At 38.5% G+C, this 60948-nt stretch overlaps 2 protein-coding genes across 4 annotated transcripts; one reads left to right on the top strand and one right to left on the bottom strand.

Annotated features, from left to right (window-relative positions):
* The first annotated feature begins 12496 nt into the window (after positions 1 to 12496).
* CRBN (cereblon) lies at positions 12497 to 44837 on the top strand. The gene is made up of 11 exons (XM_014054920.2): positions 12497 to 12618; positions 22220 to 22332; positions 23252 to 23454; positions 24189 to 24338; positions 27878 to 28040; positions 35333 to 35395; positions 37194 to 37278; positions 39490 to 39605; positions 40516 to 40580; positions 42043 to 42174; positions 43538 to 44837. The coding sequence occupies exons 1-11, from the start codon at positions 12552 to 12554 to the stop codon at positions 43719 to 43721; spliced, it is 1341 nt and encodes a 446-aa protein (XP_013910395.1). The 5' UTR covers positions 12497 to 12551; the 3' UTR covers positions 43722 to 44837.
* A 5615-nt stretch (positions 44838 to 50452) lies between these two features.
* TRNT1 (tRNA nucleotidyl transferase 1) lies at positions 50453 to 59278 on the bottom strand. Of its 3 annotated transcripts, XM_087708902.1 has the most exons (8): positions 59141 to 59278; positions 58645 to 58804; positions 56247 to 56440; positions 54986 to 55124; positions 54451 to 54577; positions 53759 to 53952; positions 52119 to 52372; positions 50453 to 51355 (listed from the first exon to the last, which is right to left on the bottom strand). In XM_087708902.1, the coding sequence occupies exons 2-8, from the start codon at positions 58802 to 58804 to the stop codon at positions 51107 to 51109; spliced, it is 1317 nt and encodes a 438-aa protein (XP_087565028.1). In that variant the 5' UTR covers positions 59141 to 59278; the 3' UTR covers positions 50453 to 51106. The 3 variants fall into 3 exon arrangements, with proteins under 3 accessions (XP_087565028.1, XP_087565029.1, XP_087565030.1); XM_087708903.1 differs by lacking the exon at positions 58645 to 58804 and having other exon boundaries at positions 59141 to 59264; XM_087708904.1 differs by lacking the exons at positions 58645 to 58804; positions 59141 to 59278 and adding an exon at positions 58990 to 59012.
* Positions 59279 to 60948: the final 1670 nt, after the last annotated feature.

Here is a 60948-nt window from a genome sequence, read left to right as displayed (position 1 = left end):
AACTACATTGTTGTACTTGGGTTTTCTCTTTCAAGCTACACACTTAGGATAAATGAAGGGCTCCACATAGGATATATAGAGGTTTATTTACAAACTTTGCTATCTGCTTAACTGTTTGCAGAACAAATAATTTGTCCATAATGTCAGATGTATTTAACATTGCCCAAGTGACATTTAAAGAGCCACACAATATAATTTCTCTGTTGCAGCTCCGGCCCTTTGGAACGAACTCCCCGCGGAGATTCAGACCCTCACCTCTCTCCTGGCTTTCCGAAAAGCCGTTAAGACCTGGCTGTGCCGGCAGGCCTGGGGTTGATGAGCTCCCTTCCCCTCTCGACAGGTGTGGTTGTTGGTTATTTTAAATGTCTATTTTGTATTGCATGTTCCCCTTCCCGTTGGAGTTGTTCGCCGCCCTGAGTCCCTTTTAGGGAATATGGCGGCATATAAATAAAATGAAACTTCAAACTAATTAATTTATCTATAAACTCAAGTGATTTAGACAATTTGGGAGGAATCCCAGGATTGATCATTATATTACTATTTTAGGTCGATTGTCTGCAAAGGTATAACATTCTGATCTGTGTGTTTGTTATTCTTGGAAACTTAGGGAACTAAGGTCACCACAATAAGCAGCACAAGGAATGATGGGGATGTGGGGGGGAGAGGGGAGGGAGGCAGAGAGAGTTCAGCTTCATACAACAAAAATTAGAAGAAACCCATAATTGACTCCACATGGTGTAACATCAAGACCAACACAAACAAGAGGATTTTATCTGAATTTTTTTATTATTGAGGGTGTTGTAACAAAGTTTTTTTGGGGGGGAGTTCTAGAAGAGAGGTCTGGGACACAACAGCAGCAGAGGTACAATTCAACCACCTCATGACCTTGTTGACACTCAGCCAGCCATGAAATCATGAGAAAAATGAGGAGTGTTTTTTCTGATAGGCTTTAGGCAACAACTGGTCAGATTTTAGGCTGGGTCTTCTACCACTGATTTATCTCATCTGCTCCAGGTCTAATTCCTTATATAGAAAATGGTCCACCCACAACAAAAAATTCTGGCCACTTCCCTGATCACAACCAAATACCAAACTAAACATGTGTCCTCCATTGGGTGTTGGCCCTATGGTCCTTTCTATCATGGCTCTTCTTAACTCCTCAAATACTCCAAAAAAATCAGCCTCAAAATCTCACAGGGCTGTCACTCTTAGAAACTCTAACAACATTTCTGAGATCAGTCTGCCAGCTCAGGCAGGGATTTTATCAGTACTCAAACAGAATCTCTATCCCTGGTCTTTAGGCTTGAGATACACGTTAAACATGGATTTGTTCTCTTCCACATAAAGAAGATATTTATCTTATCTCTGTCTACTTCCTCTAGCTTATTCTACTAGAGTCACCCAGTTTGGAGAAGCTGGATGCACACCAGCTGACCTGTCTTCTCCAATTAGATCTGAGCAGATAAGCTGTCAACTTTCTCATCCAGCTCAGCTATCTTTAAAATTAAAGCAAAAAAATGCCCAGACTGGTTGAACGTTTAAAATCTATGCCTTTTCCCCTGTTTGCTTTCTTACTTCCTTATAAACATGGAACCAGAAAACGATCTCTGGTGCAATTAACAAGATTGCAAAATTGTGAAACTATTCTATTCAGAAAAATGACAAATACCTTCCATAGAAAAAGGTTTAAGAAATCAACAGAAAAGAAGAAAAAAAACCAAGGATGGAACATAAGCTGTGCAATGAAATTCTGATTCAGCTGGTTTCCAAAATGTTTTGAGAGACACAGGTTACCACTGTGAAACTGTTCACTCTGAAGCCAGATGGCAAGGAATTTGGGACAACCCTGAAGCAAAGAAATGCACAATCAATGCCAAGAAAAGAATCATCACATCTTGAGAGGAAAAAAAAAATACAACAATTAAGATTATGCATTCGGTTTATGACTTCAGGGTAGAACAATCAAGAATGTTCCCTTTGTAGACAGAAAATATTCTACTAAATAACGGGAAATCTTAATACAGGTAGTACTCAACTTACAACAGTTCATTTAGTGACTGTTCAAAGTTAAATAGCACTGAAAACTTGTTGGAAACTTTAGGCAAACGTTTGCCTAAGATGCAATACAGCCCAGTTTCGAATCCCAGTAAGGGTATGGCTAGCTGATGAGAGCTAAATAGCTTGAAATAGATCTATACTAGTCTCCCTTTATTTATTTATCAGCACAAATAAAACACAAATATAACAAAGGCAACAGTAAAAATATTGGGTTTCTGTCGTGATGGACTCTTGTGACGAGCCGAAGGACAGATGATGGAAGCAGTTAGCTTCCTCCCATAATTGGGGCTTACCAGGGGTTGTGACACTATATATATATATTTATTTTGTATATATTTTGTATACACACACACACACACACACACACACACACACACACACCTACTTCAGGCAGAGCCATAATAGAAATCCCAAAGCCCTTTCATTACATCATCACCCAGCAACAAGTCAACCAAGCTTGGGACTCAAAAAACAGACAGCTTGTGAAGTTAGCTAAGACCCTTCCCCCTGGGAGTCTGACCACCAATCAGAGTGCATTTCATGCACAGGAATGGGAAACTCTGGAGTGGGGTCCAGAGAGGACATAAAACCAGGTCACTCTTAGCATTTCTTTCCTTTTTTCCCCAGCATTTGTGGGGAAATCATGTGGTCCTGTCTACCATTAAATCATATTTCTAAGCATGTTTCCAGTGTCTTTTCCCCCACTTGGAACTGAACCCAGATGGACATTTCTTCCAACGCTCTAGCCCTGTCTTGAAAATTCTAGGAGTTGAAGTCCACATACCTTAGAGTTGCAAATGTTGAGAAACACTGAGTTGGGGTTTTAGAAAAGGATGCTATGCACACAGGAGATAGGTAACTTGAGTCAGAAGTCTTTCATCAAGTCTTATGATTCCATCCTCCTTTTATAGCTTGAATGAACCCACAAATTTTACCTCTAGAGTAAATCCTCTCCTGTCTAGTAGAATTTAGTACTAAACATTATGACTCAGGTTTACAAACTGTCCTTGGCAACAGGCATCAACATACATTATCCCCCCCCCCAACATATTAACATATTGCAGGATCCTTTCTGATTAAGCGAAAAACAAATTTATACTTACTGGATGTTCATAACAATTTCTTTAAGAGTAACATATGGCAGAAGGAATAATGCAACTATTTATCAGGACTAGGATTATTGTTTTTGCACTTTACTGATTTGTTTGGTAAATGTCCCTCTTTGAAATGTTTATGGCATAGCACTTCTCTAAATAACATGGCAACCATTCAAGGGCTCTTCAAACCGAGTCAAAATGCGCAGGCGCCATCTGGCGGCGAAATATTCAGGTGCAATCCCATTGTATTTCAGGTTTTTCAAACACTGTCAGCTTGTTACCTGATTAAAGCAGTGCGACTTTTTCTTCTCCTAGCATACCATCAGTCATGAGTAAAATGCCCTTTGATTTGCAGAATTTGGTTTGTGTAAAAAGCATTTCTGAACTACATTATGTTGTCTTTCTACATTCACATAATTGTAAATTAATAGCTTCTTTCCGTGTTTGAATATATGCTGTGCAGTGTTCTGATTTATGAGAAATCATTTCCATTTTCTCAGTCCTCTCAAGCATTTACTATTGATCTGTTGTGCAAGTTTCAGTCACATGAGTATATAACTTGCTCATTTATTTAAATATTTCAATTAAAAATGTACAAAATAATTCATCATCAACATAGAAAAAACATAGACATTAATAATACAACTATAAATTTGAAGACACCCATTCAGTTAGATAAAATCAATATGGTAACCAGTGATACTGCCTCTGTAATAATGCCTGTACATAGAAAAATCAGATTTCAAGCCTTTTCTATAGACCAAATGTCTCATAAAATTCCTTTGCCAATTACCCCAAATTAGGTGTGAAAACCAACAACTCTTGAAAATAGTAGAAATGGTACAAATGTTGGAATTAATCAATACTTTCTGTCAATTGACTCCTGAAAGGCAAAATATGTTATTTCAAATCCAGTTCTTTATTCAATTTCTACCTCAAACTTGAATCCGCATTAATATAGAAAGCAAAGTAATTTTAAAGAAAAAGAACATTTCTGAAGCATTTAAATCCTGGTGTTTCTTAATTTGGACAGATCTGAAGATTTATTTATGGACTTTGAATCTTGTTTAGGAACCAATTTTCAATTCTTACAACTGTAAATCATTCAATCATTGATATGCTTACATTGCATTTTTATATTTACTAATAATTTATCCACTGCCTTCTCTAACACTGCATAAAATAAAAAAGTGATGACTTTTGAACTACAGAAAATACCAGAATATTTTGCTGCAATTTAAACAAAAATATTTCTGGTTTCCAAATATTTTGATGCAATCAAAGTCAGAGAAAAACAAAGAAACGTATAATGAAAATCATTTAGAAATTTGAGGGCTGTGTTGCTTGTTATTTCTTCAGAGTTAAAAATTTGGTCTTTTTGAGTTATATTTGAGTTAGACTGATTTCCCAACATTATGTATCCTTACATTATCTCCTGCAATATAAAACTTCAATTACTTAAACTTTGAGTCTTCAAAATAGAAGTTAGTATTTATCTACGATAGCTATTCATGTGTCCATTGAGAATTCTACAAATGCCTGTCAAGTTTCCTTTCTTTCCTTCTTTAAAGGGTTTTTTTTTAAATTTTAAAAATGCAATGGGATGCATCATTTTGCTTCCTGGTAAATGAATCTCAATCTTCTCTCATTTGTTATAGCAGGTATTTGAGATTATTTATAACATGTTACAAATTCTAGCAATACCCAAAGCATCATGATTTTACATAGACAGGAGAGCATCAGAGATGGGATTCAAAATTTTTTACTACTGGTTCTGTGGGCATGGCTTGGTGGGCGTGGCAGGGGAAGGATACTGTAAAATCTCCATTCTTTCCCCACTCCTGGAGAAGCTTACTGCAAAATCCCCATTTCCTCCTGATCAACTGGGACTCGGGAGGCAGCGAATAGATGAGGGCGGGGCCAGTCAGAGGTGGTATTTACTGGTTCTCCGAACTGCTCAAAATTTCCATTACTGGTTCTCCATAAGTGGTCAGAACCTGCTGAATACCCACCACTGGAGAGCATATGTTTCTATGACCAATATTTTATCACACACATACTTATTAATTTACTGGCTGTAAGTATTCAACATTCTTTATTTTATCACTAAAGTTCTTTATTTCCAATAACTCTCTCTCTCTCTCTCTCCAAGTAGTAGCATTCTATCTTAATAATCTTAATGTTCTTAAAAATTGCACACTATGTAGCATTATTCTTATATTTAACATTTTACTTATTGGTTCTCGCTTTGTTTTTGAAAAAAGCTAAAAAAAGAAAGAAGGGAATGAAAGCAGCTCTTAACAATGTGGACTAGCATCATTTATAAGACTACATTTCAGAAATTATAACTGGTATCTTTATAGAACTGCCTTTTTTGTAATTAGTTAAATTATAAATAGACTTTATAATTATTATCTAATCTGATTGTGAAAAGATGACTAACAAACGTGCTAGCATTTTGTTACTCAGGAATAAAACATCAGGGATACCTTATGTCACATAAAACAATCTGTAATCCTTAAATGTGTTTACTGTTGTATTTTATTTCATATTTGAATACAAATAGGTTGTCAAACTATAGATACAAATTAAGCAAAATATTGATAGCTGGATTTCATGCACCAATAAAAAAATCTCAGAACCCTGTATTGAATAACATTGTTCTTTATTGCAATCTATTTTAGAAAATAAAGGTGAAAAAGTGCTCTTTGATAATAATATTTAGTGATTTGTAACTCAGCAAAATAACTAATGACTATCATTAGAATACTAAAGCCACTCAGAGGTTTCTACAAAAATACAGAATTCAACACACCCACATAGATGCATTTAGATCCCAAGAAAAGTAAATTTACTTGTTACTATAAATATTTTGCTTCTTCATTTATACAATCACCAGGAAGTTTAATGATAAGTGAAGTTCTCTTTATATATTTACAATACCATATAATATAATAGCAGAGTTGGAAGGGACCTTGGAGGTCTTCTAGTCGAACCCCCTGCTAGGCAGGAAACCCTTCTTAAAGACTTCCAGTGTTGGGGCATTCACAACTTCTGGAGGCAAGCTGTTCCACTGATTAATTGCTCTGACAGGAAATTTCTCCTCAGTTTTAAGTTGCTCCTCTACTTGATTAGTTTCCAGGCATTGCTTCCTGTTCTACCCTCAGGTGCCTTGGAGAATAGTTTGATTCCCTCTTCTTTGTGGCAATCCCTGAGATATTGGAACACTGCTATCATGTCTCCCCTAGTCCTTCTTTCTTTATGTAGCCATGCTGGTTTCTTTTGGGATTTGTTATTTTTCTTTTTCATTGGTATTGTGCTAGGCTGGGCTTTTGTAATCTCATTTTTCAAAATTTCCCAAGCTTCTTGAGTTGTTTTCCCCTTGAGGATTCTCATCCATGGAATTCTTCCCAAGCTCTCTCTAAGTTTATTTAAATTAGCTCTCTTAAAGCCCAAGAGTCTAGTTTGACTTTGTTCTACTTGTGTTTGTATAATATTGAATTCCAATATTGCATGGTCACTTGCCCCCAGGGTTCCTATGGCTTCAACACCTTCTATCATTTCCCCTCTGTTAGTGAGAATTAAGTCCAATATGGCTGATCCCCTTGTTCCCGTCTCTACTTTTTGGGAAACAAAGTTGTCTGCTAGGTTTGTTAGGAACCTATTGGATCTTCCACTTGGTGCAGTTTGTCTCCCAGTTGATGTCAGGGTAGTTAAAATCCCCCATTACTATTGTGGTGTGCTTTCTACATACCTTAGTTAGCTGACTAGCAAAAAGTTCATCTACTTCCTCTGCTTGGTTGGGTGGCCTGTAGTATAGACCTATGGCAATGTCATTTCCACCCCCACCTTTAATATTGACCCAAATGCATTCAAGATAGTTATCATCATTGTTATGCTCTATTTCTGTAGAGATGTAGTTATTTCTTATATATAGTGCAACTCCACCTCCTCTTTTATTTGGCCTATTTCTTTTAAATAATTTAAATCCTTCTAGCTGTATGTTCCATTTGTGGGTTTCATGCAACAAAGTTTCTGTAATGGCAACAAGAGCCGAGGTGGCGCAGTGGTTAAATGCAGCACTGCAGGCTACTTCAGCTGACTGCAGTTCAGCAGTTCGGCTGTTCAAATCTCACCAGCTCAGGGTTGACTCAGCCTTCCATCCTTCCGAGGTGGGTAAAATGAGGACCCGGATTGTTGGGAGCAATATGCTGACTCTGTAAACCGCTTAGAGGGATGAAAGCCCTATGAAGCGGTATATAACTCTAACTGCTATTGCTATTGCTAATATAGTATCTGCCCTCATTTACTTGAATTTCTAATTCACCCTGTTTATTCCTCATAGTCTGTGCATTGGTGTATAGACATTTGAGTCCATTTTGATTGACCCTGTGTTTACTGTTTACAGTCTACATAACCTGTGTTATGCCTGATTGCCCCTATTTTTTTGCCACTTGTATGATTCATGCACATGGTATGGCACTCACTATTAAGTGCTTGGTTTTGCTTGACAGCAGGAGTGATAATCTTACCTGCACAAACATCTGTGTTACATGCACTGACAACCCTATGAATTTTAGATTGCTGGGAACAGAAATGTTCTGTATTAATTAATTCTTTGTCCCCGCTGTTTGGTTTAAATGTTTATCCAGAAAATCTGTGAATTTAATGCCAAGTAACTCAGTCCCTTTCTTGAATGGGTACAAACCATCTCTTTTGTACAGTTTTTCATTGGACCACTTGCAGACATCATGACTAATAAAACCAAAGCCTTCCCTTTTACACCACTCCTTTAGCCACACATTAAACTCTGCTACACACTGGCCCTTCCCTTTTTGTTCCTTATATACTGGTAAAACCTCTGAAAAGATAAGCCTACAACCTATACTACTAAGTTCATACCCCAAACTCTGGAAATCATTCTGCACAGAAAGTACATCTTTTTGGGACAGATCATTTGTGCCAAGATGTATAATAGCATTATGGAACGATCTCCCCTTGGAGATCCGGACCCTTACTACTCTCCCAGCCTTCCGCAAAGCAATTAAGACCTGGCTCTTCCAGCAGGCCTGGGGCTGTTGAGTTATCCAGCCCCATTTTATGTTATGAATGTTGTGTGATTTTAATGTTTGTACTTTTTAATTTTTATATGTTCCCTTCCCTGCCTTTTCTGTAAGCCACCCTGAGTCTTTCGAGAGTGGGCGGCATGCAAGTCCTAATAAACTCAAACTCAAAGTCACAGTCCTTACTTACATTCGTGACTATACTTACATTCTTGACTATTGACTATTTAATAGGGAATGTACAGTATAATGTTAGGAAAGCATTTGGTGTCCCGTGATCACCTTTGGCGACCTTCTGATGAGCAAAGTCATTGGGGAAGCCAGATTCCCTTAACAACCATGTTACTCACTTAACAACTATAGTGATTCACTTAACAACTGTGACCAAAATAATTGTATAATGGTGCCAAAATCACTTAACAAATTTCTCACTTAGCAACATAAATTCTGGGCTCAATTGTGATCGTAACTTGAGGACTACCTATATATTTACACTGAAAAACCAAGCAAACGAACACCATTGACATCTGAAAAGAAGTGTAATAGATCTTCTTGTTTAAGTCACATTCTTGTCCACCCAACTCACTATATTCGTTCTGTGCTAGAATCCTAATGCTGGAAGCTGATAAATACCTCCACCTCATGTAGTTTTATGAACACTTTGGCTCCTTCTCCAGTTTCTACTTGTGCATCATGCACTTCACTCACATACACAACTCCATATAGTAATTTTTTTTGCAATTATCCTGTTCATCTAGCTTTATGGTTTACCAAAAGCCACATTCTGTTCAAAATTAAGAGGCTGTAAAGAAAACAGCTACGTGGTCATTCCTCACACTTACAACTGTCATTCCTCACACTTACAACTGTCACAGCTTTCGCTAGTCACATTTAGCTAGTTGGCTGCATTGCAACTGGTACATATTTACAATCAGTGCAGCTTCCTTTGGTCACATCACCATTTTTCACTAATGGCTTCTGAGAAGCAGTTAAAGAAGAATGGGAAAGTAAAATTGCAAGTTGTGATTATGTGATTTTAACAATCATGGTGACTTGGCTTAATGACAGATTGGGAAGTGAGGTTGAAAGCCTATCACGGTCATATGATTTTTCCACTACGTGACCATCCCACTTAATGACAGATTTGCTGGCCCCAATTGTGGTTGCTAAGTGAGGACTACCTGTACATCATTTCATTTAGAGGTTATGCATATAAAGGGGGAAAAATCAGAGTCATGACCTTGCATTTCTTCTCTAATTGTCCCTGATTAAGAATCATAGAAGCGATAGCAATTATTCCGAAGCAGTTTATCTGACATATGGACATAAGTCACCCAGAATCACTTTAATAGTGAGATGTCCAGCAAAAAAAATAAAGAAAAACCCTGATGGCCAGCTAATTTTCTTACCAATAAAACAGTCAATGGAAGAATTTAAGAGTTAAGATAACTTGTTGAAGGAAAAATTGAAAAAGAGTTGATTTGTTCTCTCTTCTTAAAAAGATGCCTTCTGTAAAATTTTATAGTACACAAAGAAATGTAAGATATTCTTTCCTCTTTACTCTAATTCATGCTATTTTAGAAAAAGAATGCAATAGCACTTTTTGAGTGACAAATGGAAAAGGCAGACAAATGTACTAATGTATTGTTTTATTAGGCTCTATATTAACATTGGAAAACAGTACATCATTACATAAAATTCTGTTCTTTTAAAAACAGCAAATCCTTCAATGCATTATTTGGTAACGTTACCAAAAATGAATTAGTGAATGACAATTCAGGAATTTTATGTGTAAAGCCTTGTTTCTAAAAATATATCTTGTCTCCAGACCTGCTTTCTTCTGGATGAAGCCACACTACATAAAATTAAACATATTCTAAGAGAACTACAAGGAAACAAATTTGACAGACTAAAAGCTCACATTAGGCTGATATTACAATAAATAATAAGGCAGTCTATGTATATAAAGTAAACAATAGCATTACACAGAAACTACATCAGCAATAAAGTTATTCGGGATGACTTACTAAAACTTTGTAATCATAAAACGTATTGATAGAGCATGAGGGTTTTAGAAAATGAAAGAACATGACATTTAAGACTTAAATCAAGGAATCATTTTTTGAGTATCATTAACTCAAAATAAATAGGCAAGGTGGTCCTTAATAGGAATCTCATCAGTACCAAGTGAACAATTATGCCTTCCTTGCTCCAAGAAGGTATCATAGTATGAGAGATTTTGATCATTTCATAAGAAGGATTTCCATACTTATGGCAATGCCACAGAAAAGTCCTTATTCCTAGTCATTATTTGCCAAATCTAAATCTACTGATTGAACTGTTGGAAGAAATGTCTGTTATGTCCGTGCCCAGAGGGCGTGGCCACGCACGCTCTAGCCAAGTGGGAGTGGTGCTGGCCAGCGCAGGACATTGGCGGCCGTTGATTGGCTGCCCCTCTTGACAGCATGCATATAAATAGCTGTCAAGCGGGCAACTGTCGTTTTGCCTTGGTTCTGAAGTTGTTGTTCAGTTGCTAATAAACGGTTGGTTTAAACCGCTGCCTCGCCTCAGTCATTACTCCGAGTATTTAATAATGTCCATCTGGGTTCAGTTCCAAGTGGGGGAAAAGACGCTGGAAACATGGAGACTGCTTGGAAAGATGGTTTAATGGTGGACAGGACCACATGGCTTGAGATGCTGGGAAAAAAGGAAAGATCTTTGTTGTGTAGAATAGACCGGCTCAAGGCTTAATGGCCCATTGACACAGTAGGGGGGGGGGAAAGCTACAGGGAGCTGCTTTGTCTTTCAAACATGTTTCTTTTCTCATCCAGGGAAATATGATATTCTGCCTTTTTAATATTTCCAAAAATATTTCATTTTTCTAGCAGAGAGCTGCTTTGTCTTTAAAACATTTCTCCTTTTCTCATCCAGGGAAATATAATATTCTGGTTTTTTTTTAATGTCCTAAAACAATTTCATTTTTCTAGGAGAGGAGTGAGTGCTAACTTCCTACAGAACGTAAGCAGAATGTCACCAATTATACTTATTACATGTATTGGGGTAATTTGGGTAGAGGGACCTTTTGAGTTCTAAACCACTAGGGATTTGTAGACTAGTAGCAACATTGGCCTGCCAAGCTGCGAGCAATGTAGTCGCTTAATAATAACTGGGCAAGTGCACATTGTATCTGTTGCAGTGTTCAGGCCATTTTGTAGAGTGCATTGCAGCAATCCAATCAAGATGAGAGTCTGGACCACTGACCCCGGGCTGTGTTTTTAGCTGATAGAGCCAGCTTTTCCCCTCCCATGATATCGGTAATCAAAATGGCACCCAGCACAGAAGTATCTGCGGAGGAATCAAAATATGCAGGACAGTAGGGCCAGATTTGCAATTACCCCGCTTCCCTTCCTATGTCTATGCCTCTTGCAAAAGATTGGACCATTCCTTCATAATGCACTTTTTCCCTCTGGAGGGAAGGCGACCTCACACAAAATTTCCCATTATACAAACTTCCTGGTCTAACACACTCTCTCTCCAATTCTGCTGCTTCCACAGATTCAACATCCATTTTTCTGGCCTTCACCCGTTTGCATCCCAGCCTCCTAAACACTACAGAGTCTGTAATTTAATCTTGGCTAGCGTTTAAAAATCTAGACTTTTTAAACTACAAAATAAAGCTTTTAATAAACTGTATTAAACCAGGGGGTTAGACTAGAAGACCTCCCTTCCAACTCTGTTATTCTAAACAGTTTATCCCATGGAGATGGCCCTTTAAAAATGAAGCATACATCAATCAATCAATCATAAGCAGAATCAGTCAAACTTTTGAAGCCTGGATACTTTTCACTTTTTCTTACCCCAATATTTTCGAGTAAAAAGTGGGAGGGGCTGTAGCCCTCCCCCTCCTACCCACCGCCCCAGGCCTCCCAGGTAGAAATATAGAGAATAATCTGCTTGCTTTCCATTTCCAGGGGCTTAAACACCCGTGAGAAGCAACCCACGAGCGGCTGCTTGAAGGCTTTTATGAGACTGCGCCCACTGACTAGCAAGAAGGAAGAACCTCCTCGCCTGCTCCTTTTTCCAATCCAAACAAGGACATGTGGAAGCGGAGCGGTCAAACCTCCGGCGCGCCTTCTGTCTCAGACGTGGCCGCTGTTTCCATTCTTGGGAGATGCTGTACCTTCTCGGGAAGCTCTCGGTTGAGACGAGCCGCTGGGGGCAGCCGCGGAGCAATTCTCCCAGGGGCCGCCTCCTCCTCCTCCTCCTCCTCCGCCGCCGCCGCCTCCGCCCCTGCCGACGGCGCCTTCCCAGACTCCTCTCCGGGTAAACAGCGATGGCCGCAGATGAAGGAGGCGGAGAACAGGATAACAACATGGGAAACCACTTGCAGATCCTCCCTGGTAATACCCGTCCCTGCCTAACGCCGATGGGCACCGGGGAGCCTCCTTTGCGCGGCGGCGAGCGCTTGGGGTGGACGAAGGGGAAGGGGAAGGGGTGGCGATCGAGGGGGGGGGGGTTCCCTGAAACAGGCGGTCGGGTGTTTTTTAGGAGGAGATCGCAGAAAGGGAATGGGGAGACACGCCAGTTTGTCGTTCCCACCGACTAGGGGAGAAAGGCCTGAAGCTCTGCAAGACGTGGGCACGGGCTTGGATTGGGCGCAATCTGGGTTTCAGGCCAGGCAGGGGCAAAGGGAAGAAGCAAAAGGGCAAAGTCTGGGCCTGAAAGAGGGCAAACCCGGGCTGAATCGTGGACGGTTTAGGGACCGAAGTCCTGCGTTGGGAACCTGATGCGTCTAAATCCAGAGAAGGGACGAGCTGAGTCTGTGCGAATGGGGTGGTGGGTGGGGGAAGGATGTTTGATTTGTTTTGATAGTCAAGGAAATGAGATCAGGAAACATTTTTCATCCTGGACTACTTTTTGAGGGCATGAGCTCCCAAGGAATTGTAGTATTGGGATGGTGAAGAGGGATGGAGCAAGGCAGAATTTGCAACCAGGACGGATTAAATGAAAGGCAGGATGCGGGATAAATCGCTCCTATTGAGCAGTTCCTGTGTATCTTAGAAGAGAGATCTGAAACTGGGTGGGGGAGGGGGACTTTCTGATCCCACTGCTGTCAAATGCACAGGAATCTTGCCAGGAAGCTGCATGACATCTTTGGGAGAACCATGACAAAGGGGGAAAAGAATTAAGCTGCTGATAATTAGCATACTTTGTGCTAGAAACAACATTCAGAGCTATAATAATGTGGGTGTCTATGATACAAGGAGGTGGGGTACAGAAACTTGTAAGGTCACAATATTAAAATCTCTTTTTCAAAGATATAATAATTAAAAAAATAAGAATACTATTTAGGGGCACAATATAAAATGAATTAGAAAGTTAAAAAAATTGCTTTGACTTAGATATGGCCAATCAATTAGTTTTTGATTATTTTGGACACCCAAGACTTTGGAACATGGGCATTTCACACCAAATTATTATAGACCCTTGTAAATATAGTCTCACTGTAAAAGTTGGTAGCCTTTCTATTTACATTGGATGCAGAAAAGGTGATTTGTCATTTTGGTCAGCATGAAACACAGGCCTCTCTCTTAAGCTGTTTAATACTGAAAATGTAGGCAGACAGCCCTCTGCTGTTTTTCTAGGGAAAGATTTCCATACTTCAACAACCAACCACAAAACCTTTTGCTGCCCTCCTCACTTGCCTGCCTGGAAATCCTTGACATTTTCATGGATTTGTTTAGCTTTTTTTAAGAACCCTTTAAGTAAATGATTATGAGCATACTTGGTTTTTGGAAAGCACTCCTGGTTGCTTGAAAGTAATCTGTTCTGATACTTATCTCAGACAATTTGGTTATATGACTTAGTCTCCCCACCCCCTATTTTTACATTATTTTGTATCTCATTAGTCACCATTAGTCATTTTCTAAACAAAAATGCTTTCCTTCCTTCCCCCCTGCATGTATATGGTACATAATTTTTCTTGCCCTTTTATCCCTTACCCAGAATTATAATTGTATAGTATGTTTATAAATTATAATTTGCATTTTCAGCTTAACAGCTGACCTAGATGATATGGTATAAATATTTTTCCTGAGTATTCACTGTAATATCAAAACAAAATAATTGTTTATTTGATTTACAAATTATCTTGTAAGGCAGTCTTCCATTCCCTCCTTTTCCATTCAGATAACTTTAGAGGAGCAGAAAGCTATACAAATGGTGTTTTCTGCGGTGACTCTATGAAAGCAGAAGCAGTGTTTTTAAACTGAAGAAGGACATGTTACATGAAATTAAAATTGTCCCCTAATAAATTAAAGATGAAGATAGCTTTACATAGAAATCAAACAAAGTATGAGGTCTTGCTGTTTGCTGTAGACTACTTAATTTTTGATGTAAAAAGGAAGGGGAAGTTTATAGTGATTTGAAATTTACAACCTTCAAATAAAAAACAAAAAAAGGTCTACAAATGCAAAATGTGTAAAATGTCCCAAAGCTGTGTTCACAGAGTTCTTAATGTGCTTTCCTAAAGTGTTCTATGCACAGGCTAACAGGTACTTAGAACAGTAGTGAACTACTCTTTGTACTTATTGTTTTATTAGCTTTATATGTCCACTCAATTTGCAAGAACAAACTTGGTGATTTACGATTTGAAGAAATATGAAAATAAACTCGGCACAAGATAAAATACGATTTTGGAACTTGAAAGAACAGGAAAATAGTATAATGGGAATAATTATAATAACAGGAACAACTCAGGCCAATCAATACATAGCTCATTTGCAGGTTTTTAGGACTTTGGGAAAGAATAGAAAGATTGGGGTCATCCAAACCACATGGAGAATGATGTTCCGTGGGGCAGGCATTGCAACAGAGAATGGTCCTGAATCCCACTAGATGATGATGTTTCATGGAAGGGACTTGAAGCATGCCTAATCTACTGATTCTCATGGGATAAGCATAGATAATTGGAGACATACAAGTCACAAACCTTGAATCACACCCCAGAAAGTTATAGGGAACCATGCAACTTGTGAAATAATGGTTTTTCATGGATCCGTATGTTTTAGCTCCACTATACTCTGAATCAATTTCCATTTCTGAGTAATTTTATAAAGCTTCAGGGACAGCCCCATATAAGTATATTGCAACAATTTAGAGGTGTATGAAGTGAGTGAGTGAGTGTTAGGTTCTCCTGGTTGAGATACAGTTGATGCCCAAGATGGATTTATACAAAGGTTCTCGTGTCTGCCACTTCTTCCAGCAGGATCTGAGAGTCCAAAAGGATTGCCAAAGTGTGTATCAATTATATTTAGGGGAGTATGACCTTTTCAAGGACCAAACATGTAGAATTTTCAGAGTCAATGAACCCAAAACTCATAGCCACTCTGTTTTGCTAGATTGAGCCAAAACCTGTTTTTCTCTATCCAGACTCTACAGCTCCAGACACAAGAAAGAATCTTGATGGCATTTCTTGGTTGGACTAGTGTGGAGATAGATAATTGGATATTCTGTAATGACCTTGCCCATCAGTCTCATGTAGAAGTTAAATAAGACCAGAGTAAGACTAGAATCCTAGGTGGGATATCCCATAAAGCAAGGCCCTTGGGTTAGATCTTTTCTTCCCTTTCAACACTAACTGGAAATGATTGTGGAGGAAGGAGGAGAACCAACAAAATGCTGCACTTCCCATTGTTAAAACTCAAAGCCAGTGTATCAATGGCACCAAAAGCACCAAGAGTTCAAGAAAGTCGTATTGTACTTATCCAAGTATAAAGCCTGACTGGAAGGGATATAGATAACCATTTCTTCCAGAATTCTCTGAAGCTTCAGGTCAGCCATCTTCTGAACAAACTTTCCCCAAAAAAGAAGGGTAGAAACCAAATGAAAATATACAGTATTGTTAGAACTGGAAAGATTTCTTGAGAAGGGTTGGATCATGGCCTCTTTGGAAGCTGGAAGTAAACTTTCTTCAGTCAAGGAAGCATTTCACAGAGATCTCTTCTTTCCCAGGAAGGATTGGGTTAACCTGAACAAGGCCACTGAAGATCTGTCGCCATATATAATGGGAGGGGAAGAATTGTGTCTTGCTCCTCTTACTGTCACAAGATAATTCTTAAGAAAGGATCTTGCCTGTGTTGATTAGATTCACTCCTTGTGTTTCTCCAGCTGTGTTCCAGGTTCCTTTTTTGCCTTTACTTTTGCTCCTCAGAGGATCAAGGATCTTCCAGCTATCTAAGGCAGGGTTGCCAAACATGGTCCTTTTAAGACATGTGGACTACAACTCCAAGAATTGTTCAGCCAACATGGCTGGCTGAGAATTCTGGGAGTTGAAGTCCACGAGTCTTAAAATTACCAAGATTGGAGACCCCTGATCTAGGGACACAGGCTGCAAAGGTGCAATTCAGTCCAAGGATATGTCTATCCCCTCAAAACAATGATGAATACCTTAGATGAATATCCATGATGTTCAGTAATGAACATCAAAGCCTCAAAAATAATCCCAAACTTCCTTTTGAAATCCTAATACTCCATTAAATTCCTGGTACGGACTGGTCCAATAGCAGGAAATGGTTATAGAAAAGTTAATTTAAACATGGAGTGCTTTGCAAGAAATGATGTTGACGTCTCCAGTTCTAGGTAATGCTGTGAAATAAAAGCTCTACAATAACTACTGAACCTTTCTGTAACTTGATCCCATAACAAATTTTATCAGATCCATAGTTGTCAGAGTAATCATGAGCTTTCATGTCCAGAAGAAGCATTTAACATTTTGTAGTAGTATTAATTTGGGTAATTTCAACATCATTTCTGATAGAGGCTCAAGGAGCCCTGGTAAGGGAGGTCACCGTGTAGCAGGAGGTTGGTATAGAAGCAGTGTTCCCAATGATCCCTAGTGTCTTAATCTTAGCAGAGACTCATTACAACTTTGTGTGGGGCAGTGTTTCTTAAAGTTGTATGGGTGTCTCCGATAATCTTAATTTCTTCATTGTCCCTGCCCAGGGATTTCGGGGAATGCTATATTAGGAATGTATGGTTGTGAAAGTTGGACCATAAGAAAGGCTAACTGCCAAAGAATTGAGGCCTTTGAACTATGAACTTTGAACTATGGTGCTGAAGAAGACTCCTGTGAGTCCCTTGGACTGCCAGGCAATCAAACTGGTCAGTCCTAGAGGAGATCAACCCTGACTGCTCTTTAGAAGGCCAGATCCTGACGATAAAACTCAAAATACATTGACCACCTAATGAGAAGGAAGGATTCATTGGAGAAGAGCCTGATGCTGGGAAAGATTGAGGGCAAAAGAAGAATGGGATGACAGAGAATGAGGTGGCTGGATGGAGTCACCGAAGCAGTAGGTGTGAGCTTAAATGGACTCCAGAGGATGGTAGAGGAGAGGAAGGCCTGGAGGAACGTTGTCCATGGGGTCGCGATGGGTCAGACACGACTTCTCAACTAACAGCAACAAGAAAATAGAAATAGGTGGTTTCTTGAAAGTCTGTGGAATCCAAGCTCTTTGGGAGAACATATTTTAGAACAATTCTGAGTAAAGCAGCTATTCAACCTATGCAACTAACAACAATATTAGGAACCCATATTCAGCAGTAATGAAATGCAATCTGCATAGCAGTGATCCATGATAGTTGGCTTACTCCAGTACAAGTCATATTTCATTGAAGGTTATAAAGTTTATCAGATTCAAATTCTTCTTTTTCCTCCATGGAATTTAGAGTCAATGTATGCAGTTCCTGGATAGTTTGTAAAAACAATTACCAAATTTAGTCCTACTGAGTATTAACATAATTGCTTAGTAGTTTTTCTTTCTTAGTTACCAGCCTGAGTACTGATAAACAATTGGGGCTGTTTCCTCACTTACAACAGATGTGCTTTCTTGATCTGTGCTATTAGACAATTTATTGATAATACAACTAGTGCTTTTTGAACAAATATTTTAGTGGAATATGTGAATAATAAGGGATAGCATGTTGATGAGTTATGAGCATTTTTTTGTTTGTTATGGCAGATGAAATAAATTAGAAGTGAACATTTTTCAAAACAAAAACCACACAACTTTTTTCAGACCAAATAGTAATAGCACTTAACATTTAACTTATATACTACTTCATAGTGCTTTACAGCTCTCTCTAAGCAGTTTACAGAGTCAGCATATTGACCCCAATAATCTGGATCCTTATTTTACCCACCTCGGAAGGATGGAGTCAACCTTGAGCCTGGTGAGATTCGAACTGCCAAACTGCTGGCAGTGAGCAGAAGTAGCCTGCAGTACTGCATTCTAACCACTGCACCACCACGACCCAATACTACCAAGAACTAGTAGCAGTGGTTGAATTAAGAAAGTAAGTGATGCTCAAACAAACTGGCAAGGCAGGAAAAACCCTAAATTTGTTTCAATATCAATTTTAAGTAATCAACTGAAGTTAAAGATTACTTTGTATATATTTAATTTTCTTCATTTGTCCTATTAAAATTTAAAATTCTTCAGCAAATTTTTCAGGATATTATATCATATATTAGAAGGCCACAGGTAACTCTAGCTCTTCTGTGTTGGCATCCCCGTTATGAGGACTTGATTACTGAATTTTAAAGAGAGAAGATATTTCTTACAGAAAAGTTAATACATTGTATGATCATAAGGGATTATCTGCAATCTTTTTCTAAACACTAAAACTATAAGGGCCTGAACATTTTGTGTTTGGCAACATCCAGGCTACCTTGACTCACCTGAAAAAAGGAAGGGAGGGAAGATTTATATGGTTTTGTCAAACTGTAGAATTTTTGGCTGCAGAAGTGTAAACAAAACTGTGCTTACTTCATACTTGGAATGGAGACCAAGAGATCGTAGGCTGTGGGCTAGGTCGGGAAGCCAAAAAAAAAAAAAATCTGGGAAGAAAGCAATGGCAAACCAAACCTTTGCCCTATTACTGCTAAGAAAATTACAGAGACGTGCTCACCAGGAATCAAGCTTGACTAAAGAATATCTTGCTATATTGAAGGCTAAGTGGATTTATCCTGCCCATTCCCCTCTTTTTAGAATTAATATCTAATAGATATTGGAGCAATTAATTATTTTTCAGAAATAGATATTTGCAGCAGAAGCTTCTATGCTTGAGGAGGGGCACTAACCTATCAGTTTTTCGGGTGCAAATGGAGAACTTAATCTCGCATTGTCCCCAGTACTGCGTGGCAGTGATACTGTTCTTCATTTAGGAAAGAGTCACATTATCTCCTTTGGTTAGCTTTCTTCAAAAGTAGTGTGGAGTAACATTTTTTTGCATTTTAAAATGAGAAAAGAGTAAGAAGCTTCATATAAATTGAAAAATAGAGGTTTTCATATGTTGTTGTATGAGTAGAATAGTGATGGCGAACTTTTTGACACTGAGTGCCCGAAGTGCATGCATGCCACCAAACTGCAAGGCTTAGGCACATGCATGTGCACGCCCCACGCATGCATGGCAGAGACCCAAAGACCAGCTGGGCAGTGCATGTGCCCACAGAGAGGGCTCTGCATGCCACAGGTTCGCCACCACCGGAGTAGGGGAAAGATAGGCTGACTGAAGTATGGTTCTTGAATTTTGCTTGATGTTCAGTTGCTTTTATATGGAACAATCACTGTATCCTGACCTCTCTCTGTTAATTGCTGTTTTGTTTTTGTCTTCTGTCTGAATTCCATATTGGTGCAAGAGCCAAACTAACTAAATTGCATCCTAACACATTAAGTTAGTTAAGTTTCCTAGTGAAGAATGTGTGGCTTTTGCTTTGCATCTATGTATTTTGAGAAACAAAACTTCTATTTCCATTACCAGTGCTGTTTGGTGTCATAATGGGGCCATATCTGTGTCACTTTGACACTGCATAATTCAAGGCCTGCTGACTTTGCAGATTTCATGTATCTCTAAAGGATGTAAACTGCAGTATTCAGCAAGTTTCCTGGAATCCTTCAGTGGGTTCCCAAGGTGTTTTTTCCCCTTGCAGTTGTGAAACAGCCAGCCAGCTGCTAATTCTTGGAAGGAAGGTTGTGCATCTTCACTTTAAACTCTAGAAGATCAATTGGGGCAGATTATAATTGGGGGCTATGCGTGTAGAATTGGTTGTGTAATGCAAACGTAACAGGATTCATATAAATTGAATAGAGAGACTGCAATAAAGCCATGATCAAAATTGCTCTGTGTGTTCCAGCTTAGAAAGCTAAATAGGATATAGGATGTGTTATTACAAATTAACTGCATTTAGTAATAGTGGTATCTTGTTGAATAGCTTCATTTCCTGAAATATAGTTATTCTAGGTTTTGCCCTGGTTTTCTGATTTTTTTTCCTTTTTCTTTTTGTGTTTAGCTTGCACACAGCAAAAACCATCAGTGCATAATTTAAGAAGGATTTTTGCTTTCTAGTTGGCTTGTTGTAGAACCTGATTCTAAGGGGGTGTGGCTCGCCCAGCTTACTTCCCTGTCTATAGGAGGACTAGAACTTGGATCTCCTTGCTCCTAGATTGGTACCTTAACACTACAGATAGTCCTCAACTTACAACCACAATTGAGCCCAAAATTCCCATTGTTAAGCAAGACAAGTTTTGCTCCATTTTATGACTTGTGCTACCACATTTGTTGAGTGAATCACTTCAGTTGTTAAGTTAGTAAATGAATCTGGTTTCCCAATTGGCTTTCCTTGTCAAAGACTCACAAAAGGTAATCACATGACCCCCGGGACACTGCAACCCTCATAAGTACATGCCAGTTGACAAGCTTCTGAATTTTGACCATGTGACCATGGGGGTGCTGCAGTGATCGTAAGTGAGAAAACGATTGTGAGACACTTTTTTTCACTGCTGTTGTAACTTTGAATAGTCATTAAATGAATGTTTGTATATCAAGGACTACCTATACACCTTCGCTTACTGAAAAATTCTTAATACGTTGCATTATATTTACATTATTCCTTATTTATATTCTTAATCATTTACATTATATTACATTTATATTATTCCTCATTTATATTTATAACAAAATTCTTTAAGAGTTGGAAGACAGGTTGGGATAAAGCTGACCTAGTTGCAAACATTGTGGATTGAAAAATGCTTCATTGAAGGAAGGTGGATCTGTCCTGATGCAACCCTTAAAAATCCAAGTGAAAGGGAAATACTTGTTTCTTTTTTTTCTGCCATGTCCTTGTAGAAACCTGTGTTATTTTGACATTAGCTATTTTTAAGGCATTTCAGATCTTTGGATAATACAGGAAAAGAGTGTGTGCATCCCTCAGAGATATTACTGAAAGGAGATTGAAGTCTCTTGGGGTGTTTTTCCATGGTGTAACTGCAGTGAAATGAGTCATCCTTCCCCAGAAGCTTTTAATTCCTCAGCCAATATACAGTGCAAGTTCATCAACTACTTTCTTTCCTTGTTGTTCTACTCAAAAAGTGAACTCTACTCCGCAGAAGAAGTCTAAAAGGCCATTAACAAGGTTCAAATTGCCCCCCTGAGGAGTGTGGGCCCCATGTTGGGAAGCACTGGTTAAATAGAATGTACAAATAGAATAGAAGTAAAAAAATTTTTTTACTTAACGCTATGCATGAAATAAAAACTGAGGCATGTTGATGAAATATGTAAGAAATAGTGATAATTGTGAACAGTTCTGAGCTTAGTATCTTAGCTCTACTGAAACAATTTTTTCAAAGTTCAAAAATCACTCTCAAATATGGGCTGTAGTAGGAACAGAATAATGATCAAATGACTCTGCATAGCCTTGTCTTTGTGTTAACATATTTCTCCATTTCTAAACATGCAATAATATTTTCTTGGTGTTCCATTCTTTTGATATTCTAGCCACATGGTAGGGCATACATGAAACTTAAAATGGTTTTTGTTGTATAGTGAAAAAGTACAGTGAAAAGAAATGAAAAAGATGTACTAATTTTTGTGCTTTAATGTTGAGCTATGATATTTTTATGAGTTTTAAAAATACGTTTAAACTTTTTTTGGACTTGTTAGCCGAGAGTGAGGAAGAGGATGATGTTGAAATGGAAGTTGAAGATCAAGATGCTGCGGATGCTGAAAAGCCAAACATCATTAATTTTGACACTAGCCTGCCAACCTCTCATGTGGTATGTAAACAGCGCTATCATAGAATATCTGCTTGCCTTTTTCTAGGCTTATTGAACTTAAAAACAGTCTGTTTCTTTGGAATTAGCATACCTAAAATCATAATGCTAGCAGCTTAATATTGTAGGTGCTCTGCTATAATCACACTATTTTGTTTATAGTTAGCAAGTATCCGTTTTGCTTGTGCACATGCTCAGGATTATTAGTTAGCAAGCGGATTTATTTATTTTTATATAACATTTATTTTCCAGTATAAATAAATTTAGACTCGTGGCGGCTAAACAGACAGTATTTTGACTGAAGTGAATATGTAAGCAGGAGAACTGAATATGAAAATGTGTTCCTTGTCTTGGAACATTCTATATATTTTGGTTATTGTATACAGAGTGAACCAGAATGTTAAAAAATAAGAAAAGAAATGAGGCTAGGCACACTTAACATTTGTTTCAGTAAACATTTAGACAATCACAAGTGTTTTATGAAGTATTTTAGTTACTATCCCAAAGGTGCTTTTTCCAAAACGTAACTTTCTTTGGTTTTTCTTTTGAAAACGTTTCACTTCTCATCCAAGAAGCTTCTTCCATTCCCCACCAGTCAGTTAGAATGGAAGAAGCAAAATGCTTTCAAAACCAAGAAAGTCCAATTGCCTTTTGGAAAAAGTACCTTTAGGACAACCATGACCTGGATGATTCCAACCATGACTCTACATAGATATTTGTGTTACTACACGGTGTATTCTTTTTCAGTAGTGTTGCTCAAAACTACTAGTAGCTGCTCTACTATCAAGTGTCAATATTTTTATACTGTGTTTCTCTGAAGTTGTTCCAGCATTCTCTTTAGGTTTTGTTATTTATATGTTGCAAACGAAACTGATAATTACTCCTATTTAATTGTGGTTGGTGTTTTTTTTTTAAATGGAAGTATTTAGGATCAGACATGGAAGAATTTCATGGAAGGACTGTCCATGATGATGATAGCTGTCAAACGATTCCAGTTTTACCCCATGTTATGGTAATGCTGATTCCTGGGCAAACATTACCTCTTCAGCTTTTTCGTCCCCAAGAGGTTAGCATGGTTCGGAACTTAATACAAAGAGACAGAACCTTTGCTGTTCTTGCATACAGGTAAATATGTAAATAAATTTGCAGTTCCAAGGTCTGGAGTACATGCTATGATCTCAGACTGAACAGGAATTGTCCTATTTAAATTTAATATTGAAGAAATTAGTTGAACTTGTATATTGCATGACTAAATATTAATATGACTCATCTATGCAGTCCTTATTGTAGAAATAATTTCTCCCATGCTTTGGGGCAGGCAAAGGTTAATTATATAAACCCTTTCAGCGAAGCTTATATAATTGTGATTTTGAGGGGATTTAGCGATGCAGTATTATTCAGTGTCTCTGCTGAATGTCAAAGCAAAAATATCAAGAGCCCTTTTTGTTTAGGATTTTCTGTTGTGATATGTCAAAAAAAAAAAAAAGAGCCAAACTTTGTTTCTTACTCCTTGAGTCAGGTATGTCAAACTTTTGTTTGTAATATTTCTTATATTCAATTATTTATAATACTACTTACTCCATACATTTCTGTAGTATGCTTAAATTTTCATTGATTTTGAGTATACTGTCACTTGCTTTAAGGAGATTTTTTTTTTGCTACGGCTTTGACCACTGCTGATAATAGTTAGAACCTGTCACCATCCTTGTAAGTAAATAATTTTTGTAATTCCTGCCCTACAATGTCATAGTTTTCAAGGATTAATAGATTCTGATAATATTGGGGATGTGTCTGGGCAGTGAAAACATTATGCTGCAAGTTGCTTCTTTTTTGCTCATTCTAACTTTTTTTTTTTTTAGCAACATACTTGAAAGAGAAGCACATTTTGGAACAACAGCTGAAATTTATGCCTATCGAGAAGAACAGAAATATGGAATTGAGACCGTCAAAGTAAAAGCTGTGGGAAGGCAGCGGTTTAAAGTACTTGAGCTAAGAACTCAAGCTGATGGGTAAGAAAGGAGCTATTTATTCTTGTTAAACAGAAACTCATTTTAACATCCAATATATTTTTACTATTTTATTAGTGTGAAATAAGCAACTTTTAATCTTCAGGAATTTCTATTTACAAGCTGCTTATACTAATATGAAATCTTGTACGGTCCTGATCCTGGGTAATTGTGTTTGCTTTTGTAGCTGAAGTATTTAGTAATAATCACCTTAAACATCTTAACGCTGTTTAAGTATCTTCAAAGAAAAATCCTATTAACGTCACTATCCATGATCCCATTTATTTAATTTAAACAAAATATGGAGACATAAAAATATTAGCTTGACTCATGACAGCAACATTTAAGGTTTAAACACTTTGTATTTTACTGTTAATAAGAAATTAAGGCACATCTATTGACTATACAAACACAACTACGCAGGATTGTTTTAGAAACATAGAAGTCGATGCCAGTGTATTTTTTTTTTCAGGATTTTGTATGACCTCAACCTTGGATTTCTTTTTGTAGACACCCCTTCATATACTTACCAGTTGAGAGACTTCGTAGTGTTTTAAAATTAATTAAAGCTGACTGAGGAACGAGCTTGTTTTATGAATTACCTCAAACTTACTCAGTTTGTTCTTCTTGAACGATATATGAATTTGAATGCATTAAAAGATAAAATATAAATATGCAAATATGGAATCAATAGTACAAAGATTGCAAATAAAGCATATTGGAATTATAGTTTAAGAACAGTTTGTATCCTAATGAAATGTGCACTAAAACCTGTACGTTGAATGATCTGTACAGGAGGATATATATGCATACACACAAAAGGTGAAATTTGATGGGCATTTAGAGCACACTTTCTGAAAAAGAAACTCTGCCTAAAATGTGATGAGTGAGCTATCATTTCTTTTGTGCAGTGTACTGAAAATAATGTACATATTTTCTCCAGTTGAAAAAAAATATTCTAGGAGTATAGCCAATGGAACACAAGATGGCAGCATACATTAATGTCACGTATAGCTGTATGTGTTAAGAAAATAGGTTTTGAAATAATGATAAATCTTTTCTGACACTTGTAGTCAACTTCATCTAAATAAAACAGATGCAGTCTGAATGAAATCAGGAGAGGGGTGTTTGTGTGTTGTTTGTGTGGGTTTCACGTTGGCACATGATTGGCTGCGGTGAAGCTAATCATCTGGAATAGGCCTAATGTTGAATACTGTCCAGCTGTTCTGATCTTTTGCAAAGTGCAGATTGCTGAGGAGAGGTCTGTTATCCTTATGAATTTGCAAACTCCAAACTCCCTCCAAATGTTGCTGCTGAATTGTACATTTTAATATGACAGATGGAAAATTATTAAACACTTGGGAAATAATATATTATCTGCTCCTGTGTCCTAACAACATTTTTGATTGGATTTAGGGTTTTTAATTTTTATTTAGATTAAGAAATTAATTAAATCAGATTAATGCTGGTTCCTATTTGGCTCACTATTTCCCTCCTCCAGATAATAATAGTAATTTTACTCAAATGCCAAACTCTGTCCTTGGTTGTAGTGGACTTTAGATGAGGGAAATCTCATCTGGAAATGTTGGCCTTTCACGAGGCTTTAAAAACTTGACCTGGGACTCGGAATGTGTTAAGAAGCCTCCATTATTTGGCTTTACTGTTAGTTGATTAGTCATCATAGCTGCCGCTCATATTTATTTTGTGGATGTTTTTATTTTATAATTTTAGAATTGTAAGATAATCAGAGTCACTTGGTCGAGTTGGGTAACTATAGAAAATGAATGAATGAATGAATGAGCAAGCAAGCAAGCAAGCAAGCTGCTCAGATTGGGCAAGAATTATTTTAATAGCAAGACCATATTTTGATGATAGAGTCACCATGGTCTATGATGAATTGTGAATGAGACTAACTGCATGCTAATCTCTCCTTATGATTCCACACAGCTTATGGATCATAAATCAAAATGGAAGATTGAAACTCATTAAAACCAACCCCTCGTGAAGTTTCATATACGTATCATTGTATATATGATACAATATATGATGGACTGTATCATATATACAGTCTATCATATATACAATACATATACATATATACCAGTGGTGAAATTCATGTTTTTTTACTGTCGGTTCTGTGGGTGTGGTTTGGTGGGCGTGGCAGGGGAAGGATATTGCAAAATCTCCATTCCCACCCCATTCTGGGGCTAGCCAGAGGTGGTACTTGCCGGTTCTCCAAACTACTCAAAATTTCCACTACTGGTTCTTCAGAAGCTGCTGAATTTCACCCCTGATATATACATATACACATATACACATTTATACATATGATAGATAGATAGATCGATAGATAGATAGATAGATGATAGATAGATAGATAGATAGATAGATAGATAGATAGATAGATAGATAGATAGATAGATAGATAGATAGATGATAGATAGATATAGATAGATAGATGCAGGTCTTGGCATATTCAGGTCTTTTCCCATGTAAGACTGAGAGTATCAGTCCCACTCGCCATCTTTAGGCTGGTGCCTTTGGCTTTGTGCTTGTGCAAGCAAAGCGTGATCGGAGCTGCTGACTTTCTCTAAATATTGGTGGGGGTATGTGGAGTGCTGGCTTTGTTGCTGTAAGCAGGTTGGTTGGCTGTGTTGTTACATCTTGATTAGTTGATGGAGTTGATGTATGCAGATTAATTGGCTGTTTTGTAACATCCTGTGTGGTTGAGGTGCTAGCTGTGTGCCCATTAATCTTTTGTGTTGTAACAACCTGGGTATTGGGCTGTGTGATGACATCCTGAGCTCTAGTGTAGTGATATCCTGAGTCCTGTGCTGCAACCTCCCAGGTTGTACTAAAAATAACAACAACAACATTGATTCTTGTATAATACCAAAGCGATAGTGAAGACAACAGGCTAATATCTAAGAACTTGTGAGTTCTAGTCCTGCCTTAAGCACAAAGCCAACTAGTTGACCTGAAGAACCCAAGTAAAAAAAACATGCAGGAACTTGTCCAAGCAGTCTTTGAGAATGGGACATGATTGAAGGGATGAAAAGAAATGTTTTCTCAAGATTACAGGTTACTTTCTATTTCTGCTCATTTTGAGCTAGGTCTGAGTTTGTTTCACATGTGTCTTAAATGGCTATTCAGGTAAAAATGCATTTCCTATGGTTGTATGTTTACTAAATAACACCAAAATTAACCAAACGAAATCACAAAAAATGTTGGAACTAAAACTTTACTATTTGGCTTTAGAACGGTTCCCATTTTAAAAGAACAGGCTAAGGTCTAATATGAAACAACTGAAACATAGCTGTGGAACCTCTGAAATAGTGTAAGTTAAAAAGATGGTTGGAGGATATTTATATGAAATCATAAAATAGAGATTTTTAGAAAATATTGAATCAAAATATGCAACGATCTCCTGTGCTTTCCCAGGATATTTATGCAATTAAAAGATGTAAATAATTAAGCATACTTGTGTCTCCTATAGAAGTGAATAGGTACAATTTTCACAGTGTGGCTTTTTTTTAAATCAGCCTACAGCAGGCCAAAGTACAAATCCTTCCTGAGCAGGTGCTTCCTTCAACTATGGCCGCAGTGCAGCTGGAATCCCGCAGCAGATGTCACTTTTTTCCTTCTCCTAAGCCTGCAACATGGCAGGTTCACCAGATACATCAATGGCGACAGAAATACCAAAAGGTCAGAAGCTAATTATGTTCTTTTGTGACATTTCAAAAATCAATAAAAATTCCATCTCTGTATGTCTTTAAAAAAATATGATGGTATCTATCAACCCACTGCTAGTGCTGCTTCTGTTTTTAGCAAACTGCCAGTTTGTTTTGGTGGCTTATCCATTGAAACCAGCCCTTGGCAACATATTTTTTTTACACTAGCCGATAGCCTGGTGTTGTCTGGGTATTTATAGGGGGAAAATATCTGGACCAAATGTAATTTCTAATGTTGGAATTTTCCCCTTACCAGAGGAGCCCCCTTGTGGAGTACTGTGAAGTTGTTACCATGGCAACTCCACTGCCGCTGTAGAGTGGAAGCCATTTTACAGCAGTACAATAGAAGACATTTAAAGGCACAACAGGCTGCATTTTAACAGAACATACACCCTGAGGGGTGTCTTACCTCCACAGTATTTTTCTCCAGAGAGTAAGTCACCTGTCTACTAAGTTTGGTTGAAATTGCTCTCGAGGTGTTCCAGAGTTATGCTGGAACACACCCACACCCACACCATTTTAATATATATAAATTAGAAAGACAAATTTGAAATAACACATTTGAAAGTTAAAGAAGGTGATGATGGGGTGGGGTGGGGGGGTTTGAACTTATTCTCCAACCTAGCATCTTCTGGATGATTGCTGAGTACAGCTTCCTGAATTGTGAATTTTAGAATTTTTTTAAGAATTTTATTAGTATTTGTAGGCCGCCCTTTTCCCTGAGGGGACTCAGGGCGGCTCACACAAAACTGGGAAGGGGGAATACAGACATTAAGACAGAAACATGTAATAAAATAGTAAGCAACATACATTCATCATTCGGGAGGGGTAACTATCCTTATCCCCAGGCCTGACGGGCGAGCCAGTTCTTCAAGGCTATGCGGAAGGCTTGGACGGTGGAGAGGGTACGAATCTCCACGGGGAGCTCGTTCCAAAGGGTCGGGGCTACTGCTGAGAAGGCCCTCCTCCTTGTAGTTGCCAGCCGACACTGGCTGGCCGATGGGATACGGAGGAGGCCTAATCTATGGGATCTTATCGGTCGCAGGGATGTAATTGGCAGAAGGCGGTCTCTCAAGTATCCAGATCCACCGCCATGTAGGGCTTTATGGGTGATTAATAGCACCTTGAAGCGCATCCGGAGATCGACAGGTAGCCAGCGCAGCTCGCGGAGGATAGGTGTTATGCGGGTGAATCGGGGTGCACCCGCAATCACTCGCGCGGCTGCATTCTGCACTAGCTGAAGTCGCCGGATGCTCCTCAAGGGCAGCCCCATGTAGAGCACATTGCAGTATTCCAGCCTAGAGGTCACAAGGGCCCGAGTGACTGTTGTGAGAGCCTCCCGATTCAGGTAGGGTCGCAACTGGCGCACCAGGCGAACCTGGGCGAATGCCCCCCTGGTCACAGCCGTTAAGTGGTGGTCAAATGACAGCTGTGGATCCAGGAGGACTCCCAAGTTGCGAACCCTCTCTGAGGGGTATAAAATTTGACCCCCCAGCCTGAGTGGTGGAATATTAGCCAAATCTTTGGGAGGAAAACACAACAGCCACTCGGTCTTTTCTGGGTTGAGCACAAGCTTGTTAACCCTCATCCAGTCCATAACGGCCTCAAGGCCCCGGCTCATCACGTCTACCGCTTCATTGAGTTGGCACGGGGTGGACAGATACAATTGAGTATCGTCCGCATATTGATGGTATCTAATCCCGTGCCTGCGGATGATCTCTCCCAGCGGTTTCATGTAGATGTTGAATAGTAGGGGGGATAAGACCGAGCCCTGAGGCACCCCATAATTTAGGGGCCTAGGGGACGATCTCTGCCCCCCCACTAACACCGACTGTGACCTGTCCGAGAGGTAGGAGGAGAACCACCGTAACACGGTGCCTCCCACTCCCACCTCCCGCAGTCGTCGCAGAAGGATACCATGGTCGATGGTATCGAAAGCCGCTGAGAGGTCAAGGAGGACCAGGATGGAGGAATGTCCTTCATCTCTGGCTCTCCAGAGATCATCCATCAATGCGACCAAAGCGGTTTCTGTGCTGTAACCGGGCCTGAAGCCTGACTGGAAGGGGTCTAGGTAGTTTGCTTCTTCCAAGGACCGTTGGAGCTGGAAGGCCACCACCTTCTCAACAACCTTCCCCAGGAAGGGAAGGTTGGAGACTGGACGATAGCTATTAAGAACAGCTGGATCCAAGGATGGTTTCTTCAGGAGGGGTCTCACCACCGCCGCTTTCAGTGTGGCGGGGAAGTTCCCCTCCCGAAGGGAGGCGGTTACAACCGCCTGGATCCAGCCTCGTGTCACCTCACTGCAGTTAGTAACCAGCCATGAGGGACACGGATCCAGGACGCAGGTGGAGGTACTTACAGCTCTCATGGCCTTGTCCACATCCCCGGGGGTAACGTCTGAAACTCAACCCAGAGCTGTTCTACTTGGTCTCCCTGCGCCTCGGCTGGAACTGCGGGGGTGGAGTCCAAGTCCGACCGAAACCGAGCAATTTTGTCCGCTAAGAATTGGGCATACTCTTCAGCTCTGCCCTGCAAGGGTTCCCCCGCCTCAGTATGGACCAGCAAGTGGAGCACTTTTAGGATCTGCAACTGGACAACCAGTTTGGAAGAGTTGCAGTTGGGAACCTGCGAGCCATCATGGCATTCAATAGTGATTGGTAGAGCAAAGAACAGTAGCTCAACTGGATTTGTAGCCTACAGCGCAAAGTCTTAAAAAACCACCTTGGAATTCTGAGATTTGCATTCTTAGCACCAAGTTGAAGGCATCAGATTGGGTTTTGGTATGAACTGCATTTATGAAACCAGGCCATGAAAGCAGATGAGTCATTGACAAATTCAAGATCAGTCTGATTATGTGCTATATTTCATATATTCACAACAGGCTTATGGATTAATAGCTGGAAGAACAACAGGCATAAGAATTGCAGAAATGCTAAAAAATATCTTAGGAAAACTTGTAGATACCTACAATAACCAATCTATATTCAGAGCATGTAGGGAATGGGAGAGGCAAGGATAAGGGAAATATAATGAAAGGCCTTGGTGTTAATGGAACAAGGTCATTGTGCAATGCATTTTATGGAAGTTTTCATTATGTAATTTTCTCAGGGATAGCTATTCAAGGTCAGGTTGGCTGGCAGTTTTGACCTTAATGCAGAATGTACTGTAGTTACGATGTTTGAAATAAATTAACCCCATGAGAATAATTTTCCTGTTTATTTGATCTAAAAAGTTTATATAAATAGACTGGAGGAAGATGATAGGTTGATTACTGACATTTAACCGACAGGCTCTATGCCTCGTGCATATAAATGGGCACGATTAGCCTGTTTTATGAAATAAAAGCATTATACGCTTAGTTTAATTCAACAGTGTTTCATTAGAACACAACTAGATTCAAATCTGACCTAAATATTAAGTGATCATTCTACATTTTTCATCTAGAATCTCCATATTTGACTTCTGATTATTTCTTGACATTTTCCCTCTAATTGTAGCTTATAGACTGCAGGCAATTGCTCTTTATTTCTACAGAGTGGGAGTTGAGCTTTTGAATTCATCTGATCTTCATATTTGAAGGACCAGACTGGAATCCATAATGATCTTTTGTACCATTTTGTAGCTAAATTGTTTTGTAGGACATAATGATTGTAATATTTCCAAGATGCTTTAGAAAGTGCCCCTTTAAGTTCTTTGTATAGACCTTTGCATATAGTTTTAATAGGCCAGGCCAACATTTTGGCTGACGAGAAGATGAATATATCATATGTTCAAACATCACTTCAAGGGGAAAGGAGAATGGATAAAACTAGCAACTATTTCTTTATAGTGGCTTTAATCGCTCCATAGAAATTCAGGTTATTTGCTGGCACTTAAAAAAAAACCCTTTAGGAGAAGCTACAGCAACTATTTTGATCATGTACAGCAGACGTGGTATTCATCAGGTTCTGACCAGTTCTGGAGAAATGGTAGCGGAAATTCAGAGAACCGGTAAATACCACCTCTGACTGGCCCTGCCGCATCTATTCCCTACCTCCCGCGTCCCAGCTGATCAAGAAGGAATGGGGATTTTGAAGTAACTTTCCCCTGGAGTGGGGTGGGAATGGAAATTTTACAGTATCGGTCCCCTGCCACACCCACCAAGCCACGCCACGCCTACAGAACCAGTAGTAAAAAATTTTGAATCCCACCACTAATGTATAGTGTTTAACAAGAGAGCCAGTTTGGTGTAGAGGTTAAAGCACAAGGTTAAAACTAGGAAACTGACTTCTAGTCACATCTTGGGACATAAAACCAGTTGGGTGGCCTTGGACTAGTTGTTCTCAATCTTCCCTAGGAAGGACACAATGGCAAACCACTTCTAAAATCTTGACAAGAAAACTGCAAGGATTAGATTAGACAATCATCAGGAGTCAACAATGACAAAAAGGCACAAAAGTGTTTAATGAATCAGTGAAATCTTCAGGAATAGAACTTATCCTGATAATTAGCTCTTCTCCTACAGAGCTGTATTATATATTTAAAGATAAGTAGATCTTAAGTTGACATTTAAAATTCTCTGGAGAATAAGATGCTAAAACATATTCATATAAAATCCTGCCAAAGTAGGGCAAAGCAATAAAAGGAAGAGTTTAAAAATGTATTTGAAAACCAAGAACGTAAAGCTTTACAAGAATTTTCTCTTGTCCCAAATTCAAATTAAATTATATTAAAAATAAAACCATATAAAACTGGAACTATGGATTGTTCTTTGATGAGAAGAACAGAAAGAAATGTGTTCTCTTCCTAGATATATAAAAATAGATAGAGTTTTGAATTTTGAAATTAGTGCTGCTTTCCGTGGCATTTGTGACTGCATAGTTCTTCCATATATCAGTCATGTACATATTTATATTTTAATGAGTTTCTTATGCCTTTTGGGGATGCGTAGTGACAATTTCTATCTTTCTGCATTTTTGTCCTTATCTGTTTCTTGCCAGATATCCCCCAAAATTTTGTTTCCCGTCAGCATAAAGCAATCATATTTTATTTGTAAAGGCACGCTTTCATAATAATCTTGACTTGTTTGTGCACCTGCTGTGATAACTTTTTTTAGTTCAGAGTTAAAAATGCAATTATTCCCCAAAGCACTAGTTTAACTAACTTATTAAAAATCTTAGAATAATCTTCCAGTGCCAGGTTCTTCAATGCTCTTTTTATGATTAGAAAGGCAAGGGTTTTTTTTTCTACCTGAAATGACTTTCTGGTTTATCTTTGTTGATGAAAGGTAACTTGTTTCCCTTGTGATATATGGTGGGCTTTAACTCTCATTCCCTGCTAACATAGTCGTGGTTGGGGAAGATGAGAGTTATAATCCAGTGCAGGCTGAAAAAGACTGAAATTTATTTTTTTTAATTTTATTTAGTTTGTCAAGCATGTTCGAGATAACAAGTATAAGTATAAACATGGACATGAACACAGGAAATGGGTACGAATAAATGGGGACAAAAGGACAGAAATGCACGCTCCCTTACAGATCTTTTAGGAAAGGAGTGAAGTCCATGCTAGACAGTTTAAGGTTAAACTCATGGGGGTTTGAGGATGTAACAACAGAGTTGGGTAGAGCATTCCAGGCATTGACCACTCTGTTCCTGAAGTCATATTTTCTGCAATCGAATTTGGAGCGATTTGCCTTGACTTTGTATCTATTGTTGAAATGGGTTTGTATCCTTTGAAATGGGTTTGTATCCTTTGAAATGGGTGCTACTTTCATGAAAAGAATTCAGTATCCTCATTCTTGGCATTTTGCATGATCAGCACTATAAGTTGTACTGCATAAAGACTATTTTATTTGTTTATTTAGAGACAATGGATCTTTTCAATGCTATCTACTGGAAAAACAAATGGAAATGTATTTGGTTTATTGACTTCCCAGAAGGCAAATGGGTTAATGGGACACTCCAGGAAACTCCTTGATCCTATCAATCCACTGTCAGATTATCTTTCCCTTCCTTCAACTTTGCCAAACAGTAATTTTTCTCTAATTTATTTGCCCCACATGCCCATAGTAAACTGGTAGTCCTTGACCTACAACAGTTTGTTTAGTGACTGCTGAAAGTTACAACGGCTCAAAAAAGTGAGTTTTTCACACTTACGAATGTTGTAGCGCTCGCATGGTCACATGGTGATTTATCATTTGGATGCTTCACAGGTGACTCACATTTATGACGGTTGCAGTGTCCCGGGGTCGTGCAATCCCTTTTTGCAACCTTCTGACAAGCAAAGTCAATGGGGAAGCCAGATTCACTTCACAACCGTGCTACTAATTTAACAACTGCAGCGATTCACTTAACAATTGTGGCAAGAAAAGTCGTAAAATGGGAGCAAAAGTCACTTAACAAATTAGCAACATAAATCCTGAGCTCAAACGTGGTTGTAAGTCAAGGGCTACCTACCTGAACACGCTTTCTTTGTTTGGCGACCACAGTCCATTCCATAAATCAGAAGCGAAATGGTCGCTAAGTGAACACATGATGAAGACAGATAGAGATGTTCCAAAGGTCATTGGTTGCTGCCATCTTATTCAGATAAAGTTATTTTATGCAGCAATGCCAGGGTTACTCTCACTTTGGCATGCATTCTTATCAATTGCAGAAATCTGGTTGTAAGTGTCAGCATTGCTTGGAATTTTTTATTTTTTATTATTATTACTATTAAGGTAGTATTCACAAATGGTCACGAAACAAGGTAACTGCTAATTGAGGAGTGGCTATGGCTCACCATTAGTTAAAGAGACCGAATTTAGCAAATGAAAAAAGGACAGTGTACTTTCAGGATTATTCTATCCTATGATTGTATCCAATTTTCCTTGGATTTGATTGCTAGAATTTGTAGAAATTACTACTTCTAAAATAATACTGACGATGTGTGAGTAAATACAATCCTTGGAATGAATACTGTGAAAACTAATTAGATGGTGCCTCAAGTTAGTGTATGTGTGTCATTTTTAATTCAGAAGTATTCGTGCTTGGGAATGCTATTAATTCATTTTAAAGCAAATTTCTGCTGCTTCCAATTAATGTTTTGAAATTCCAAAAGTATGCTTCTTCCTGGTAATAGAGAACCGAGGTGAATAGCAATGCCACTGCAAGATAAATTATGAGGCAAACGGACATCATTCTATGAAATATTTTAAATTGGCTGACTTTTTTTAGAGGAACACTCTCTTACCATTGTTATGTACAAAAGTATAGATCTATAATAAAGAAAATGTGTTTGTGTTAACAGCGCAAGTTTCACTGTGCTAGTATGACTTCCTGGCCATCATGGTTGTATTCTTTATACGATGCTGTAAGTATCAACGAAGATTTCCAGCCTGCTTTGTATTGTGTTCAACTATTTGCAGTCTTGTGTGTTCTTTTGGATTGTCCAATTAGCTGGCATACGTATATTGTTTTTGGGCATTCCTGTGATGTTGAATTGTGTTGTTACTCTGCTTGGTTTATTTGCTTTATTTGCATGCAGAAAGCAACCCCCAGTTGTGTCAACATCATAAAGATATACTGACATAACTCCAAAATAATTAAATAATAGTGCAATAAGCAAACGGTGACCATTCTCCAAATGTCTTGCAGAACAAGTACCTTGATTAACTTCCAGAAGTGTCACAATGAGGGTCTCAGCTTAATCTGAGGAGGGGGATTACTAAAATGAGGAGTGCATCTAAGAAGCATTGTCTGCACATTCTTCATATAACAAAGCCCTAAAAATCTATTTAAAAACAATGGGATGTGTGCACTTGGCAGGGATGTACACAAGAGATGCCATTTCTATACAAGGGAGGCAATTCTGAGCTATCTAAGTGCCAAGCTATATGAGTCCCTTATAGCTTAAGTTCATATCTATAGATATATTGAATTCTACCTATAAACCTGTGGTAACCAATGCAGTACCCATACAATGAGTACTGCATTGTATACAATGAGGGTATTTTCCAGTTGCAGCCATGTAGAATATATTGCTGTAATTTGACTTGAGACAATAAGTGCATGAATTACTGTGACTAGTGTCTCCCAGTCCAAGACTGGCTAGAGCTAGCTAGAACCCCACAATAATCTGGGTCCTCATTTTACCCACCTTGGAAAGACGGAAGGCTGGGTCCACCTTAAGCCGGTGAGAATCGAACTGCTGAACTGCCGGCAGCCAGCAGTCAGCCGAAGTAGCCTGCAGTACTGCATTCTAACCACTGCACTACCACGGTTAGGCACTTGTTCTCCAAGATTTTCAGGCCCATGGTGGATCTTTGATGAGGGGAGGTGTCAGTAGCTACTTTAAGGAGGAACCTCTCCGGTCAATGAAATTTTACTTCAAATTTCCAAAGCAGATCTGATTTTACAAAAAGTTAGAGGATTTTCCGTTTTTCTACCCTATTTATGGAGGCTGCTTTAAAGCACCACATGTTTGCTTGTTATAAAAAGTATGCCATTGTGGTTGAAAAATCATCACAGAAATGTATATAATTAATAAATTAAATGAGGTGTCTTCAGCAAATGAAACTCCTTCTGTTGAGTTATAATCTGTATTGTGTTAAATTGCCACTATTTCCATTTTGCTTTCCATTCTGCGCTATTCGTTAGTCTACTAGCATTTGGCAATAAAGACGTATACTTAGAATAAGTTCATGAATTCTAGTTTCTGGTGGAAAAAACAAAACATTTCAAGGCATAGTTAAGTTCTGTGGAGTAGTAGCTATGCCAATATCTCACCCTCAGTTTATCCTCTTCATGATCCAGGGCCAGCTTCATCTCCATTCTATCAATGAAGAAGAACCTTTGCATACATACAGTAGACATTTGTGTCCAGTAATTGGGAGAGGGGCAAAGCTTTCTGCCCTGAATTTTTCAAACAAGGTTTCCACCTTAAATTATTCAAACAAGGGAGGAGGTGGTCTTTACTACTGGTGAATGATTCATCTTAATGTTGTTTGTTAATATTTCTCCCAATGTTCAAAATATAGCATATTAGTTTTAAAGAGCTTAAACTGCAGTTCTAATGAGAAACACTTTTTTCTCGACAATTTCTTTTTTCTGATTTTGTTAACAAAAAAAGAAGTTTTTATGTTTAAATTAGGTTTTTCTTATAACACAAGGAAACCTTGATGGAACGAGTCAAGCAACAGCTTCATGAGTGGGATGAAAATCTTAAAGATGAATCACTTCCAGAAAACCCAATAGGTACATTATTTATTAAATAATGAGTTGTATTGTTGGTAATAGTCTTCATTAAATCAGTTTATTAGTTAATTAGTTAACTGATCCTACATCACAACTGAGTTACAGAGCAGCCTTCTGCAGCCTTTGTATATTTACTGTGACTTTTATATAAAGAGGTAAAATTGGACCCACCTACCCAAGTTGTTAAGAGCCGAGGTGGCACAGTGGTTAAATGCAGCACTGTAGGCTACTTCAGCTGACTGCAGTTCTGCAGTTCGGCTGTTCAAATCTCACCGGCTCAGGGTTGACTCAGCCTTCCATCCTTTCGAGGTGCGTAAAATGAGGACCTGGATTGTTGTTGGGGGCAATATGCTGACTCTGTAAACCGCTTAGCTGAAAGCCCTATGAAGCGGTATATAAGTCTAACTGCTATTGCTAACGGCCTTCGATACCATCGACCATGGTATCCTTCTGTGATGGTTACGAGAGGTGGGAGTGGGAGGCACCGTTCTTCGGTGGTTCTCCTCCTACCTCTTGGACAGGTCGCAGTCGGTGTTGGTCGGAGGACAGAGGTCGACCCCAAGGCCCCTCAATTATGGGGTGCCGCAGGGCTCGGTCCTACATGAAGCTGCTGGGTGAGATCATATGGCAGCACGGGATTAAATACCACCAATACACGGACGATACACAATTGTATCTGTCCACCCCGTGCCAACTCAGTGAAGCAGTAGAAGTGATGGGCCAGTGCCTGGAGGCTGTCAGGGTCTGGATGGGAACGAACAAGCTTGCACTCAATCCCGACAAGACTGAATGGCTATTGATGTTCCCTCCCAAAGATTGGCTAATTATTCCATTTCTCAGTCTGGGGGGTGAAATTATACGCCCCTCAGAGAGGGTTCGCAATTTGGGAGTCCTCCTGGATCCACAGCTGACTTTAGATCACCAGTTATCGGCTGTGACCAGGGGGGTCTTTGTCCAGGTTCGCCTGGTGCACCAATTGCGACCCTATCTGGACCGGGAGGCACTTCAGATAGTCACTCACGCCCTCGTGACCTCAAGACTGGACTACTGTAATACGCTTTACATGGGGCTGCCCTTGAAAAGTGTTTGAAGACTTCAGCTAGTCCAGAATGCAGCCGCGCGAGCGATTGTGGGTGCATCTAGGTACACCCACGTTACACCTATCCTCTGCGAGCTGCACTGGCTGCCCATTGGTCTCCGGACTCGCTTCAAGGTGCTAGTTGTTACTTATAAAGCCCTACATGGCATTGGACCTGGGTACCTGAGAGACTGCCTCCTGCCAATTACCTCCCAAAGACCAATTCGATCGCACAGGCTTGGCCTTCTCCCGGTTCCATCTGCCAGCCAATGCTCCTGGGGAGAGCCTTCTCTGTTGCTGCTCCGGCCCTCTGGAACGAGCTCCCTGTGGAGATCCGGACCCTTACTACCCTCGGCCTTCTGTAAAGCTACTAAGTCCTGGCTGTTCCGGCAGGCTGGGGGCTACTAAAGCACCCAGCCCCATCTTAATTGTGACTGTTGTGGATTTTAAAATTGTTTGTATTGTCTTATTTATTTCTTCCCCTGTTTATTGTGAGCCGCCCGGAGTCCTTTGGGAGTGGGCGGCATACAAAACCAATAAACCTAACCTAACCTAACTGCTATTGCTCTTGTTAGAAGAACATCAAAAGAGCTACATGTTACACTCTTGTGTGGCAACCATTTGCAGTATCTTGTGTGTTGCAGCTTATAGTTGTTGAGTTACAATATATATTTCCATTAATATGGGAAATCACATAGAAAAATGGGCAACTTTATGTAGCTCTGCAGATGACAACACTGTAATAAACAAGAACTATCACTGTAAATATCAATTTGTCATTCCTTTCTTTAACCTGATTAATATTATACATTTGCCCTAATTTGCTATATGTGTAATGTGGCTTTGTAGAGTTGCATGAGAAGAGCAATAGCGTCACTGTCAAAGTGGCAGATCTGCTTGTTTATTATAATTATATTAGTCCTTGATACACTATTACATTTATAGAATACAAATTGTAATGAAACTATCCATAGTTAATATCTAACTGGAGAAAGCAATCTGATTTGTTCCAGATGATCTGAAGTCAAGAGAAGTTAATTGTGAATAGTGACAGTTTATTTTTAGTACTCTGCCTAAATGTAGCTTGGTTAAGTCTATTGTCTCTCTGAGAATGAACCTTGTTCTTCTTTCAGATTTTTCATATAGAGTTGCAGCATGCCTACCAATTGATGATGTTTTGCGAATTCAGCTGCTTAAAATTGGAAGTGCTGTTCAGAGACTGCGCTGTGAATTAGATATTATGAACAAAGTGAGTGAGTAAGTCTTAACTTCCTTTAGTCATGTTATGCTTAAAAGATTCATCCTATTGGGACTTACTTTTGAGGAGACTTAAATGTTAAATGTATGCTGAAAACAATCATCCAGTATATTGATTGTGCCCTGACTATTCAAAATAACAATTGTTCTAGCTTTTACGGGTATGATCAATGTTCAGAGAAGATATGCATGGCAATTTCAGCATAAGGGTCTTAAATTAACAATTTAAATTTTTCTACCCAGTGATGGTTTAGCTATCATGTGATAGTTTGAACATATGAACCATGCATACGTGTAATTTCATTTCTTTTCTCATTAAACCAAAAAAACCACTACTTTTATCGGGTGTATGTCTGAAGAGCAGATCAAAATTTTGCATGTAATTCACCGAAGGGTTGTGGGGCTCAGGTGGGAACAAAGATTACCATGTATTTTTGGATCATTTCCAGATAATAATAATATGAATTCTAATGAAATGATATCCCCCAAAACAATATATACTTTTACTGAAATAATTTTTCAGTCATCTGGTTCTAGTCTTCTTGGCAAGAATTGTATTTTCCATAATATAAACATATATTTTGCAGTGATTTCAATTTGAATAAATGTTAAACTTTATATAATCCTGTTTATTTGTCTATATTATCTGGATAGTATAAGAATTGATATAGTGATTGTACAAAAGTAGCTGGAGGAATGAGTATTAGGTATGTTTAACCATTTTAAGTTACTTATGTAATAAAGGTAGGATATAATTAAACTAAATTAATAAATACAATAGTTCAATACTTAGTGTTATTTATAGAATGGCAATTTATATCTAAAATCTTTTATGAGTAAAAAGTTGAGCTTATTGATCTCAGTTTTCTTTTTCTCTATAACATTTGCTTTTTGTTTTGTAGTGTACCTCTCTTTGCTGTAAGCATTGCCAAGATACAGAAATAACTACTAAAAATGAAATATTCAGGTAAGATTTTAAAGTTACTTTGTACATCTCTTAGTTTGCATTGCCTCATATATTATATACCATCATGAGCTTCTTGGGAAAAAAAGCAGGATACCTTTTAATAAAGACAAAGACGTGTAAAATAATTATCTAGCAATTATCCAGATGTTTGGGAATTGAGTAATGCATATTAATTCATAAGATATTTTCAGGTCATGAAGTTTCAGATTAAAATAAGCCCTAACCAGGACACAATAAAAATCTAAATCAATATAACATTACTGATTTTAAAACTGAAATGTGACCACAAAAAAAAAGCTGCACATGGAACAATGCAGTAAAAGTCTTGGTTAGGACCTGAAGCTAATAGTAAGAATTGTGATTAAGGAAGGGGGGAATTCCACAATTGGGATCCAAATAGCCTGCCTTGAGTATCTGCCTAGGGAATTATTCACAAGAATAGGCATGCTAAGGCTCTCCTTGCTCAATCTCAGTTGTTGTAGAGATTAATAAGAAAACATCCCACTTAGGTTTGAAGTTGTATAGGTGTCAGGGTTTCAAGTTCCAACCCCAAAGCAATCAAAGCAATCATCCTTGATTTGGGAGTATCTTCATGGTTGCCAATAGGGCTTGATATGTCATTGTGAGCTCCTTGAACTTGACTTGCTTGGATATTAGCATCCAGTGCAGCTCCTGTAGGACAGAGGCAATTACCTTGTAGGTGAATTGCATTGGCAGTTCAGATACAATGTTTTTCACTTGTAGCTTCTAAGCCAATCTCCAATCTTCCCATGGAAATTTCCTAGTGGTACATCCTTGGACTTACTAAATCAATTATGATTTTGACCAAGAGGTTGTGTTTTGGAATTATGTTAATAAACCAGCTATCTTTGGGGGGAAATGTTACCTATGAAGCCTGCTTGAACCTCAGGTGGTAAACATGGATTTAGAAGTGTCTCAGTCTTTGTACTACCTCCAATCCATCCAGGGTAGCTAGCCTCACTAATTCCTAGATAAAGGAATTCATACTACAGTGTCTTTATCTTGATGGGATCTTGCTTATGATATTGGCTCTTACCAAGCTGCAGTCTGCTTAGTCTCTCTTGATGCAGATGATACAGAGAAATAGAGTTATATATGATCATATTGATGGCTTCCATATATACAGGTGAAAATTGGAGGAGCTTTGTGGAACAACATAATTTTATTTTACTTCTGAAAAATTTTATAGCGCATTAACCATAGAAGTTGACCTGACAAGGATGACTCCAGAAATATGCAAAATGGCAAATATTACCTTTGGTTTCCATTATTCTTGCCAATGCTAGCTTTTTGTAATAACTGACATGTTGATGGTTTTTTCAAGCTTGGCAGATATATCTGTTAAATAAAATACTTAGTTTGGGTGTGTGTGTGTGTACAGTTTTCAGAAATAGTTCACCTTTGTGCTTTTTCCAAAATCATGTTTTACAATTGTTTGTAGTTTGTCCCTATGTGGACCTATGGCAGCCTATGTGAATCCTCACGGCTATGTGCACGAGACCCTTACTGTCTACAAGGCCTGCAATCTGAATCTGAATGGCAGATCTTCCACAGACCACAGCTGGTTTCCTGGGTAAGTCTTATTTCATTTTATTTTATTTCTTTATTTATTCTAATTTTTTTATTATTCTATTTTATATTTTATTTTATTCTTTTGTTTTTTTATTCATATTTTTAATGTTTATAATATCCGTCTCACTATTGGGCACCTTATGGTAATATGAAGCAGAGTTCCCCAACATTTCTGGCTTTGCGGACCGGCGAGGGGCGGAGATGGACAGTACACACAAGTGGCCAGCAAGTGCAGATGCATGTGCATCTCCATTTCCGCAAATGGCGTGCACACATGCCTGCCACTCACACAAATGAAGCGCACGCACTCGGCTGCTCTAGCAAGTGAGAATACACGTATGAGCATGCTTGCCAGCTGTTTCCACAGCCCAGTTGCAAACCCATCACAGTCCACAGGTTGGGAACACCAGAAAGATACTACGCTAGAGATAGATATGAAAGTATAAAAAAACATTACAATTAATTTTAACAACTAACTAAATAAAAAGTTTAAACCAACAGCATGGATGGTGCAGGGGTAGATGTTTGTCTCTCATTCCGTCAATCACCTCCAGCATAGTGTGCCTTCATTGGGGTCCCAGGTCAACTGGCAGAGCCAAGTTTTAAGGCAATTCTGGAAAGCCAGAATCATAGAGGTGGATTTCGCCTCAGAAGGCAAGATATTCCAGAAGGCAGGGATTATGGCAGAGAGGGCTCTTCTCCTTAAACCCAGTACCTGAAATTCCTCAATCAACAGAGTCCAGAGAAGGCTTATTGCTTTGTGTACCTTCAGTGTGCCATTATTTCTCCATTATTGAAGCAGGAGCTGCCTGGCATGTACTTCAGCCCTCAAGGAATTTCAATATAAACAGAAAGAAAATGGAAAGTTCATTAACTTCATCTCCTCAGTGCCGAGTGCAGAGAGAAGGGAAAGACAAACAGCCTGGCTTGTTTCTCTATGTAGAGATTTTTTTTAAAAAAAAAAACATATTTTTTTTTATGATTCAAGTACATGTTTAATTTGTGCCAACCATATGTGGTTTAACCGATTCTGACATTTATAGGGAAGTACTCTCAATCCCCATATATTATTAGACTGTCAGTTGTTTTGAAATAGTGCCATTTAGGAAACTGATGCTTTATATTGAAACAGGTTTCTGGTTGGTGATTTAGAAAAATCCTTAACAAAGTAGTTCAAGGCCAATTCTGAAATTTTATTGTTCACATTCAGTTCTGCAAATGAGCCTGCATATGAATTCCTTTATTTTAAATGCTATAATATGCATAGTTTGAACTCTGCTTTATATGTCGTTATAAACTTTTTGCCAACCTTGTAAATATATTTGTCAATCATAAAGGCTAACATAAATGTTATCCACTTCTAGATACGCATGGACTATAGCTCAGTGTAAGATTTGTGGAAGCCATATGGGTTGGAAGTTTACTGCCATCAAGAGTGAGTTGTCGCCTCAAAAATTCTGGGGATTGACCCGTTCTGCCCTGCTGCCAAGAATTCCAGAAAAAGAAAACGAATCTGGGCAAGAAAGATCTCTATTGCTTTGCCTTTGATCTGGGCACCTTTGCACAGAACAAACTAAAAGCAGTTTGTGTCTCGAAGAGAAAAGTATTAAATTCCGCCTCTGGAATCTATCTGGTCGTATATTTGAACTTCACGAAAAAGGCACTGTTGTTTCTGAAGGCCCTGAAAAAAATTAATATTTTGAAGATGTACAGAATGCGAAACGGAACACGAGAAAACAGATGATTTCATGTTTTCTGGCATGTGCCGAATTGAACAGCTCGGATTTACAGATGCTCTTTAATAATGTAAGAAGACAGGAGCTAAAAGCTGAGTAGAAGTGACACGAAGACTGTATAACTTAAAAGTGTGCGTAATTATAGCTATAACCTATTGCCCGCTGTTTTAAGGTATTTTCCTGTAGATTGTGGTGAATTTACTAGAATACCTGTTTGCTACCTGTATGAAATAGTTTACAGGTACTGCATTTGCTTCAATAAGCCTTAAAAAGACAAGGAGACCCAGTCTTCTCAAAGGAGCTACTGTAGAAGCACGCATTGAAGCCTGCTGCTCAGATAATCTACGGAATGCAGCTCTTGGTTAAAACAAAATCCAGCCAGGCCGTTTGTGTTTGCTTTATCACCTTTACAGGATTTTCACTCCATTTGGCATTTTCAGACTTCCTTTTTAAAAAAAACTGGGATGTAGGCTAGTTGTTTATGCCTCTAGCAGCATAATAAAGGGTATGATTTTTCAAGATCGAATCTCTCCAGTACATTTCAGTTAATCATATCGCACACGTTTGTAATTAAACATTTTGAAGCATTATGTATCTTTTTACATGTCTAGGGACTTGGCATCGCAGTTGTTCATAAACTATATATTTGGTATTGGAAAGCTGCAGACAGCTTACTATTCTTTGTAATTTCTTATCTGAACCTTAGGGATTGTGCAGGTAATAATGCTTCCGATAGAAACTTCTTGTTTTCAGGAGATACTATAAGAAATAGGTACCAAAAAAGAAGGAATAAAGATTTAATATGTTGTTTTTTCCAGAATGCACTTCAGTAAATCCACAGGTATCAGATTCGTTTCATAGAAATATGTAGTGAGCTTGTTAATAATATGTGTTGAATTACCTTGCTGAAATAAAAACTTTGCTGAAACATTTTGGTAATTTCATATGTATCCATCACATTTCTTTGCAAGATGTTATTTTGAAGCAAACACCTAACTTTAATGATGGTATTTATTGTACAAGTTGAAAACATGTTCTGAGTATCATTGTCATTCACCTCCAAGACTTTTAATGTACACCAGCAAAAAAGTTTGTGACTTGGGGCTAATTCCTTCTACGGCACAATGGCATTTTTTCATTACTTATCAGTGTTATACCTGAACTCTCCTTTTCTTTTTTTGTTTCGACACCATCTCCCCCCTAGCCAAAAGCAATATTAGCTGTCATCTCTTTTTGAATAGAGCAAGATAAGGAGCATCTTACTGAATGAATATTTTAGATTGTTTTTTTCTTGTATTATAAAAATGTATTGAAAGAACTGGATTTGAAGGTCAGACTGTACTGAACAAAAGGACAATGCAAGTCACTTTTGGATATGCATGGTCTATGTAACTCAGTGTAGGATCTGTAGAAGCCATATGGGCTGGAGGTTTATTGCAAAGGAGGAGTAATTTCTCATAATTAAAGTTATTGTGGGATTTTTCAAGTGGTGAAGTTCCTGAGGTTCTTCTGGATTCTTCCAGTTTTGTTCAGCTTTGGATAAACTGATGCCAATGATTGAATTTTCATCTCCAGTATAAACGTGTATCATTTTTATTATTTTATTTTATTAAATTTATCTAGCTACCCATCTCATGAAAAGTGACTGGGTGGTACACAATGATTAATTTTAATCCCTTATAACTGATCCTAGTAAAATCAATCACTTAATCAACTTCATTCTTCTGCCATGAATAAAACGTAATGCTTACATCGGAATATCCATCTTAATAGATCTGTTCTTCCTCTGTCTTATCATGTGGAACAAGCCTTTTATTCACCACAATTCAGATGGAAGAGTGAAGTCCTATTTTTCAATCAGTCTTGGTTCAATGGCTCACTAGGTGTGTAGATTATCACAAACTGTGCTAAAATCTGTTCCTGACTATGATGCGCATAAAGGTGAAAGAGCTTTAGCCTCACTTTTCATTGATACCAGTTTTCCCACAAATAGCCTGTAACATATATGGTTAGACCAGGGGTGTCAAACTCAAGGCCCGGATCCGGGGTGCTTAGATCTGGCCTGTGAGGCTGCCCTGGAAACAGGCGGCCCTCCTGAGCTCCGTTTTCCCTGGCAGAGTTGCAGGCCATTGCAGCCGAAAAAGGACTTGGGCCACCATGGGCGCCCCAACATAAGTAATGGCCAAGGCTGGCATGGCCAGCTTGGCATAAGTAATGCCAAGCTGGCCATGCCAGCCTTGGCCATGCCACCCCGGTCCCCCAGGTCAAACAACCCTGATGTGACCCTCAATGAAATAGCGTTTGACACCCCTAGGTTTGGCCTTTGAATCAACAGGGCAACAGATAAAGGGCAGGGATTGAAATTATGGTTAGTTTTTATGTGAATCAAATTTAATAGGAGTATAAGCAAGGCTTTCTTAAAAAAATACTTGGAACTTCACATAATTTATTGAGATCATGAATAAATAATTTTTAAATTTTTAGTTAATGTTGACTGTTATGTGTCTTACCTCAGTCTGTGATAGACTTAAGATTAATAAACTAACAGCATATTCTAATTATTAAGTAATCCTGAGTTCAAGTTACTGCAAAGTAACTGCATCCTGCTATTGTGAAGTTTGCTGCTGTCTTTCCAATTAATTCTTCAGGGCATATGCTTTACCGTTTCAATATAGAGCCATTAAATGGGTCTCTTATCAGCTCAGTTTCTCTGTTTTATATGTATTGTGGGACTTCCAAAAATTGGAGAGAAGGGGAGAAAATTGAAATTAAAGGTGTTTAAACCGATAATAAAATGAATTGTTTCCCTTTGAGTTCTTACTGCAGAAACTAAGGGAGCATTACAAATATCTGCATCATTTTTTTCTAAAAGCAGTACCAATAAGATTTCAAATCTGAAAATTTATTTCTGCATTATAGAGTTTTGATTTTGCTTGTCACTTTTTTTTTTAAGCAAAGCATCTTTTTCTTGGAAGGAAACCAAATGAAATGAGAAAAATAGAATATTTTCTTTATTACCATTTCCCCAAAAATAAGACCTCCCCGGATAAGAAGCCCAATTGGGCTTTTGAGCACATGCACTAAAATAAGCCCTCTCTGAAAATATTGTAACACAGCAGCAGCCATTAGGTGACCATGTTCGCCGCCTCCTGCACCTCAAAAATAATAAGACCTCCCTGAAAATAAGGCCAAGCATTTATTTTGGGGATCAAAAGCAAATAAGACCCTGTCTTATTTTTGGGGAAACAGTATGGTCAATGAATTAAACGAAAGCTGCTGCAATTTCAACAAAGTACTTTTACATTCCTATTAAATTTCTAAATCAGACATTTGGTAATTCTAGTTGTGATTTTCAAACTAGTAGTACCTTAATAGCACTACTGAATATGCCTGAATTAAACTTGCATTTTCCTTTTGACTCAAGTTCATAACTTTGTACATTGCTATTTTTTCAGTTAGATCTAATGGTTAAGGCATCAGGCTGCAAAGCGGAGACTTAAGTTCTTTCTGATGCTGCTTTAGCCATGAAAGTCAACTGGATGACTCGGGCCAATCTTTTTTAGCCCAACTCATCTCACAAAGTGATTGTTGTAGGAAAATAGGAGGAGGAAGGTGTATTACATAAATAATAAGGCAGGATAGCAGAGGTAATAGCATTTAACTTATATACCACTTCATAGTGCTTTTACAGCCCTTTCTAAACGGTTTACAGAGTCAGCATTTTGCCCCCAACAATCTGGGTCCTCATTTTACCCATCTTGGAAGGATGGAAGGCTGAGTTAACCTTGAGTCTGGTGGGATTTGAACTACCAAATTGCAGGCAGCAGGCGTAGCCTGCAGTACTGCACTTTACCCACTGCGCCACCGCGATACAATTAAATAAAAAAATAAAATACAGAATAAAATTTCAAGGGCTGAGAAAATCAGAGTTTTTTATTGTGTGTGAAGCCACCAGCTTTTTAAAGAGCTGCACATGACTAAATTTTATTTAGATCGAATCTAAATTCAATTAATATCAATCAGTACTATTTTCCTCCAACTATTTCTACTTATATGTTTTTATACCTCACCTTGATTTACCTTTTTTATTTTGTTTTCAGAAATTTGTCGTTTTCGCTTTGTCAGCTTCATCACAGGTCATGGGGTTTTTATTGCTTGTTTCAAACTGAATCTTGCTTCAGTTCTATGGCTGAATACTGTACACACAAAATCATAAAATCATCTGCTCCTTAGCAGTTCTTTAAAAGTAGGTAAATAGCAACACTTAATATATTACACAATGGCATCATTTATTTTACAAAAAGAAAGGTAAAATGGAGAATTCGTGTGAAAAAACTAAGTACATCCTAACTGATATGAAGAGGCTAAGTAGCAGCCAGGTGCTACTAATTGAGTGCCTGTGGTCAATTGATCATCAGAAAGCATGACTACCTCTATGAAAGCTGATGTTTTAAGAGTTTACTGGTCTCCAGCATTGAGGTGGGTGCTACTACAATACCAAAGAGTAAAGACATTAGCAATGATCTTAAGAGAAGCAATTGTTGCTGTCCATCAATCTGGGAAGGGTTATAAGGCCAAACAATGTAAAGTCCACCATTTGAGAGTGAGGAAAATTATTCACAAGTGGAAAACATTCAAGACAGTTGCCAATCTTCCCAAGAGTGGACATCCCAGCAAACACATCCCTAGTTCAAACCGTGCAATGCTCAGAATTTGCAAAAAATCCCAAGTTACATCTGAGGCTCTATACCACAGGTGTCAAAACTCGATTGCGTCACGTGACATAGCGTAACATTCTTGGCCTTTGCAAAGGTATGGCCTACACTGATGCATCTGATCAGTATGACACCCCTGCTCTAAAACATGTTAAATGTTAAGCTCTCATGACAGTAAACTTAAAAAAAGATTGAGCAAGCATGGTTTGTTTGGAAGTTTAGCCAAACAAACGGAAAAACATGGCAACACAGCTTAGGTTTGCAAAGTTGCATTTGCACCAATCACAAGATGTCTGGAACACTGCCCTTTGGACAGATGAGACTAAAGTGGAGATGTTTGGCCATAATGGAGTGCCATGTTTATTGAAAACTAAACACAGCGTATCAGCACAAAAGTCTTTACAGCAAAATTTAGGAACATTTGGCCTATTGTGTTCTCTCTGCTTTTGTATTACCGGTAGTTTGTTTTTCTGTGAGTAAATGGGGGTCTCTGACCATATATATTGTAGACTTGTAACAATCATCCTGCAATCCAACCATAACCGTGGCTTTCTCAGGTTGTGATCCTCATACAAAATGCCCACGTCTATTGTTTTGATTCCAGAATTGAGTAAGATCAAATTCAAGATTTTCCATTAATTAGAGTAACATACACTGAAACTTTTTGCAGGATAAACTGTCATATTGACCAATTCCTACAATTCCAATAGCATAATGGTAACAGATTTTCTAAGCATGCCTATAAAACATATGCAATCTAAAGTGAATTCCAGAAGAAAAGCAAATTAAAAGCAAACAAGTCTCTAGCTTTCCTGGTTAATGGATGCAGAAAAGTATTATGGAACTACAACTAGTAGCCCTCAACTTATGACTTACAAGTAAGAGAAGAATTTCCACTGCTAAGCAAAGCAGTTGTTAAGTGAGTCGTGCCCAATTTACTACCCTTTTTTTGCCATGATTAAGTGAATAATTGCAGTTAAGTGAATCGGGTTCAGAAGGTCGCAAATGGTGATTGTGTGAACCCAGGATGAAGTTGCTACTATGGTAAATACATGCCAGTTACCATGTACCCAAATTCTGACCAGGTGACTGTGAGAATGCTATGGCAGTCATTAAGTGTAAAGATCAAGTTGTATATCACATTTTTCAGTGCCACTATAAATTTGGTCACTAGACAAATTACTTTAAGTTGAATAAAGCATTCATTAGGGTTATATTGCTCATATTCCTTAATCAATATCCTTCATGGACTTACTTAGAATTAAGGGAAGGCATAATTTCCCAGAAGCAAAGATAGAGAAAATACAAAATACAGTACATAGGATAAAACCCAACACATATTAACTTACAGAGGGTGTCCTGACAGCATTATGATCAAATTAAATATTAATTTTTCCATTATTAGAAATTAGCCCTCGTGAGGTCCAAACTGAAGAAATAGTCATATTTATTTATATTTCCTATTTCTAAAATGCCCATCTCCCTCAGAGAATTTGAAATTAGAATTTGGAACTAATTATCACCCAGAGATCTTTCAGCATCCACTTGAGCAAAAAGTCTTCTGTATTATATTGTTCGTAATATAAAATCGGCTCCTATGGGTTGCCACCTAGTGGATAGAAACTTCTGTCATTATCCAAATTAATCAACCCAGTAAGAAAATTTTCACTGCAATCCTAAATACAGTGCCAAGAACTAATCCCATGGAGTTTATGTAACTCACTTTGCAACATTAGGTAAGACATATAGGATCAGTTTATAAACCCATTAGAGCCTTCTGTAACATGTTGTAAGTTAAAAAACGAAGCGCGCTGGGCCATTGCATAACTTGTATTAAAAAATCAATTTTTATTTGTTCTCAGAATCTTTGCAGACCAATGGAAAATAAAATGAATGAAAAGTGCCCAACTCAATTTAAATATTAGAAATACTATTCTTTTACTTAAAAACTTGTTTGGAATAACAAGTATTTTTTTTCGGTATTTAAAACTTGAGCTTGTTGTCCATAATGTAATTTGAGTTTCAGTGAAATGGCAATGTTTGATAGTATCCGATCTGGCTTAAAATCTGACTCGGAGGTTCAAGATAATACATGGTTGCTAAGGGTAAGCCCCACTGAATGGATAGAAATCATTTTTGGATAAACATGAATACAACTGTAATGTTAATTTACTTAAATCAATTTCCTTTGCTTTTTAAAGTTAACTCAATCCAAATAATATTTCGGAACAACCAAGATAGTCAGTGAATCTACATACAAGTTTGTCTGTGAGCCACTTCAACTTGAAGTGTACATTTAGGGTTATTTAATATTTGAGTAAAAACACATGAAAGTTATTTGTGTATTACCAGATGGACACAAAAACAAATTTTATGTTTTAGAACTGAAATACAAATAATCCTAACATGCAGAAATGAAAATGTACCAAATAAAATATGTGGAACTTTATACAAAAATGTTCAGTTTCATCACCATTTGCTTTCACACCCTCTTTACATAGCTTAATAGTTCTTCTTTATTCATTTGGTAATCACTTTTTTTCCACTGTTCTCGTAACTGTTGCAGGAGGGGCCCAATGTCTTTTCCTGATGAGATTCCCATTTGTCTTAAGTCATGACCAGTTACAGGAAAAGAGGGTACAGACCACTCTTGCATTTCTTTCAGAAGTTGTTCTTCTCCTTGGTACTTCAGAAGTTCATGGATTCTGGATGTTGCGGAAGACTCCCTTGCCTTCACAAATACAAGAAAATGAGAAATCTGAGCACAAAGCATTCATGGTTAAGCTACTATTTTTATACACAAAACAATTCAAAACCAGATCAAAACTCAATCTTCAAGTACAAGATTTACTTGGCACCATTTTTAAAAACAATAAGTATAGAATTTTCTATTTGTTTTGGTGCTTAAGCATTAAATGATTTGTTTGTGGCTATGTACAAAGGGGAACATGAATGTCAACTTGCAAAGCATCCCTGGCCTGCTCTCGAGTTGCCATAGGCATGGGGGATGGGGAACTGACGACGCAGCATGGCATCCAAACAGAAGCACATTCCACGCATATCTTCTCAAGGCTGTGTCCCAGGTTACCCGCAGCAGCTGGAGGGGCATGATCTCTACAGCCTGCGAAAGTGTTCCATTGGAGAATTTGACTTATGAGGGGGGAAGGGGGAGAAACAGGGTCATAATTGGGTCAAAAATTACATGGGGTCAGAGTTGGCTTCACTTGGGTATGTGCAGACATGTTGCTCCTAATGAATAACTGGATTTCTTTTGAAGCTTGGCTCGAGACTCATGGTTTAATTGGGGCATCTGTCCAAACCCTGATAGCCAGTATGTATTTAAAGAGTCAACATTCATGCTCTCAAAGTCTTCTTCCTAACTCCTGATTTATGTATCTGAGATTAACTAATGAGAAGAAAGATGACTTCCAACAGATCAAATAAAAATCTGAATAAAAATTGAGAATTATCCAGAAGAGATTTACTGTACTTACATCTAAAATGAAATCCTGGTATGGTTTAAGAGGCATTGAAGTATCGGAAGCTTTGGTCAAGTCTCTCCTGTGCTTCAACAGAAATAGCCCAAGGTTTTTTTCATCTTTTGATAGTTTCAGTCTTAAATCCAGTTTTGAAAGATCACATGGAACCTTTAACAATGACGTTAAAATGGTCATTGGTTTGGGAAAGAGATTCTGAACATTTTTACAGACTCTGTCAAACTCCTGTAAGTTCCCATTAACAGGTAATCCTGAGGGGATACATATAAAGAAGGGTTTTGAGAATAAGATAACTATTAAAAAGCAACAAGCAATCAACTAAGATTACTAACAAAGCAGTATGTGGAATTGCTAGACAAGCAGAATGGCTAACAGTATCATTACAAGTAATGGCAAAATCAAAACTCTAGTGCCCTGCCACTATACAACCAATGTAGAGCAGGGCTACATATTTTCAGGGTTTTTTTAGGGCTAGTAGGCAACTGTAGTGTCCTAATGTTTTAATTTTTCAACCTTGACAGCCTTCCAGAATTCCCCAAATAGCATGTCCACACTGTCTAAAGTAATGCAGGGATTAAATTCATTTCAGTAGTTAATACGCACTTCCCAAATTTGGCAGCCCTGCAGATTTTGAGATTTCAGTTTCTAAAATTCTCAAGCCAGGTTTACTGAGGAATTCCAAAGATCTTTGAAGGACAATTACTATGCCTCCGTTATTGAAAAGTAAAAGATGTAACTGGTTACTAAAGGATAATTCACTCAGATAATATTATTCTCTACCTCTCTATGGAGATTGGATTTGGATTTTATTCAATTTGTAGGCCGCCCTATTCCCCGAAGGGACTCAGGGCGGCTGAACAAAGCCAAGGGAGGGGAAATTACAAAAAGTGAGACAAAGACAAACAAACAATACAAACAGTTTAAAAGCACAACAGACACAGCAAATTCGAGTAGGGGGGGGGGGACTCAACCCCAGGCTTGCTGGGACAGCCAGGTCTTCACGGTCGTCCGGAAGGCCTGAAGGGTGGAGAGGGTCCGAATCTCCACGGGGAGCTCGTTCCAAAGGGCCGGGGCAGCCACAGAGAAGGCCCTCCTCCGAGTAGTCACCAGCCGACATTGGCTGGCAGATGGAATACGGAGGAGGCCTAATCTGTGGGATCGAATGGGTCTCTGGGAGGTAATCGGCAGAAGGCAGTCTCTCAAGTACCCAGGTCCAATACCATGTAGGGCTTTATAAGTAATAACTAGCACCCTGAAGCGTATCCGGAGACCAATAGGTAGCCAGTGCAGCTCGCGTAGGATAGGTGTAACGTGGGTGTACCGGGGTGCACCCACAATTGCTCGCGCGGCTGCATTCTGGACCAGCTGGAGTCTCCGAACACTCTTCAAGGGCTGCCCCATGTAGAGCGCATTGCAGTAGTCCAGTCTTGAGGTCACGAGATTCTCAATCATCCAGGTAATGGTTGTCTCAAATAAAATCCCCACCAGTCAGTTAGAATTGAAGAAGTTTCTTGGATGAGAAGCAAAACATTTTCAAAGAAAAAAACCAAGAAAGTCCAGGAAAAAGCACCTTTGGGATATTCTCTACATTCAATATACACATCTGTATAGGAATTAACATCTATTAAATCTTTTACCTATATAATCAGTTACTGTAAGTTCATACATCAGATGAATGAGTTGATTTGCGTATTTTTCAACAAGGATTTTTTTCAATTCCGTCCAAATCCTTTCGCCAGATATTCCAGCCAAACCTTTGGCATTTTCTTTGATGGCTTCCAAAGTTTGGGCATCATGGTCATCAGGCCTTTCAGTTATCCTTCCGTAAAATCTAAGGAAAAGAATTTCAAACTGATAATTTTCATTTGATGGAATTTATTTAATGAAAATTAAGTGAATTAAAGATTAAACAATTATTAATAGACATTCAATAGGCATCATATTCCAAACCCACTATTCACAACTTCAAGCATTTTGGAACTGGGTAGGTTGGCAGAACAACGTACCAGTATATGCTGAAGTGTTTATACTCAAGCAACATTCACTCTACCTTAACTCTATATGATCACTATAAGGACTTGGAATAAAATTGTTTTTTTAAAAAATATGGTAGAAATATATTCACGCAAACTGAACACCAAAGTGGAAAAGAGAAGAGATTTGATAACACTAAGTACGATACACAAACCAGGTACGATATACAAACCAGGAAGTCAAAGCTCTTTAAGTGATCTCCAAGTGAAGTGTAATTAAGGAATAAACAAAAGAGCCTTTAGTTCTCTGCAAACTGGCCAATGCCCTTATCATGTAGAAATATAAAACTATTTACCGGAAATAGCGTAGAATTCGCAAAAAATCTTCTTTTATTCTCTGGTTGGCTTCTCCTACAAATCTGATCTTCTTGTTCTTTAAGTCATTGTAACCATTGAAGTAATCATAAAGAGTGCCATCCAAACCTATCAAACAAGGGAAGCATATTTTAACAAAAATTACTTAGAACTTCATTTAAAAAGGCACTTTTTGAAACTGAAATCCATCTTTAGCATTTGAACAAAGCCAGAGCAAGATTACTACCAATCATGGTAGGGAGTAGGGTGAAATATTCAGTTTATAAGACCAAAGTTAAAAAATATTAGGTACTACTTTTACTTTTTCTGAACCAAAGTTTTTCGTTCCAGGAACTTAAGGTTACTACATACAGACACCACATGAGATAATTTTTCAGTTAGCTTCCAATTCCTACCTACAATTCCTACTAAACGTAGAACCACTACAGTTACATTTGATATAGAACATTCAGGTGAGAGAACAGTCCCTATTTATAGGACCACCATGCCATCTTTTAAAATGGAAAAATAGCTTACCTAGGAACATAGAATTGATGGTGAGATCTCTTCTTGCTGCATCTTTTTCCCAGTCAGTTGTGAATTCTACTTCTGCATGTCTCCCATCAGTACGCAAATCAATTCTCAGTGTGGTAATTTCAAAATTCTCTTCATGGAGCTGTAGCCCAAAAAAAGAGCGGACCTCATTTGGGTAACAGAAACTCTTTTAAAACCTCTTTTTAGATGGATAGAATGCAATTTTGTGGGGAAAAAAATCCATCCATCCATTTTGTTTCCTGCATGAAAACATTCATTTCCCAGTTTTGCCCCCTTTTCCTTTTACAGCTTATAATTGAAAGTGGGCATTTAATTGGGTTTTGTATTGGGAGTTTTATTTCTGTAAGCTGCTTGGAGTTACCTTGAGTCAGTTGGGTGGCCATATAAAATTTATAAACAATCAATCAATCAATCAATCAATCAATCAGACAACTCTCTTTTTTACAGAATTTCCCTTTATACAATCACCCCTCAAGTCTGTCTCCACTTGCCCCAATGCCCTATCTGGAATCTCTTCTCACTCAACATTCAAGCTAATTGTCTTCATCTTTTTTGCACTCAAGTACATTTGTTATTCTTGGAAAATTAGTGACAAGTATTTATCAAAATTAAAACTTTTAAAAATAGTTATAAATGCCATAATATGCCAAAAAACATATATTGCATGTTTTGATTATTCTGTGTTTCAGGTTAAATCAGCTTCTAATTTGTAGGACTGGAGTCAATGACTCAGCCACAACTGAACCCAGAGGCCATTTCATCTTACCCCACGTGCCTCAAGTTCCTGTAGTTTGAGCATAGTGCTCTAGGCCTTCCTTCTCCAAAACGGCATTTTCTGCAATTCCCAGATATCGTGGTGAAAAAGTATAGTGACCAGTCATTGGGAAGTTGGCAGTTCCAACACATGTAATAGTAGAGCTATCTTTCATGGCAAACATCATCAGAGAGTCTGATAATATTGTCATGTTCTGTATACAGCCCACATCTCTCTTTTTCTCTTCTAATATTCACCAACATTTGTTGGCTTAGAAGGCAAGAAGGTTGCCTCATTGCAACAACATCTATATTTTTCTATTTACTAATAACACAAAACACACCTAAAGATATATTTGCTAGCTTTCAAGGTCAACATAAGGACAATTTAGACTTTATTTTTTATAACCTTAGGAAATAAATCTATAGAAACTCCTCTTCTACCAAAATACTTTATTTTGCGTTTTGAAAGTTTGCAAAATCCTTTTACCCTAGCAGTGATGGTTCCATGTTTTTCTCCTCTGTTGTTGATCATACGGATACCCATGACCTGGAACATTTCTTTCATCTGACTAGGAGTTGCAGTAGTTGCAAAATCGACATCTTGTGGTTTTATTCCACTGAGTAAATCCCTTACAGCACCTCCTGCTATTCTTAGTTCATAATTTTCTTTATCAAATATTTCTGTAAGTAGAAATGAGAAAAATTTGTAAATAAAAAAAAGATTCTGGAGAAGACAAAATGGACAGTCCCACTAACACTAGTAGTAAAAATGGTGCATGAAGAAAGCCAAGTAATGGAAATTATAGCATGATGACTTTTGATTTGTGTGGAATTCCTCATGCTAGATTTGTCCAAGATAAATAATAACTTTTAATTCACAATATAATTTTGTAAATTTAATAGAATGGGGCCTCACTGGCTCAGTTGCAAAATATTTATATACTATTTGGGCCTGTGTGCGCATGCACTCATGCAGATGTGCGCCATCCTGAACAAGACATTTGCTCATAGATGGAGAAAATTTAAATTATAGTTTAGCTTTTTAAAAATACCTTATTTCTGTGCTATAAGTTAAACAAACAAAAAACCATTGAACAGCATTGAAGAGTTTTTATTCTTTTCAAAAAGTCATGTGCATTATACCATATGCAGAGTAGCCTTGATCAGGATTAAGACCAAATATTGCAGAAGGGGTCATATTTTCACTTGTATCATTAAAGCATAAAAGGGTGGTATCCCATATTTCTTACATTGATATAAACATGTACTTGGTATATCTGATATTACTCAGGCAGGCACATCCTAACAAATCACACAAACAGCCAAAGAATCCAAACCATGTTGTAAAATGAAACACTTCATGTAAATTATATGTGTGGATTAAGCATTTTAAAATATTTCTTCAAATTTACCTCAGCAAAAGTCTGGAAAAATCTCAGTTTAACGGAAATCAAATAAATGTAGTTCAATTAACATCCAGAAGTAGCATGACACTGCATTGGAAACAATGACTAAATGTTTGATATACCCATCTTTCAGATATGATGAATGAAAAGGATCAAATAATGAATAATGCAACTGAAAAGTCAGGAGTGGTTTGCAGTCCTGCAGTGACACTTAGGTTTCTTAAAAATCTCAATCTGTTTTGATAGTTTGAGAGAGAAAGGTGTATGTCTTGGTGGTCCATGGAGAAGTACTTTTTGAAAAACTCTAAAATGTGTGAGAAAGACATTCAGATACTATTGTAGATAGTATCTCAACCTCTGCATTCTTTAAGACATGTGGACTTCAACTCCCAGAATTCTCCAGTGAGCATCCACATGCAGAGGATGAAAAACATTACTTTAGAGCCTTGACAACTCTAGAGTTGTCAAAAGAAATGTGGCTGTTATATTAGTTATAATTCCAACTGAAGAGAGAGTAACCTACTAGTTTACGTTGGTATCTTGTTATGCGCCAGCATGAGGTATTTTATTGCTGAAGTTACTACTAGAATAAAATAATTACTATTCATAGAGAAAGAGAAGCACTAATAGTATTAAATCACAAGTTCTTGTTCATTATTGTTTTCACAATTTATCAGGAATTCTAGTACTGAACAGGGCTGAGACACCAGCCTTTCCCCAGGTATTGCAGAACTACATCACCAGGAAGAAATATACCAATCTAATAATAATTACAGAGTTGGAAGAGACCTTGGAAGCAGTGGTGAAATTCAACCTTTTTTACTACAGGTTCTGTGGGCGTGGCTTGGTAGGCGTGGCAGGGGAAGGATACTGCAAAATCTCCATTCCCTCCCCAATCCTGGGGGAAGGATATTGCAAAATCTCCATTCACACCCCACTCTGGGGGCAGCCAGAGATGGTATTTGCCGGTTCTTCAAACTACTCAAAATTTCCACTATTGGTTCTCCAGAACCTGTTAGAACCTACTGAATTTTACCTCTGCTTGGAGGTCTTCCTTGCTCATGCAGGAAACCCTGTCCCATTTCAGACAAATGGTTTTCCAATCTCTTCTTAAACATTTCCAGGGTTGAAGCAACTATGCAACTTCTGGAGGCAAGTTTTTCCAGGGTTTAATTGTTCTATCAGGAAATTTCCCCTTAGCTCCAGGTTGCTTCTGTCCTTGATCATTTTCCACCCATTGCTTCTTTTCCTGCCTTCAGGTGCTTTGGGGAATAACTGGACTCCCTCTTCTTTCTGGCAACCCAAGATATTGGAACACTGCTATCATGTCAGCCCTAGTCCTTCTTTTCATTAAACTAGACATATATCCAATAATGGTAAGGGATACTCGGAGTAGATGTTCAAGCAAACAGCTGGAGGTTATACTACAGGTTGTCCGTACCAGCTCAGCTCCCAAGCCACCTCCCAAGCCACCTGTACCTGCAATGCCTTTCAGTCCTGGCGTGAACAGGGACTGAAATTCGGAAGATTCTATCTTCATGGTTCTGAAATTCCGACAAAAGCTCGCAAGCCCTACTCTGTTGCAGGGAGCGAGGATTTCAACTGCTTTATAGCCCAGAAGAACGAAATGACTCCACATCTTAAAAAAAAAAAAACACGAAACGAAACCACGAGTTAATGAACGCGCAAGGAAAGCATGGTGCAGAGGCCCGGCAGATATAGTAACTACGTGGGTGGGGGAACAAAGCCCTTTGCACAGCTAAGAACGCCCTTCGAAAAATAGCGGCCGCCGCAAAGGTGGAGTGAGACACCGAAGAAACTCACGCCACGCTCGATTTCCGCGGCCTGCAAGGAATCCCCGCACCGGCCGGGCGTTTCAGCGCCATTTCCCCCCCCCCTCCTTTTTTTTTTTTTTACTTCGCAAGGCCTTTGCTGGTCAACCTGCGCTGGCCAGAGAAAGGGCAGCCTCACTCACCCACGAACTTGGGGGGGGGGGGGTCGACGCGGTTTAAGCGTGCGAACCCAGTAGCCCCGCAGCGCCAATTGCTGCAAAAAAAAATGAAGGGAAAAGAAGAGTGGGAGTCCCAGAAATGCGAATAGGAAACCGGGGCTACAACGGAATAACTCCTCCTTCTCGGCGTCCTTCGTCCTCGTGGGCGGCGCTTTTATCCGTCTGGAGGCCCGCCCGAGCTTTACTCCGCAGCTGTGCGCACTTTTTTTAAAGCGGGCCGGATCGTTCGCCGCCTTGTGGAATAGCTTCGGCTATTGCTGTGCGGTGCCCAAGTGAGATTTGTTGCGTTCAAGGGCTTTACCCTGGCATAAAAATGATGTTGATATTTTCCTTTTGTCCGAAAGACGGCCTTTTTAAGGACTTCAGTCGTTATCTTTAAGGCTGTCTTTATCTTTAATATATGTGGGTAATTTTCTTTCTTTCTTTCTTTCTTTCTTTCTTTCTTTCTTTCTTTCTTTCTTTCTTTCTTTCTTTCTTTCTTTCTTTCTTCCCTTCCTATTTTCCTTCCCTTCTTTCTTTCTTCTCCTCTCTCCCTCTTTTCTTTTTTATGTTTATGTTGTGTATATTGAAGGGGTGGTGACTCCTTGAGAGTTGTATGAAACAAACATTTTAATGTATGCTGATTAGTGTATATTTAAACTGACAATAAAATTAGTCTAAGTCTTGGTCCACAAAATGTGATGAGCCATGGTGCTTTACCACTACTTTGTTAAGGATAACATGTCTGGCTACGTTTCCATGGTATGGTAAGCTAAAAATCACTGTTAACATTATTTCCCTTTTGAGACTGCCTTGGTTTGCACAAACTACAAATTGGCAGACTAGAACAGGGATATCAAAGTTGATTGCATTGAGGACCACATCAGGGTTGTGGTTTACCTCAGGGGACTGAGTGGGCATAGCCGGGTGGTTACAGCCAACTGGTGGTGGTGGAAGTTTGGGGGGCATGACCAGCTCAACATCGCTCATGTTGGGGGCACCTGTGGTTGCCTGGACAGAGCTGGGGGATCCATTGTCTCCAGTGCAACCCCAGTGGGCAGGGTGGAGGCAGCTCCTTGCTGGCTCCAGAGAGGTCCAGCAGATCTAAAGCTCTAAGGATGGCCGCCACCAAGTTGTAGATCAGCACCCAGCACTGGGAGCCTTCGCTGCTTCCAGGGCAGTGCCATGGGCCAGATCTAACCACATCACATTCGGCCTGCAGGCCTAGAGTCTGACACCCCTGAACTAGCGTGTTATAGGATCCCACGTGTCAATTGAGCCAGAGTTTGTAATTTAACGGGATATACCTTATGTTTTGCTCAAGAGCAAACTGTGAAACTGTAGTATTATTCTACTGTTGGTATTATTTTTATTCTGCTTTGTGATTTCACTAGGATAAATAAAAACTAGTTTTGTTACTTCAGTCTATAAGAAATGTTAATATCTTTTGACTTCTGTACCAAAATAGCTTCTGGCTCCTTTCGACAGAACAGAACAACAGAGGTGGAAGGGACCTTGGAGGTCTTCTAGTGCAACCCTGTGCTTTGGTAGGACACCCTATACCATCTGAGACAAAAGTTGTCCAGTTTATTCTTAAAAATTTCCAATGTTGGAGCATTCACAACTTATGGAGGAAGTTGTTAGGCTATGAGTTGAGTATATGAACTCTACATAAATACATGTCAGTGTGTTCACTGGAGCCAAATATATAGTTTGGGGGTTAAGACTGAAAAAAAATGAACCCAAAATAAATGATCTTGAGAGCTAGGTCAAAGAGCTTTACTATCTTTGAA

Source organism: Thamnophis sirtalis, unplaced genomic scaffold (genome assembly GCF_051295495.1).
Source record: "Thamnophis sirtalis isolate CommonGarterSnake01/CBP01778 unplaced genomic scaffold, rThaSir2_p1.2 scaffold_3, whole genome shotgun sequence".
NCBI classification, from domain to species: domain Eukaryota; kingdom Metazoa; phylum Chordata; class Lepidosauria; order Squamata; family Natricidae; genus Thamnophis; species Thamnophis sirtalis.
This window is presented reverse-complemented; position numbering and strand designations above follow the sequence as displayed.

Excerpts from the sequence above, each read along its gene's own strand:
- CRBN (XM_014054920.2), top strand. The coding sequence starts at position 12,552 with ATGGCCGCAGATGAAGGAGGCGGAGAACAGGATAACAACATGGGAAAC. Across the intron at positions 23,455-24,188 it reads TTTGCTGTTCTTGCATACAG|CAACATACTTGAAAGAGAAG; the intron begins GTAAATATGTAA and ends TTTTTTTTTTAG. Across the intron at positions 37,279-39,489 it reads ACTTCCAGAAAACCCAATAG|ATTTTTCATATAGAGTTGCA; the intron begins GTACATTATTTA and ends TTCTTCTTTCAG.
- TRNT1 (XM_087708902.1), bottom strand. The coding sequence starts at position 58,804 with ATGTGGAGTCATTTCGTTCTTCTGGGCTATAAAGCAGTTGAAATCCTC. Across the intron at positions 54,578-54,985 it reads CATCAATTCTATGTTCCTAG|GTTTGGATGGCACTCTTTAT; the intron begins GTAAGCTATTTT and ends CTTGTTTGATAG. Across the intron at positions 52,373-53,758 it reads TACAGTAACTGATTATATAG|GATTACCTGTTAATGGGAAC; the intron begins GTAAAAGATTTA and ends GTATCCCCTCAG.